The sequence below is a fragment of the Taudactylus pleione genome, unplaced genomic scaffold (assembly GCF_031769625.1).
Source record: "Taudactylus pleione unplaced genomic scaffold, aTauple2 ptg000304l, whole genome shotgun sequence".
Classification (NCBI taxonomy): Eukaryota; Metazoa; Chordata; class Amphibia; order Anura; family Myobatrachidae; genus Taudactylus; species Taudactylus pleione.
This window is the reverse complement of record NW_028284705.1, coordinates 1,418,953-1,483,226: the sequence shown is the minus strand read 5'-3', so window position 1 is coordinate 1,483,226 and position 64,274 is coordinate 1,418,953. Positions and strand designations below refer to the sequence as shown.

At 48.0% G+C, this 64,274-nt stretch overlaps 1 protein-coding gene across 1 annotated transcript; it reads left to right on the top strand.

The window, feature by feature from the left end:
• The first annotated feature begins 25,119 nt into the window (after window positions 1-25,119).
• LOC148511587 (fucolectin-like) lies at window positions 25,120-49,058 on the top strand. Its single transcript, XM_088442062.1, has 3 exons — window positions 25,120-25,195; window positions 28,239-28,521; window positions 48,890-49,058. Exons 1-3 carry the CDS (start codon window positions 25,120-25,122, stop codon window positions 49,056-49,058), a joined length of 528 nt encoding a protein of 175 aa, XP_088298188.1.
• The last annotated feature ends 15,216 nt before the right edge of the window (window positions 49,059-64,274 follow it).

Sequence of the window (64,274 nt, the reverse complement as noted above, 5' to 3'; positions counted from 1 at the left end):
GGAAGGGGGGGGGCAGTGGGAGAATAGAGTACACACAGTGGGGAGGGGGAGGCAGTGGGAGAATAGAGAACACACAGTGGGGAGGGGGGGAGGCAGTGGGAGAATAGAGTACACACAGTGGGGAGGGGGGGCAGTGGGAGAATAGAGTACACACAGTGGGGAGGGGGGGGCAGTGGGAGAATAGAGTACACACAGTGAGGAGGGGGGGCAGTGGGAGATTAGAGTACACGCAGTGGGAGAATAGAGTACACACAGTGGGAAGGGGAGGGGCAGTGGGAGAATAGAGTACACACAGTGGGGAGGGGGGGCAGTGGGAGAATAAAGTACACACAGTGGGGAGGAGGGGGGGGCAGTGGGAGAATAGAGTACACAGTGGGGAGGGGGGGGCAGTGGGAGAATAGAGTACACACAGTGGGGAGGGGGGGGCAGTGGGAGAATAGAGTACACACAGTGGGAAGGGGGGCGACAGTGGGAGAATAGAGTACACACAGTGGGGAGGGGGGGGCAGTGGGAGAATAGAGTACACACAGTGGGGAGGGGGGGGGCAGTGGGAGAATAGAGTACCACAGTGGGGAGGGGGGGCAGTGGGAGAATAGAGTACACACAGTGGGGAGGGGGGGGCAGTGGGAGAATAGAGTACACACAGTGGGGAGGGGAGGGCAGTGGGAGAATAGAGTACACGCAGTGGGAGAATAGAGTACACACAGTGGGAAGGGGGGGGGCAGTGGGAGAATAGAGTACACACAGTGGGAATGGGGGGCAGTGGGAGAATAGAGTACACACAGTGGGAAGGGGGGGCAGTGGGAGAATAGAGTACACACAGTGGGATGGGAGGGCAGTGGGAGAATAGAGTACACACAGTGGGAAGGGGGGGGCAGTGGGAGAATAGAGTACACACAGTGGGGAGGGGGAGGCAGTGGGAGAATAGAGAACACACAGTGGGGAGGGGGGAGGCAGTGGGAGAATAGAGTACACACAGTGGGGAGGGGGCAGTGGGAGAATAGAGTACACACAGTGGGGAGGGGGCAGTGGGAGAATAGAGTACACACAGTGGGGAGGGGGGGGCAGTGGGAGAATAGAGTACATGCAGTGAGGAGGGGGGGGCAGTCGGAGAATAGAGTACACGCAGTGGGAGAATAGAGTACACACAGTGGGAAGGGGAGGGGCAGTGGGAGAATAGAGTACACACAGTGGGGAGGGGGGGCAGTGGGAGAATAGAGTACACAGTGGGGAGGGGGGGCAGTGGGAGAATAGAGTACACACAGTGGGGAGGGGGGGGCAGTGGGAGAATAGAGTACACACAGTGGGGAGGGGGGGGCAGTGGGAGAATAGAGTACACACAGTGGGAAGGGGGGGCAGTGGGAGAATAGAGTACACACAGTGGGGAGGGGGGGCAGTGGGAGAATAGAGTACACACAGTGGGGAGGGGGGGGGCAGTGGGAGAATAGAGTACACAGTGGGGAGGGGGGGGCAGTGGGAGAATAGAGTACACACAGTGGGGAGGGGGGGGGCAGTGGGAGAATAGAGTACACACAGTGGGGAGGGGGGGCAGTGGGGGAATAGAGTACACGCAGTGGGAGAATAGAGTACACACAGTGGGGAGAGGGGGGCAGTGGGAGAATAGAGTACACACAGTGGGAAGGGGGGGGCAGTGGGAGAATAGAGTACACACAGTGGGAAGGGGGGGCAGTGGGAGAATAGAGTACACACAGTGGGAAGGGGGGGGGCAGTGGGAGAATAGAGTACACACAGTGGGAATGGGGGGCAGTGGGAGAATAGAGTACACACAGTGGGAAGGGGGGGCAGTGGGAGAATAGAGTACACACAGTGGGATGGGAGGGCAGTGGGAGAATAGAGTACACACAGTGGGAAGGGGGGGGCAGTGGGAGAATAGAGTACACACAGTGGGGAGGGGGAGGCAGTGGGAGAATAGAGAACACACAGTGGGGAGGGGGGAGGCAGTGGGAGAATAGAGTACACACAGTGGGGAGGGGGGGCAGTGGGAGAATAGAGTACACACAGTGGGGAGGGGGCAGTGGGAGAATAGAGTACACACAGTGGGGAGGGGGGGGCAGTGGGAGAATAGAGTACACGCAGTGAGGAGGGGGGGGGCAGTGGGAGAATAGAGTACACACAGTGGGAGAATAGAGTACACACAGTGGGAAGGGGAGGGGCAGTGGGAGAATAGAGTACACACAGTGGGGAGGGGGGGCAGTGGGAGAATAGAGTACACAGTGGGGAGGGGGGGCAGTGGGAGAATAGAGTACACACAGTGGGGAGGGGGGGGGCAGTGGTAGAATAGAGTACACACAGTGGGGAGGGGGGGGCAGTGGGAGAATAGAGTACACACAGTGGGAAGGGGGGGCAGTGGGAGAATAGAGTACACACAGTGGGGAGGGGGGGCAGTGGGAGAATAGAGTACACACAGTGGGGAGGGGGGGGCAGTGGGAGAATAGAGTACACAGTGGGGAGGGGGGGGCAGTGGGAGAATAGAGTACACACAGTGGGGAGGGGGGGGCAGTGGGAGAATAGAGTACACACAGTGGGGAGGGGGGGGCAGTGGGGGAATAGAGTACACGCAGTGGGAGAATAGAGTACACACAGTGGGGAGAGGGGGGCAGTGGGAGAATAGAGTACACACAGTGGGAAGGGGGGGCAGTGGGAGAATAGAGTACACACAGTGGGAAGGGGGGGCAGTGGGAGAATAGAGTACACACAGTGGGAAGGGGGGGCAGTGGGAGAATAGAGTACACACAGTGGGAATGGGGGGCAGTGGGAGAATAGAGTACACACAGTGGGGAGGGGGGGCAGTGGGAGAATAGAGTACACACAGTGGGAAGGGGGGGCAGTGGGAGAATAGAGTACACACAGTGGGGAGGGGGGGGGCAGTGGGAGAATAGAGTACACACAGTGGGGAGGGGGGGGGCAGTGGGAGAATAGAGTACACGCAGTGGGAGAATAGAGTACACACAGTGGGGAGGGGGGGGCAGTGGGAGAATAGAGTACACACAGTGGGGAGGGGGGCAGTGGGAGAATAGAGTACACACAGTGGGGAGGGGGGGCAGTGGGAGAATAGAGTACACACAGTGGGGAGGGGGGGGGGCAGTGGAGAATAGAGTACACGCAGTGGGAGAATAGAGTACACACAGTGGGGAGAGGGGGGGCAGTGGGAGAATAGAGTACACACAGTGGGGAGAGGGGGGCAGTGGGAGAATAGAGTACACACAGTGGGAAGGGGGGGGCAGTGGGAGAATAGAGTACACACAGTGGGGAGGGGGAGGCAGTGGGAGAATAGAGTACACACAGTGGGGAGGGGGGAGGCAGTGGGAGAATAGAGTACACACAGTGGGGAGGGGGCAGTGGGAGAATAGAGTACACACAGTGGGGAGGGGGGGCAGTGGGAGAATAGAGTACACACAGTGAGGTGGGGGGGGCAGTGGGAGAATAGAGTACACGCAGTGGGAGAATAGAGTACACACAGTGGGAAGGGGAGGGGCAGTGGGAGAATAGAGTACACACAGTGGGGAGGGGGGGCAGTGGGAGAATAAAGTACACACAGTGGGGAGGAGGGGGGGGCAGTGGGAGAATAGAGTACACAGTGGGGAGGGGGGGGGGCAGTGGGAGAATAGAGTACACACAGTGGGGAGGGGAGGGCAGTGGGAGAATAGAGTACACACAGTGGGGAGAGGGGGGGCAGTGGGAGAATAGAGTACACACAGTGGGGAGGGGGGGGCAGTGGGAGAATAGAGTACACACAGTGGGGAGGGGGGGCAGTGGGAGAATAGAGTATACACAGTGGGGAGGGGGGGGCAGTGGGAGAATAGAGTACACACTGTGGGGAGGGGGGGGCAGTGGGAGAATAGAGTACACACAGTGGGGAGGGGGGGGCAGTGGGAGAATAGAGTACACACAGTGGGGAGGGGGGCTGTGGGAGAATAGAGTACACACAGTGGGAAGGGGGGGCAGTGGGAGAATAGAGTACACACAGTGGGAAGGGGGGGGGCAGTGGGCGAATAGAGTACACACAGTGGGGAGGGGAGGGGCAGTGGGAGAATAGAGTACACATAGTGGGGGAGGGGGCAGTGGGAGAATAGAGTACACACAGTGGGGAGTTGGGGGCAGTGGGAGGATAGAGTACACACAGTGGGGAGGGGGGGGTCAGTGGGAGAATAGAGTACACGCAGTGGGAGAATAGAGTACACACAGTGGGGAGAGCGGGGCAGTGGGAGAATAGACTACACACAGTGGGAAGGGGGGGGCAGTGGGAGAAAAGAGTACACACAGTGAGAAGGGGGGGCATTGGGGAACAGAGTATACACAGTGGGGAAGGGGGGGGGCAGTGGGAGAATAGAGTACACACAGTGGGAAGGGGGGGCAGTGGGAGAATAGAGTACACACAGTGGGAAGGGGGGGCAGTGGGAGAATAGAGTACACACAGTGGGAAGGGGTGGGCAGTGGGAGAATAGAGTACACACAGTGGGGAGGGGGGGGCAGTGGGAGAATAGAGTACACACAGTGGGGAGGGGGGGGGCAGTGGGAGAATAGAGTACACACAGTGGGAAGGGGTGGGCAGTGGGAGAATAGAGTACACACAGTGGGGAGGGGGGGGCAGTGGGAGAATAGAGTACACACAGTGGGGAGGGGGGGGGCAGTGGGAGAATAGAGTACACACAGTGGGGAGGGGGCAGTGGGAGAATAGAGTACACACAGTGGGGAGGGGGGGCAGTGGGAGAATAGAGTACACACAGTGGGGAGGGGGGGGGCAGTGGGAGAATAGAGTACACGCAGTGGGAGAATAGAGTACACACAGTGGGGAGGGGGGGGCAGTGGGAGAATAGAGTACACACAGTGGGGAGGGGGCAGTGGGAGAATAGAGTACACACAGTGGGGAGGGGGGGGCAGTGGGAGAATAGAGTACACACAGTGGGGAGGGGGGGGGCAGTGGGAGAATAGAGTACACGCAGTGGGAGAATAGAGTACACACAGTGGGGAGAGGGGGGCAGTGGGAGAATAGAGTACACACAGTGGAGAAGGGGGGGGCAGTGGGAGAAAAGAGTACACACAGTGAGAAGGGGGGGCATTGGGGAACAGAGTATACACAGTGGGGAAGGGGGGGGGGGCAGTGGGAGAATAGAGTACACACAGTGGGAAGGGGGGGCAGTGGGAGAATAGAGTACGCACAGTGGGAAGGGGGGGCAGTGGGAGAATAGAGTACACACAGTGGGAAGGGGTGGGCAGTGGGAGAATAGAGTACACACAGTGGGGAGGGGGGGCAGTGGGAGAATAGAGTACACACAGTGGGGAGGGGGGGGGCAGTGGGAGAATAGAGTACACACAGTGGGAAGGGGTGGGCAGTGGGAGAATAGAGTACACACAGTGGGGAGGGGGGGGCAGTGGGAGAATAGAGTACACACAGTGGGGAGGGGGGGGCAGTGGGAGAATAGAGTACACACAGTGGGGAGGGGGCAGTGGGAGAATAGAGTACACACAGTGGGGAGGGGGGGCAGTGGGAGAATAGAGTACACACAGTGGGGAGGGGGGGGGCAGTGGGAGAATAGAGTACACGCAGTGGGGAGAGGAGGGGCAGTGGGAGAATAGAGTACACACAGTGGGGAGGGGGGGGCAGTGGGAGAATAGAGTACACACAGTGCGGAGGGAGGGGGCAGTGGGAGAATAGAGTACACACAGTGGGGAGGGGAGGGGCAGTGGGAGAATAGAGTATACACAGTGGGGAGGGGGGCAGTGGGAGAATAGAGTACACACAGTGGGGAGGGAGGGGCAGTGGGAGAATAGAGTACACACAGTGGGGAGGGGGGGCAGTGGGAGAATAGAGTACACACAGTGGGGAGGGGGGGCAGTGGGAGAATAGAGTACACACAGTGGGGAGGGGGCAGTGGGAGAATAGAGTACACACAGTGGGGAGGGGGCAGTGGGAGAATAGAGTACACACAGTGGGAAGAAGGGGGCAGTGGGAGAACAGAGTACACACTGTGGGGAGGGGGGGGCAGTGGGAGAATAGAGTACACACAGTGGGGAGGGGGGGGCAGTGGGAGAATAGAGTATACACAGTGGGGAGGGGGGGCAGTGGGAGAATAGAGTACACACAGTGGGGAGGGGGGGCAGTGGGAGAATAGAGTACACACAGTGGGGAGGGGGGGCAGTGGGAGAATAGAGTACACCTTTAGGGTGCCTATCCCTAACCTCACCCCCCATCGCTCCTCCAGTGCCTAAACCTAACCCCCTCTTCCCCGCTGCCTAAACCTAAGTCCCCTGGGGGGGATGCCTAACCCTAACCTCCCCCCGGGGGTGCCTAACCCCGCCTTCCCCTAGCCTAACACTAACCTCCCGGGGGGGTGGGGCCCTAAACCTAACCCTCCCCCCCCATGGCTGTCCCCTGCTGGGATTAAGCAGTCAGGAAGCGGGCGGTCGGCATTGCGTCCGCCGGCTTCCCGTTAGAACACCCTCCATACTCGCCAAACCCAGCACTGTGTGACATCTTTCTTTCCCTTAAAGTCACATCTGCAGAAAGGGTACCCGTTTTGCGCCAGTTACTGGGTTAAAAAAAACAAACAACGGAGCTGTTGAGACAGCTGTTTGATAATGAGCTACAGAAGGGCTTTGCCGAATGGAAAATAAGACGGCAGCGGTGTGTGGGTCTATAAACTCTCTTCTCGCTCCCGTCTCCATGGCCTCTGCTGTGGGGCTTCCCTCAGACTCCCCACCTCTCTCCAAAACTTCCAGCAGGCTCTCACACGCTGCTGGGTGCTGGGCTGCAGTGAGGCTAAGGAGACTGCTGCCGCTAAGTGCGTGGGGAGGAGTGATCGCACTGATCGTGCCTCCTCCCCCCCCTGGATTTGTACCTTGCTGAGGGGTTCTCATCGCCCCCCTCCTTAGTGCACAGCGCCGCGGCAAATAGGGTTTGTTTGTTTTTTATCCCTAGGGGGATGTGGCCCCTCCTCCTGTGACTAGACCATGCCCCTGATGGTCCCCAGGGCGGCCCCGGAGACAGTGAGTATACTCCAGAAGAAACTCTCTATGACCTGTCTGTGAGAAATGATTTCAACCAGCATAATACTGTCATCCAGTCCACAGACATTTTAAGATGCCATTAAGTGCATTAAGCACATGTACCAGGGAACAGCAGAGGGACATCTGGGTGTTATACCGGAAGTCCATCTGACCGGGGCCAACACAGAGGAGATCTCTTATCAGGAGAACGACCCTTTGCGGTATTCTAGGTACATACTGCGGTAATGAACAGTGCTGTTCCCACATCTCCCAACATTTGTACCCGGAGAGTCGGCAGCCGAAAAGGGGGTGAGGCCTGATTGTAAATGGGGCGTGGTCGTATGGCACCGCCCCATTTATATCACTAAGGGGCGCGCCCAGCATTTCCTGAGATGCTGGGCTGCCCCCGGGCTTCCCCCAGTACTGTGAATAGATGCTGTGCGCATGCGCTCTGCTATGCAGAGCAGCATGTATGCTTTCCCCAACTCCCCCCCCCCCACGGGACACTGCGGCCCATGGGTGGGACAGCGGGACAGTCCCAGAAAAACGGGACTGTCCCGCTGAAAGCGGGCCAGGTGGGAGGTATGCTGTTCCAGTGCTACGTCTTCTCCTGAATCCTGCTATACGTGTTGCGATTTACCGCTCCAGCTGCAAAGATATAGCTGGGCATATCTGTACGGGGATTTTATGACTGTTTTATGTGTCTATTTTTATATTGGATTTTTTGTAAGTGTGCATAATCCTGTAACTCTATTACAGAGGTAAGGTGCTAGGTCAGCGGTGGTCAACCTGTGGCTACTCCATTGTCCTGATGCGGCCCCCCTGACTGACACTGACTGCCTCCTCTGATGGGAACACGGCTGTTCAGAGGAGGCTTATCCTTTGTTGCAGCAGTCTGCTCCGTTCCCGAGGCGTGTATGGGTTGACGTGGTGACGTCACACCGCAAATAGGAGGTGGAGCTCAACTTGTGACTTTGCGACTGCATCCTCCTCATGGCTGCAGGTAGACACCAGAGCCCACCTATGTGACACAGACAGTCCGCAACAAGGTAAGAGACGTGAGGTGTGTTTTTTTTTTATTATTATTTGTGACGTGGGGGGCTGGAGTGGGAGGGAGTGTGGGGGAAGGTGGCTGGACTGGAGCAACCCGGGAAGAGAAGGGGAGGAGGGCTGGAGTGTCACATAAGGGTCTTCTGGAGTGACAAATGAGGGGCTGCTGGAATGAAAAGGGAGGCTGAAGTGACACATGAGACTGCTGAAGTGACACATGGGGGTGTTAAATTAGCTGGGCTCTTTGACTCTGCCTGGCTGGCCACCCCTGCACTAGGTACTACTTTCTTATATATCAAGTTATTGTTGGAAATTATGTTTACGCAGGTGTTGATATTACAGAGTTACAGTATGTAGGCACACACCAATGGATGGCGCACACTATGAACAGCCCAGTTACTTAACCAGTGGTGTTGGTCTATTCAAGGCTAGCAGGTACATCCATACTCACTATTACTTGCACACTGGTGATACAGTGGAGCTTGAGCGAAGCATGGCCTATGGTAATTAGGCCATGCCCCCATTTCGGTCGCACGTGGCGAAGTTAGGGCGCACTGGAGAGGGCCGGCATGGGGTGCTCCGACTTCTGGAGCCGGCCCTGAGCTCATCATGCTGGTGAGTGTATGCTAATGGACCCACCATCGGTGCCGGATGCTGGAACAGCGCTATAGTAAGTATTTAGCTGGGTCTCTTATAGGAGATAACTAGGAGAATTCTGTCATTCTTCACAGTACATAGTAAAGATGGCTGCACTCACGTGTGCAGTAGCAAAATGTTGTTTGGGGCTACTAACGCGAGCCACGTAAATCTGCCCATGGGAGAAGCAGCTGGTCCTGAGACCTACACTGGCAGCCCTGAGCGTTCGTACAACATGGAGAAAGCAGCCAGTGATTTCCATGCATACAAAATAGAAAATGTATTTGGACCATTTTCATCTTAGAATCGTTGATTCAGGTTCAAATATGCACCTTTGTAGCTCCTGCAGACTCAGGGGCCTATTCATCAACACTAAAATAAAGTTTTTAAGGACATTTTCCTTAAATAACGTTATTTTGGTATTCATGAACAGACTTAGCACAGGAGATATCACAGATATCTCCTTGCTAAGTTCCCCTGCGTTAATTTCCACACTCCCCATACATTAGTACATTAGTATTAGTACATTAGTACATTAGTATTAGTACATTAGTACATTAGTATGGGGATGTGGAAATTGTGGTATTCATCAAATTCTGAAAATTATGAATTTTCGGAATTTGATGCAGTTACTATTCGCCACTGTGAGGTGGCGAATAGCAGAATCGACTTACCTGTATCCCCGTGTGCAGGTCCCCCGACGAGTCCCTCCGGCGCTCTGCTCCGTCCTCAGGCTCCGGAGGCTGGTCTGTCATGTGTGCTCCCCAGCAGAGCACAAGAAAGTTTAGAAAAAATAAAAAAGTTTTTTTTTTCTAATTTGTTATGTGGTCTCCTGGGAAACCACATGACAGACCAGCAGGACGGAGCCGGAGGCTGCTGTGCGGACAGGTAAGTCGGTTGGGGGAGGTGAGCAGAGGGGTGTGGTCGGGGGGGGGTACACAAACTTAATGCATCTGTAGGCAGTGCTGCGCATGCGCTGGTTTTACAGATGTAACAGCGCATGCGCAGCACTGTTTCCAGACGCGATAAGGTAGTGTAGGCAGGAAAAGTATCTATTTCCCGAAAAGCTGTCATCGCAAAAATGACAGGTACCGGAATAGATACTTATGGAGAGGAGGAATGATGAATTCCACCTATAATTAGGTAGAACTCCATGCGAGTTCTAAACCTAATTATCTCTAGAAATTTTTAGGTTTAATGAATAGGCCCCATGGACTTACATCGGTTTCATTTGTTGCATATTGCGGGGGGGGGGGGGCACAAAAGGGGCCGGGGGCTGACACCGGCCCATGCCCCATTACTATTGAGGTGGTGTGGCCTAATTGTGCCCCTCAACCCGGCACAAATCCAGGGTGGCTGCGATCAGTGCGATTGCTCCCCCCCACCCCAGGAGAGGAGACTCCTGCTGCTGCTCAGAGACAGCAGTGATCAGTCTCCCACTGCAGCCACGAACACGCCAACAATGTTGAAAGGCCACGGGGTGGGCGGCGTTGGACCCGGGCCCCTGCCAGGTCCCTCCAACATGCCTGGGTAATTAGTACCCGCTTACCCCCTCTCTGTGCCCCTGTGTGGTCCCTCAGTGGGTTGTGTGAAGGACATGAAAGTCTTGTCAGCCTAACAGCCAAATGCTACTCTTTGTCTCAGCACATGAAGCCCCTGGAGGATTTAAATATGCCGTGAACGTTACCATGCTCCTTGGTGAGAGTCTCCAGGTAACAGGACATGAAACAAACATGCCCATAGCAAATTGGTGTAAGACCTCTTAGCATCTTTGCCCAGTCCCCTTTGTGGTTTGCAGACAACTATTCTTTTATGTATGTTGATATAAGGACAAAGACAGCCTCATCCTCACCTCCTCATAGGACCAGCAATGACAATCTCATCCACAGGCCCACGCCCTATTGGACCAGTCAGCAGCATGATAACTGGTGTAGCATCTGTAATGGAATCCGCAAAAGGAGGTACAGCCAGGGTAAGGGGCAGAATCGAGCTCTTACCAGCTACAGAAAGACATGAAACAGGTTCCCTTGTGGTAAGCACGGAAGACAGAGAATAGGAAGCAAAAGCAGAAGACAAGCCAGGGGTCTACAAGAACCATCCTATCAATGGGGTCAGCTGTGCTTGTACAGATGGCAGGACAGAAGATTTTGAGGAAAGGTGGCAACTTCCAGCCACATGTGCTGAGATTGAGCGGACAATATTGTTGGTGTGGCCCATACTAATGCCACCAGGGCCCAACAGCATTCTGGCTAAGAAATGGGGCCAGAGTATCGGGTGCAGTGAGCTCACAAAGCCCAGGCCAGACTTCCCACTGCATCAGATGGCAGGCTCTACACAGTGACTAGACTCCCAAATAGGCACCTTATTGGAAACAATGCCAGCATCCAAAGCATGTGTCATGGCACTGGGGATTTGGTGATTGGGATCATGACACCTGGTGCCAGCTGCACTAGTGGGAGAGTGTATGAAGGTTGGGGGCCTGATGAGGTCTATCCTCATGCAGGTCACGGTTTCAAAAATTTGATTTGCAGAATACTGAGTAGAGGCAGATATCTGGATATCCTGAGTAGGCAGCAGGCTGAGTAACACTGGAGTGCGTGCTGGAAGCACCACAAAGTCCAATATGCAGGAGGTCTGGACTATACAGCAAGGAAGCGGCTGATCAACACCGTCCAACAAAATGTAAATGTAGCAGGAGGTGTCTGTAGGAAATAGACACCAGAATGCATTTGCGAGCCGAGTGAATGCTTCCTCAGATCGCCATCGCAATCACCGGCCGCGATGGTTGCCCCTTTGGCTAGGCTGTGTAAGCTGAAACTTACTCAGCCAGGGCGGTTCTTAGCAGTCTGCAAGGCCAGGAAATTTGCGTCCATCAGCTCAGACCCTGGACTCATCACCCCCAGAAAACAGGGACGACGTGTCCCCAATTTCCTGGGAACACTGGCCAGGAATGAACAATTGGAATCACAAAGGATATGGCGCAGGCGAGAATGTGTTTGTACCGTGTATACCCCATGTAGACACTAATTTTCCTTTTCAATTCAAGCGCCTTCAGTTTCCTGTAAGCTTCTGCTTTGCTATGATAATAAGTCACAGGGACAAACGCTCAGGGCTGCAGGCGTAGATCTCAGGACCAGCGGCTCCTCCCATGGGCAGATTTACGTGGCTCGCGTTAGTAGCCCCAAACAACATTTTTCCACTGCACACGTGAGTGCAGCCATCTTTACTATGTACTGTGAAGAATGACCATATTCTCCTAGTTATCTCCTATGAGAGTCCCGGCTAAATACTTACTATAGCGCTGTTCCAGCATCCGGCACCAATACCCACCATTAGCATACACTCACCAGCTGATGAGCTCAGGGCCGGCTCCAGAAGTCGGAGCACCCCGTGCCGGCTCTCTCCAGTGTGCCCTATCTTCGGCACGTGCAACCGAAATGGGGGCGTGGCCTAATTACCATAGTCCATGCCCCCTCACTAGCTGGGCTTCCCCCAGCCCTCTCCTGTCACTGAATGGATGTCGCGCAGCATCCAGAGTCTCTGGGGTCCGGCACTACCGCACAGCTGCGGCGGTGGGGGTCCCCAACCTCCCGATTTGAGCACCCGTGGGCCACTTCAGCCCACCGGTGGAACAGCTGGACAGTACTGTCCTGCTGAAATCGGGATGTTGAGGAGGGGTGAGGCCTCAATGGTCGAACACCCCTAGAGCCGGGGTTAGGCCTCAATGGTCGAACACCCCACCGCACAGGTCGAACACCCCTAGAGCCGTCCCTGGATGACTACACAGAACCTATGATTGAGTTCTACTGAACAAGTTACGGGACTCCAATTAAATTGCATCTATTACAGGTGTAAACTATAATCCTCGAGTATCACACATAACTATTTTTACACTGGTATTACCAGGTTTTTTAGGATCTACCTCCTTTAGGTTTAATAAAGATATTTTAGTGTAACACTATTGCTTTATCAAAGATATCTTTTTCTGTACAATATTGCTATGTATGTGAGAGGTTTAACTTTAAAGACCGGTCTAATTGTTGTTTTAGGATATTAAATGTATGTTTGTGATATACCTTGAATATGTGCTTCATTTCAGCCAGGTCTCTTTTTCTTTCAAATTATCGCAGAGATTAATATTAAAGACCTTCTAGAAGATAATAGCTAGAATCTGGTTGCTATGGGCAACATCTCCACTTCTAAATAACCGCACTTCAGTAAATATACCCCACGTACTGGGCAGCTGTATACGTCTTACTGTAAAGACAACCTCAGAACGAGAGATTAAACAGAATTACACCCAGGTTTTCCATCCCGTGTGTAAATTCTCTGTTACTGCAGCTCCTTGGAAAGCCGTGTGTGTTATATGGGAGGGCAGAGAAATATTTACTAAGGGAGAAGCACCCAGATCAGTATAAATAATTCCCGTCACCATACGGTATATATGTGAGAGCCATCTGTACATCACATCCAATCAGTCCACGACGAGAAGCAGGTAAGTGACATCCTCTGTAATACATGAAGGGGTCAGCGATCTTTTATGGAATAATAATTTTGGCTAGTAGTACAGCAACAAGCGCAGTGACCTCCCCTCCCCAGCGCTACTCCTTGTATCACAACGCACTTAGAAATATATTTTTTTTTTACAGCAGACCCCCCCCCCCTCAGACCTTATACCGATCTCAGCACTAATTAGGAGGAGTGGGTGCCCAACACCAGGCTAGTCAGCAGAGCCACAGGATAGGCCTTCCCTGTCTGCCTGGGCTGCAGGGGTGAATAAGATCAGGGCTGCATCACCCCAGTAATGGGCGCAGTAATGGGCAGGGATAGGGGTGCAACTACAACACTGGCAGCCCCTGCAGCTGTTAGGTGGCGCGGCAGAGGATGGGGGCCTTGCTTGTCTGTTTCTGCCACAATGGCAGTAGCAGCATGACGGTGTAAGCTCCATGGTGGCAGGGGCATGGGGTAAGAGGGGCAGTGGGGTACAAGTGTTGATAAGAGCGGTGGGTGGATTAAACTTGGATACAGGGGCTGTATTTTAGGGCAGGTGTTTGGTCTTTTTAGGCTGATAGTGCCCCCTGATAGGACTCTACCTGAGTATTGGGAGACATGCCCCTGAGCCCGCCTGTCTATACACTGTAAAACAGACCACCCCTGAGGGAGAGAGAGAGAGACCACCCCTGGGAGAGAGAGAGACCACCCCTGAGAGAGAGAGAGAGACCACCCCTGAGAGAGAGAGCACCCCTGAGAGAGAGAGACCACCCCTGAGAGAGAGAGAGAGAGAGAGAGACCACCCCTGAGAGAGAGAGAGAGAAACTACCCCTGTCGGAGAGAGACCACCCCTGGGGGAGAGAGACCATTCCTGGGAGAGAGAGAGAGAGACCACCCCTGAGAGAGAGAGACCACCCTGGGAGAGAGAACCACCCCTGGGAGAGAGAGACCACCCCTGAGAGAGAGAGAGAGAGAAACTACCCCTTGGAGAGAGACCACCCCTGGGAGAGAGAGAGACCATTCCTGGGAGAGAGAGACCACCCCAGAGAGCGAGACCACCCCAGAGAGAGAGAGAATGATAGAGACCACCCTGAGAGAGAGAGTTTGAACTATAGAAACCACCCCTAAGATTGAGAGACCACCCCTGAGAGTGAGACCACCGCAAAGAGAGTGAGACCACCCCTGAGAGAGTGAGACCATCCCTGAGAGAGTGAGAGAGAGAGACCACCCCAGAAAGAGTGAGAGAGGGGGGGGTTTAAGCATCAAGCAGTGAAAATAGTGGAGCAGTGGAGGTTGTCCATAGCAACCAATCAGCTTTTAAGTAGCATTTACCATGTACATTCTATAAATTCATATGTAGTAGCTGCTTTGTTGCTATGGGCAATTCTCCACTGGTCAACGAGAGAGAGAGAGAGAGAGCGCTATGGGCAACATCACCCCTGTGAGAGAGAAATTGAGCGCAAGAGTCAGTGTATGGTGACTGGAACCTATATTGGTGTTGGTAGTGTCAGTGTATGGGGACTGGAACCTATTAGTGTTGGTAGTGTCAGTGTACGGGGACCGGAGCCTATTAGTGTTGGTAGTGTCAGTGTATGGGGACCGGAACCTATTGGTGTTGGTAGTGTCAGTGTATGAGGACCAGAGCCTATTAGTGTTGGTAGTGTCAGTGTATGGGGACCGGAGCCTATTAGTGTTGGTAGTGTCAGTGTATGGGGACCGGAGCCTATTAGTGTTGGTAGTGTCAGTGTATGGGGACCGGAGCCTATTAGTGTTGGTAGTGTCAGTGTATGGGGACTGGAACCTATTAGTGTTGGTAGTGTCAGTGTATGGGGACCGGAGCCTATTGGTGTTGGTAGTGTCAGTGTATGGGGCCCGGAACCTATTGGTGTTGGTAGTGTCAGTGTATGGGGCCCGGAACCTATTGATGTTGGTAGTGTCAGTGTATGGGGACCGGAACCTATTGATGTTGGTAGTGTCAGTGTATGGGGACCAGAACCTATTAGTGTTGGTAGTGTCAGTGTACGGGGACCGGAGCCTATTAGTGTTGGTAGTGTCAGTGTACGGGAACCGGAGGCTATTAGTGTTGGTAGTGTCAGTGTATGGGGACCGGAGCCTATTAGTGTTGGTAGTGTCAGTGTATGGGGACCGGAGCCTATTAGTGTTGGTAGTGTCAGTGTACGGGAACCGGAGGCTATTAGTGTTGGTAGTGTCAGTGTATGGGGACCGGAGCCTATTAGTGTTGGTAGTGTCAGTGTATGGGGACCGGAGCCTATTAGTGTTGGTAGTGTCAGTGTATGGGGACCGGAGGCTATTAGTGTTGGTAGTGTCAGTGTATGGGGACCAGAACCTATTAGTGTTGGTAGTGTCAGTGTATGGGGACCGGAGCCTATTAGTGTTGGTAGTGTCAGTGTACGGGAACCGGAGGCTATTAGTGTTGGTAGTGTCAGTGTATGGGGACCGGAGCCTATTAGTGTTGGTAGTGTCAGTGTATGGGGACCGGAGGCTATTAGTGTTGGTAGTGTCAGTGTATGGGGACCGGAGCCTATTAGTGTTGGTAGTGTCAGTGTATGGGGACCGGAGCCTATTAGTGTTGGTAGTGTCAGTGTATGGGGACCGGAGCCTATTAGTGTTGGTAGTGTCAGTGTATGGGGACCGGAGCCTATTAGTGTTGGTAGTGTCAGTGTATGGGGCCCGGAACCTATTGGTGTTGGTAGTGTCAGTGTATGGGGCCCGGAACCTATTGATGTTGGTAGTGTCAGTGTATGGGGACCGGAACCTATTGATGTTGGTAGTGTCTGTGTATGGGGACCAGAACCTATTAGTGTTGGTAGTGTCAGTGTACGGGGACCGGAGCCTATTAGTGTTGGTAGTGTCAGTGTACGGGAACCGGAGGCTATTAGTGTTGGTAGTGTCAGTGTATGGGGACCGGAGCCTATTAGTGTTGGTAGTGTCAGTGTATGGGGACCGGAGCCTATTAGTGTTGGTAGTGTCAGTGTATGGGGACTGGAGCCTATTAGTGTTGGTAGTGTCAGTGTACGGGGACCGGAGCCTATTAGTGTTGGTAGTGTCAGTGTATGGGGACCGGAGCCTATTAGTGTTGGTAGTGTCAGTGTATAAGGACCAGAGCCTATTAGTGTTGGTAGTGTCAGTGTATGGGGACCGGAGGCTATTAGTGTTGGTAGTGTCAGTGTATGGGGACCGGAGCCTATTAGTGTTGGTAGTGTCAGTGTATGGGGACCGGAGCCTATTGGTGTTGGTAGTGTCAGTGTATGAGGACCAGAGCCTATTAGTGTTGGTAGTGTCAGTGTATGGGGACCGGAGCCTATTAGTGTTGGTAGTGTCAGTGTATGGGGACCGGAGCCTATTAGTGTTGGTAGTGTCTGTGTATGGGGACCAGAACCTATTAGTGTTGGTAGTGTCAGTGTACGGGGACCGGAGCCTATTAGTGTTGGTAGTGTCAGTGTACGGGAACCGGAGGCTATTAGTGTTGGTAGTGTCAGTGTATGGGGACCGGAGCCTATTAGTGTTGGTAGTGTCAGTGTATGGGGACCGGAGCCTATTAGTGTTGGTAGTGTCAGTGTATGGGGACTGGAGCCTATTAGTGTTGGTAGTGTCAGTGTACGGGAACCGGAGCCTATTAGTGTTGGTAGTGTCAGTGTATGGGGACCGGAGCCTATTAGTGTTGGTAGTGTCAGTGTATAAGGACCAGAGCCTATTAGTGTTGGTAGTGTCAGTGTATGGGGACCGGAGGCTATTAGTGTTGGTAGTGTCAGTGTATGGGGACCGGAGCCTATTAGTGTTGGTAGTGTCAGTGTATGGGGACCGGAGCCTATTGGTGTTGGTAGTGTCAGTGTATGAGGACCAGAGCCTATTAGTGTTGGTAGTGTCAGTGTATGGGGACCGGAGCCTATTAGTGTTGGTAGTGTCAGTGTATGGGGACCGGAGCCTATTAGTGTTGGTAGTGTCAGTGTATGGGGACCGGAGCCTATTAGTGTTGGTAGTGTCAGTGTATGGGGACCAGAGCCTATTAGTGTTGGTAGTGTCAGTGTATGGGGACCGGAGCCTATTGGTGTTGGTAGTGTCAGTGTATGGGGACCGGAGCCTATTAGTGTTGGTAGTGTCAGTGTATGGGGACCCGAGCCTATTAGTGTTGGTAGTGTCAGTGTATGGGGACCGGAGCCTATTGGTGTTGGTAGTGTCAGTGTATGGGGACCGGAGCCTATTAGTGTTGGTAGTGTCAGTGTATGGGGACCGGAGCCTATTAGTGTTGGTAGTGTCAGTGTATGGGGACCGGAGCCTATTAGTGTTGGTAGTGTCAGTGTATGGGGACCGGAGCCTATTAGTGTTGGTAGTGTCAGTGTATGGGGACCGGAGCCTATTAGTGTTGGTAGTGTCAGTGTATGGGGACCGGAGCCTATTAGTGTTGGTAGTGTCAGTGTATGGGGACCCGAGCCTATTAGTGTTGGTAGTGTCAGTGTATGGGGACCGGAGCCTATTGGTGTTGGTAGTGTCAGTGTATGGGGACCGGAGCCTATTAGTGTTGGTAGTGTCAGTGTATGGGGACCGGAGCCTATTAGTGTTGGTAGTGTCAGTGTATGGGGACCGGAGCCTATTAGGTTATGAGACCAGCAGCCTCCAGCTATTAGCAGAGTATCGGCAGCGCAGATGTGCAGTGGAATGACACTGGGTGGCATTAAGGTTATGTAAATAGTGAGCACTATATAACAGACCTACACTGTATCAGGGTGTATAAGGTGATACAAGTAGACAGCAAGTAGCATAAGACACAGGGATATAACAGGTATACAAATAGTAGTACTGATGCAGCCTGGAGCATTAAGGTATTGCTGGGCATTGTAGTGCGCCTGGCATCATAGTGGTAAAAACACCAGTGAATTGTAGCACTATGCCCCTCTAATGTATATATTGCCCAATGCAGTTACAGCTGCGAAAATCTGCTAATGGTCACAAAGCTTACAGGCGCATAAGGACGCCCAATGTCGCCTTCTCATTTGCGTACGATGTCGCTTACCTGCGTAAATATCTGTAACAGGTCTGCCGCAGCCTTGGGAGCTCTCCTGAGACGCAGAGCTGTGTATGCAAACGCAGTGGCTAATGCACACTCCTGAAACAGCGTTCAGACGGACAGACACGCCTGCGTTTTTTAGACCGCTCCCCGTCACCACCCCCAAACGCTGACAGCCTGTCACTTACCTTGCGATGGATTCCTCTCTGCGCCCGTAGTTGCAATGCGCATACGCAGCGAGGCTTATACGTATGCGTGATGGCAAAAAGTCACTGGATCTGCGTCTGTAATCCAGGTTTGTCTACCCTCCCGAATATAGGGTGCCGCTCCAAGCTCCCCAGAGAGGCAGGCAATCCTCCTGGCAGGCCGCCGACCCTCCCTACGTCTTCCACAGAGTAATCTAGAAACCCCCGCAGCGAGGGGGGCGGTGGCACGATTCGCACTGAATTGCATCATCGTGGCCTCGCCCCCTGCTTCACAATGCCATTATTTTCGGCATTATGAAGAGGGAGTGGGGCCACAATGATGCAATCGCCTGGCCCTGCCCCCAATGTGGCATCATTACCTGGCCACCCCCCGCTGTGCGCAGACATTCAGCTCCTTCCCGGAAAGAGGGCGCTGAATGTCACAAGTAATCTGTAATCGCCATTGCGTCCATCTCTGGCCCATAGTGTACGTGTGGGGCTCTGTGGGTTGGTTTATGTATGTGAGTCACGAAGGTGTGTCCATTCAGGGAGGAACGCAAGTGTCTGTAAGGTGCACGTGCTCAGTAACGCATACTGGAGGTCCGGCTTCTCGCTGCACTCTGGCAGGTCCTGGAGATCACTGGCTCAGTTATCTATTTGCACTGCGGGCTGAGGGCCTGATTCAGAAAGGATCGCAACTGCAATTACGCACGCACTTGTTCGATTTTTGCTTTCTGCGCATGCTATCGTAGTGACTACGCGGCCCATCGCAGAGTGATTGACAGGAATCGGCCATTTGGGGGTGGTGACGGAGGGGTGGTCGGCGAAGCACAGGCGTGCCAGAGCGTTTGAACGCTGTTAGCCACTGCGATGCCATACACAGCTTGGCTTCCATTGCGTGCGTTGACATTAGCAATTCCTGAGTAAGGAAGTCAGGTGTGCGTGACGCTGCGAGATGGTACTCCATGTTACCGATGGTTTTGCAGACTTGCAAAGTATTACGGGTGTGTGTAAGGTAGAGTGGGCGCCTTTATGTTGTGCTGCGTCGGCATAGCGATCGCAGAGGATTAGCATACCATTGCAGTGAGGTTGCGTGCGTAATCGCTATTACCATCGCAGTTGCCATCCGTACTGTACCAGGCCCTGAGGCAGGGCAGGAACGCCGCTTATCCAACACACTTCACCCAGGAGTACTGTAAGGCAGAATTAGGATGACCCCTCGCACCCTCTCCCTGGGTAAATATAGGTAACACCCAGATATAATCCCACCTCATAATAAGGGATTAAACCTATTTACACCAGGAATCCTTCATACACTCTGTAAATCCTCTATTGCCTCAGTCATAGGATTAGAATTGTTTGCATTAAACAGAAGGGCAGAGAGGTGTTTACTGAGAGGGAGAAACCCTCAGATCCATATAAATTCCAGTCTTCCCATATGTGAGAGAGACGCAGAGTGTGTCCCATCCCATGGCTGCTGGTACATGTATAACACACGCAGGGGGCAGGGGTCAGGGGTGATTTATGGAATCGGCATATAAGACGTGGGGGCCCTGCTCTGCTGCATCTATCACAGGGGAACCAAATGGGGCTCCGGAATGGGGACACTGGTCTGCAGCAATCTGCCCACTAGCTAACGCCGTTCCTGCGCACATGCTCAGCAATGTCATCACGTCACGTCTGACTATGATAAATACCACCGAAAATACATTGCGAATCGCTGCGCTATGTGGCAGGAAGGATTGGTCATTTCTGGGGGTAATGCAGAATAAATGAATAAATAGACCCCTCTCCCTGAAGAGCATCGATAATAATAATACACACCAGAAAGAGAGAGGCTCTCCTCAGGCATAGAATGCAGAATAAATGGATTATTAGTAATAAATGCTGCCAGCTGCCGGTAATTACTGATATTACTGTGTGATGTAATAAACATGGCGCTCGCTGCCTGCCGTTACTGACATCATACTATATATCTATTATTATATATTGTCTCACAGGCTCTGACATATACACAGCAGGAGTCACTGTAATCCCGCAGCCCCTATATACCCGCATGGATAATGTCTATCTGGTATTCTGGGCATGATTCAGAGATGAACGGAATTGTACAGTCACACACAGGCGGCACACAAGTGGCAAAAAAGCCGCACACAGGCGGCACACAAGTGGCAAAAAAGCCGCACACAGGCAGCACACAAGTGGCAAAAAAGCCGCACACAGGCGGCACACAAGTGGCAAAAAAGCCGCACACAGGCGGAACACAAGTGGCAAAAAAGCCGCACACAGGCGGAACACAGGCCACACACAAGCAGCTGTGCAATTCTGTCCATATAAAATGCAAACGCAGAGAGAGGTGCCAGACACCTTCTTGCTGCATCTGTGTGATCCCAACGCTTTGACCGAAGTCGCAGCCTGGGATGGCGATTGGTCGCGATTGTTGTCCCCTCGGCCAGGCTGCAGTAGCTGAAGCTTACCGTAGCCTGAACGAGTACTGGCATCTTGCACCCACGCAGACCCTGGTCTCGCCCCTCCCGGAAAGCAGGGCCTCCTAAACACCGCAGCCTACCAATCAGTCTGCGACTGTGAGGCTCTGCCAGTGAACGCCAGCGTATGCGCAGTCCTCCCACCATCGGATTAGCGTATATATCTCTGATCAGGCCGCTATGTACTGGGCTGTGTTCTGCCTCCATTAGAGAGAACTGGAATGACACGAGCCCTCTGCACAGACAAGAAAGCAAATATGCAGAATATGGGAGGGGGTGGTCAGGCTGGCATGGCACGGCATGGGGGGGCATGGCTAGGGGCATTAGGGACGGGGGCGTGACCGTGACCCTGCCACCGCTGCACAATACCGGGATTCACACCTTACCAGCGCTATTATAAAAGCTAAGTTTTAAGCCGGCTAATACAGCCTATTCTCTAATAACCTAGATGTGTGCCCCACAGAGAGTCCTCCTTTCTCTTGTTCATAAACAGTTTATACAGTGTTATTTTTCACAATTAAAGCAAAAAGACAAAGTATTCCCTGCAATGGGGCACTCACGGACTAATTATAATCTTAATTGTATCTTACAATGACCCATAGAAAATATATAGCATAACCTTTATTAAATTGTAAAGAATAAAAACAGATAAATATTTATTTATATTTTTTACATTCAATAAAATGTACGTGATGTAAAACTCAGTGTTGTCCACAATTTCGATTAATTCCTTCCTCAATCTCCGTTATACTGTATATACCACACTGTAGTACATTGATTAATATTGCCAGAGCACTGTTCTTACATACAGAAGCCAATATATTATGTCTCTGAATGATAGTGGATCACGGATGCGACTCATGTAACCTCAACCAGATATTTCATATTGTGTATATATATATATATATATATATATATATATACATCCGCCATCTCCTTATGAATCCAATGGCTCTAATATGATAATATAATGTCATTGTATCAATATCAATTTTATCTATTGTCACCATTAAGAGACCGTGGTATCACAATGTAACCATACTGTTTATTTGGGAACTTAGCAAGTACCATTCACTAACATGTAACAGGTAATTCTCATATCCACATACTCACTCCCACATCAGGAGATCATTCATTTCTCCGTCCGAGATACGATATTTGTGGTGTATCTAATTCCCATGTGTGTATATATAGTATGTTTCCAATAAGGGATATAATAATTATATAACACAATTTGTGCAGGCCTGCACTTATCCCGTGTGTGTATATATATGTGTGTGTATATATGCATACGTGTGTATATATATATGTGTGTGTATATATATATATATATATATATATATAAATATATACACCTTTATGTAAGTAATCTTCTCCCGCTAGGGGTTAACATCACCAGTGCTATTATTCAGCAGGAACTCAGGACCTGATTCAGCACCCTGGGCTGTGCCCTCTGTATACTAGCACCCAGGGATGTGCCCTCCGTATACCAGCACCCAGGGATGTGCCCTCTGTATACCAGCACCCTGGGCTGTGCCCTCTGTATACTAGCACCCAGGGATGTGCCCTCCGTATACCAGCACCCAGGGATGTGCCCTCTGTATACCAGCACCCTGGGCTGTGCTCTCTGTATACCAGCACCCTAGGCTGTGCCCTCTGTATATCAGCATCCTGGGCTGTGCCCTTTGTATACCAGCACCCTGGGCTGTGCCCTCTGTAGTCCAGCACCCTGGGCTGTGCACTCCGTATACCAGCACCCTGGGCTGTGCCCTCTGTATTCCAGCACCCTGGGCTGTGCCCTCTGTATACCAGCACCCTGGGCTGTGCCCTCTGTTTTCCAGCACCCTAGGCTGTGTCCTCTGTATTCCAGCACCCTAGGCTGTGCCCTCTGTATATCAGCACCCTAGGCTGTGCCCTCTGTATATCAACACCCTGGGCTGTGCCCTCTGTATACCAGCACCCTGGGCTGTGCCCTCTGTATACCAGCACCCTGGGCTGTGCCCTCTGTATATCAGCACCCTGGGCTGTGCCCTCTGTATACCAGCACCCTGGGCTGTGCCCTCTGTCTGTATACTAGCACCCTAGGCTGTGCCCTCTGTATATCAGCACCCTGGGCTGTGCCCTCTGTATACCAGCACCCTAGGCTGTGCCCTCTGTATATCAGCACCCTGGGCTGTGCCCTCTGTATACCAGCACCCTGGGCTGTGCCCTCTGTATATCAGCACCCTGGGCTGTGCCCTCTGTATACCAGCACCCTGGGCTGTGCCCTCTGTAGTCCAGCACCCTGGGCTGTGCCCTCTGTAGTCCAGCACCCTGGGCTGTGCTCTCCGTATTCCAGCACCCTGGGCTGTGCCCTCTGTATACTAGCAACCAGGGATGTGCCCTCTGTATTTCAGCACCCAGGGATGTGCCCTCCATATACTAGCACCCAGGGATGTGCACTCTGTATACCAGCACCCTGGGCTGTGCTCTCTGTATACCAGCACCCTAGGCTGTGCCCTCTGTCTGTATACTAGCACCCAGGGATGTGCCCTCCGTATACTACCACCCTGGTTGTGCCTGAACATCTGCAGTGCGGCTTCTGCAGGTCTGTAAACATCACGTTTATGTAAATCTCTGAATTAGGCCCCTAGAAACGTTGTTGCACTTGATCAGCAGAGTCGCCCAAAACCTTTGTGAAAAAGAAGAATAGCTATGTACTAAGGCCCTCATTCAGAGCCGTAAGCTCTGAGCAGAGCGCACGCTCTGAATGAGGGCCGCCCTCCATAATTATGGAGCGTCCTCCTGGACGCTCGTATAGCTGTGGGTCACCACCCACAGCCTATACGAGCGTGCAGTTTGATGGCCGCGATGGTCGTGACCATCGCGACTATCACCACTGCGAGCCGGAGCCTGCGGTTGAGGTTTTCAACCGCAAGGCCCGGAGTGATTTTGGCTCTATCAGAGCCAAAATCACTCCCACTGACATCACTAGTGATGTCAGTGGGCCGGCTTCTGACGGTAGGCGTTCCCTTGGGAACGCCCCCGTCAGGGAGGCACGCCCCCGGCACGCCCACCAAAGGGGGCGTGCTGTCAATCAACATCGACAGCACGCCCCCTTTGATCAGACACAACGAGCGAAGGAAAGTCCTTCGCTCGTCGCGTCTGGCGCATGTGCACGACGGAGCTCCCTCCGTCGTGCGCATGCTCAGTGCAGACCATCGACCCACTTGCGAGCGGACAGCCGCTCGCGAGTGGGTCTGAATCAGGCCCTAAGTGCGCAAAACCTGCAGCCCCTAATATGGCACAAATAGAGTCTCACTCAACTCTTATAAATCAGAACAACAGAAAGAAAGAACGTTATTTGTGCCTCAGGGTAGCGCTGGATACACAAATACAATATCACAGACAACATGTACAGAAGAATAAAGGAAAATACTTTCACAGGGTAAATTCTGACCATCATCACTTTTTTGGAATTTCAGAGATTCCTGACGTTCTCCATATGGTACATTAAAAAAATATAATACAAAAGGATTCCTTAATGATGTTATAAACACTGTAAATGTCAGTTCTGTATAATAGGCTGAAAAAAATGTGTCGGTCTCGCAAATAGGATATATGTAGTTTGTGCGAACTCATATAATGGTGTGAGATTATTCTCATCTAGGTTTCTATAATGCTTCCGCCCTTTAAATTCCCACACAGAACATTCACTGGATAGGGATATTTGAAGAAAAGAGGAATATATAGCGTACCCTACTTACATTCGGTGTACGTTGTAGTCTGCTCATAAAGGTTTCTTTTATGTATTTCAAAATACTCTCAGTTTGTCACCATATAGACCCAATCCTCATACAAAAGGAGAAGAGTGGTGTATATAACGCACAAACCTTATTCTTCTGTACATGTTGTCTGTGATATTGTATATGTATATCCAGCGCCACAATGAGGCACAAAAAATTTCTTTATGTCGCCCAAAACCTATGTTTTTACTATTTTCATAATAAAAGTTTAGACTTTAGTTTTCTTTTCCATAAAAAAATTGATTGTGCCGTAAACTTGTTTTCTTGTGCATTTATAATGTTCTGGCCCCCTGCACCTACAATCATTGGAACAACTCGTCGTCTACCTTCCTGCAGCAAAGCGTCCTCACATATTGGGGAGGGGCACAATATATAATATAATGCACTGGCTGGGGCACACAGAGCTGCTGGAGGTGCCATTATACAGATGGGCTACTTTATCTTCCTGCAGGATGCAGATCTTCCTCCTGGTGACGCTGGCGGCCGCATTGTTGACACAGAGCCAGTGCTGCAATCCCAAACCTGAAGGTAATTTATTATATTACAATTCTCAATTGATTGATTACAGGATAAAATAAAGAGGTCCAGGTGTGTCTCAGAGGGGTGAGGAGGTAACGGATGGCAGATAGCGAGGACCAGGTGTGTCTCAGAGGGGCGAGGAGGTAACGTATGGCAGACAGCGAGGACCAGGTGTGTCTCAGAGGGGTGAGGAGGTAACGGATGGCAGACAGCGAGGACCAGGTGTGTCTCAGAGGGGTGAGGAGGTAACGGATGGCAGATAGCGAGGTCCAGGTGTGTCTCAGAGGGGTGAGGAGGTAACGGATGGCAGACAGCGAGGACCAGGTGTGTCTCAGAGGGGTGAAGAGGTAACAGATGGCAGACAGCTAGGACCAGGTGTGTCTCAGAGGGGTGAGGAGGTAACGGATGGCAGACAGTGAGGACCAGGTGTTTCTCAGAGGGGTGAGGAGGTAACGGATGGCAGACAGCGAGTACCAGGTGTGTCTAAGAGGGGTGAGGAGGTAACGGATGGCAGACAGCGAGGACCAGGTGTGTCTCAGAGGGGTGAGGCGGTAACATATGGCAGACAGCGAGGTCCAGGTGTGTCTCAGAGGGGTGAGGAGGTAACGGATGGCAGACAGCGAGGTCCAGGTGTGTCTCAGAGGGGTGAGGAAGTAACGGATGTCAGACAGCGAGGACCAGGTGTGTCTCAGAGGGGTGAAGAGGTAATGGATGGCAGACAGCGTGGTCCAGGTGTGTCTCAGAGGGGTGAAGAGGTAATGGATGGCAGACAGCGTGGTCCAGGTGTGTCTCAGAGGGGTGAGGAGGTAATGGATGGCAGACAGCGAGGTCCAGGTGTCTCAGAGGGGTGAGGAGGTAATGGATGGCAGACAGCGAGGTCCAGGTGTGTCTCAGAGGGGTGAGGAGGTAACGGATGGCAGACAGTGAGGACCAGGTGTCTCTCAGAGGGGTGAGGAGGTAATGGATGGCAGACAGCGAGGTCCAGGTGTGTCTAAGAGGGGTGAGGAGGTAGTGGATGGCAGACAGCGAGGTCCAGGTGTGTCTAAGAGGGGTGAGGCGGTAACGGATGGCAGACAGTGAGGTCCAGGTGTGTCTAAGAGGGGTGAGGTGGTAACGGATGGCAGACAGTGAGGTCCAGGTGTGTCTCAGAGGGGTGAGGAGGTAACGGATGGCAGATAGCGAGGTCCAGGTGTGTCTCAGAGGGGTGAGGAGGTAACAGATGGCAGACAGCGAGGTCCAGGTGTGTCTCAGAGGGGTGAGGAGGTAATGAATTGCAGACAGTGAAGAATCAGGCGTGTCTCAGAGGGGTGAGGAGGTAACGGATGGCAGACAGCGAGCTCCAGGTGTGTCTCAGAGGGGTGAGGAGGTAATGGATGGCAGACAGCGAGGTGAAGGTGTCTCAGAGGGGTGAGGAGGTAATGGATGGCAGACAGCGAGGTCCAGGTGTGTCTCAGAGGGGTGAGGAGGTAACGGATGGCAGACAGTGAGGACCAGGTGTCTCTCAGAGGGGTGAGGAGGTAATGGATGGCAGACAGCGAGGTCCAGGTGTGTCTAAGAGCGGTGAGGAGGTAACGGATGGCAGACAGCGAGGACCAGGTGTGTCTAAGAGGGGTGAGGCAGTAACAGATGGCAGACAGCGAGGTCCAGGTGTGTCTCAGAGGGGTGAGGAGGTAACGGATGGCAGACAGCGAGATCCAGGTGTGTCACAGAGGGGTGAGGCGGTAACGGATGGCAGACAGTGAGGTCCAGGTGTGTCTAAGAGGGGTGAGGTGGTAACGGATGGCAGACAGTGAGGTCCAGGTGTGTCTCAGAGGGGTGAGGAGGTAACGGATGGCAGATAGCGAGCTCCAGGTGTGTCTCAGAGGGGTGAGGAGGTAACAGATGACAGACAGCGAGTACCAGGTGTGTCTCAGAGGGGTGAGGAGGTAATGAATTGCAGACAGCGAAGAACCAGGCGTGTCTCAGAGGGGTGAGGAGGTAACGGATGGCAGACAGCGAGCTCCAGGTGTGTCTCAGAGAGGTGAGGAGGTAACGGATGGCAGACAGCGAGGACCAGGTGTGTCTCAGAGGGGTGAGAAGGTAACGGATGGCAGACAACGAGGTCCAGGTGTGTCTCAGAGGGGTGAGGAGGTAACAGATGGCAGACAGCGAGGACCAAGAGTGTGTCAGAGGGGTGAGGAGGTAACGGATGGCAGACAGCAATGACCAGGTGTGTCTCAGAGGGGTGAGGAGATAACGGATGGCAGACAGCGAGGACCAGGTGTGTCTCAGAGGGGTGAGGCAGTAACAGATGGCAGACAGCGAGGTCCAGGTGTGTCTCAGAGGGGTGAGGAGGTAACGGATGGCAGACAGCGAGATCCAGGTGTGTCACAGAGGGGTGAGGAGGTAACGGATGGCAGACAGCGAGGTCCAGGTGTCTCAGAGGGATGAGAAGGTAACGGATGGCAGAGAGCGAGGACCAGGTGTGTCTCAGAGGAGTGATGAGGTAACGGATGGCAGGCAGCGAGGTCCAGGTGTGTCTCAGAGGGGTGAGGAGGTAACGGATGGCAGACAGCGAGGTCCAGGTGTGTCTCAGAGGGGTGAGGAGGTAACGGATGGCAGACAGCGAGGACCAGGTGTGTCTCAGAGGGGTGAGGAGGTAACGGATGGCAGACAGCGAGGACCAGGTGTGTCTCAGAGGGGTGAGGAGGTAACGGATGGCAGACAGCGAGGACCAGGTGTGTCTCAGATGGGTGATGAGGTAACGGATGTCAGGCAGCGAGGTCCAGGTGTGTCTCAGAGGGGTGAGGAGGTAACGGATGGCAGACAGCGAGGTCCAGGTGTGTCTCAGAGGAGTGATGAGGTAACGGATGGCAGGCAGCGAGGTCCAGGTGTGTCTCAGAGGGGTGAGGAGGTAACGGATGGCAGACAGCGAGGTCCAGGTGTGTCTCAGAGGGGTGAAGAGGTAACGGATGGCAGACAGCTAGCTCCAGGGGACGGCAGGTGCTAGATGTGTATCTATGGCTGACTATATCTCTGATATACAGTACAATATGTTTCCATCTTGTTTCAGGTATTAATTTAGCCAGGGATGGACAGGCCACTCAGAGCTCTCTCTATGATTATCACATAAAAGGTGTCCCTGCGAACGCCATTGATGGCAATAGAAATGGGGATTTTCTCAAACGTTCGTGCACTCACAACAAACTTGAGAATAATCCCTGGTGGAGACTGGAACTCAAGAAAAGCTATAAGATTGGAACCATTATTGTGGCAAATCGGCAAGAATGCTGCGCTGACCGGATCCTGGGGGCCGAGGTCCGTGTTGGGAACTCTCCTGACAACAACAATCCTGTGTGAGTATCATTAGTAACAACCAGATTATTGTCTATTAGTGACGTACAGTACAGGTATTATCTGTCAGTGACGTACAGTACAGGTATTATCTATCAGTGATGTACAGTACAGGTGTTAGTGAAGTACAGGTCTGGTAGTATCTAGCAGTGACATACAGTACAGGTATTATCTATCAGTGAAGTACAGTACAGGTATTATCTATCAGTGACGTACAGGACCAGTATTATTTATCAGTGACATAAAGTACAGGTATTATCTATCAGTGACGTACAGCACAGGTATCATCTATCAGTGACGTACAGGTCTGGTATTTATTAGTGACGTACAGTACAGTTATTATCTATCAGTGATGTACAGGACCAGTATTATTAGTGGCTTAGAGTACAGGTATTATCTATCAGTGAAGTCAGTACAGGTATTATCTATTGGTGACGTACAGGATCAGTATTATTTATCAGTGACGTACAGTACAAGTATTATCTATTGGTGACGTACAGTACAGGTATTATCTGTCAGTGATGTACATGTCTGGTATTAGTGACGTACAGTACAGGTATTGTCTATTAGTGATGTACAGTACGGGTATCTATCAGTGAAGTACAGGGCCGGTATTATCTATCAGTGATGTACAGTACAGGTATTATCTATCAGATAATACCAGACCTGTACTTCACTGAGAGATAATACCTGTACTGTAAGTCACTGATAATACCTGTACTGTACATTACTGGTAATACCTATACTGTACATCACTGCTACATAATACCAGTCCTGTACTTTACTAATACCTGTACTGTATGTCACTAATAGATAATACCTGTACTGTACATCATTGATAAATACCAGACCTGTACATCACTGATAGATAACACCAGACCTGTACTTCACTGATAAATAACTGTACTGTACATCACTGCTAGTGAAGTACAGGTCTGGTGTTATCTATCAGTGATGTACAGTACAGGTATTATCTAACACCATACCTGTACTTCACTAGCAGTGATGTACAGTTATTTATCAGTGAAGTACAGGTCTGGTGTTATCTATCAGTGATGTACAGGTCTGGTATTTATCAATGATGTACAGTACAGGTATTATCTATCAGTGATGTACAGTACAGGTATTATCTATCAGTGAAGTACAGGTCTGGTATTAGTGATGTACAGTACAGGTATTATCTATTAGTGATGTACAGTACAGGTATCAGTGAAGTACAGGTCTGGTGTTATCTATCAGTCATGTACAGTACAGGTATTATCTATTAGTGACGTACAGTACAGGTATTAGTGAAGTACAGGTCTGGTATTTATCAGTGATGTACAGTACAGGTATTATCTATTAGTGATGTACAGTACAGGTATTAGTGAAGTACAGGTCTGATATTTATCAGTGATGTACAGTACAGGTATTATCTATTAGTGATGTACAGTACAGGTATTAGTGAAGTACAGGTCTGGTATAGGTGACATACAGTACAAGTATTATCTATCAGTGATGTACAGGGCTGGTAATATCTATCAGTGACGTACAGTACGGGTATTATCTATTGGTGACGTACAGTACAGGTATTATCCATCAGTGATGTACAGTACAGGTATTTATCAGAAGTACAGGTCTGATAGTATCTATCAGTTATGTATAGTACAGGTATTATCTATCAGTGATGAACAGTACAGGTATTATCTATCATTGACGTACAGTACAGGTATTATCTATCAGTGACGTACAGGACCAGTATTATTTATCAGTGACAAAGTACAGGTATTATCTATCAGTGACATACAGGACCAGTATTATTTATCAGTGACGTACAGGTCTGGTATTAGTGACATACAGTACAGGTATTATCTATTAGTGACGTGCAGTACAGGCATTATCTATCAGTGAAGTACAGGGCTGGTATTAACTATCAGTGATGTACAGTACAGATATTATCTATCAGATAATACCAGACCTGTACTTCACTGATAATACCTGTACTGTATGTCACTGATAATACCTGTACTGTACATCACTGGTAAAACCTATACTGTACATCACTGATACATAATACCGTTCCTGTACTTCACTAATACCTGTACTGTACGTCACTAATAGATAATACCTGTACTGTACATCACTGATAAATACCAGACCTGTACCTCACTGATAGATAATACCTGTACTGTACATCACTGATAGATAACACCAGACCTGTACTTCACTGATAAATAACTGTACTGTACATCACTGATAGTGAAGTACAGGTCTGGTGTTATCTATCAGTGATGTACAGTACAGGTATTATCTATCAGTGAAGTACAGGTCTGGTATTAGTGATGTACAGTACAGGTATTAGTGAAGTACAGGTCTAGTATTATCAATCAGTGACGTACAGTACAGGTATTATCTATCAGTGACGTACAGTACAGGTATTTATCAGTGATGTACAGTACAGGTATTATCTATCAGTGACGTACAGTACAGGTATTTATCAGTGATGTACAGTACAGGTATTGTCTATCAGTGACGTACAGTACAGGTATTGTCTATTAGTGACGTACAGTACGGGTATCTATCAGTGAAGTACAGGGCCGGTATTATCTATCAGTGATGTACAGTACAGGTATTATCTATCAGATAATACCAGACCTGTACTTCACTGAGAGATAATACCTGTACTGTACGTCACTGATAATACCTGTACTGTACATTACTGGTAATACCTATACAGTACATCACTGCTACATAATACCAGTCCTGTACTTTACTAATACCTGTACTGTATGTCACTAATAGATAATACCTGTACTGTACATCATTGATAAATACCAGACCTGTACATCACTGATAGATAACACCAGACCTGTACTTCACTGATAAATAACTGTACTGTACATCACTGCTAGTGAAGTACAGGTCTGGTGTTATCTATCAGTGATGTACAGTACAGGTATTATCTAACACCATACCTGTACTTCACTAGCAGTGATGTACAGTTATTTATCAATGAAGTACAGGTCTGGTGTTATCTATCAGTGATGTACAGTACAGGTATTATCTATCAGTGAAGTACAGGTCTGGTATTAGTGATGTACAGTACAGGTATTATCTATTAGTGATGTACAGTACAGGTATCAGTGAAGTACAGGTCTGGTGTTATCTATCAGTCATGTACAGTACAGGTATTATCTATTAGTGACGTACAGTACAGGTATTAGTGAAGTACAGGTCTGGTATTTATCAGTGATGTACAGTACAGGTATTATCTATTAGTGATGTACAGTACAGGTATTAGTGAAGTACAGGTCTGATATTTATCAGTGATGTACAGTACAGGTATTATCTATTAGTGATGTACAGTACAGGTATTAGTGAAGTACAGGTCTGGTATAGGTGACATACAGTACAAGTATTATCTATCAGTGATGTACAGGGCTGGTAATATCTATCAGTGACGTACAGTACGGGTATTATCTATTGGTGACGTACAGTACAGGTATTATCCATCAGTGATGTACAGTACAGGTATTTATCAGAAGTACAGGTCTGATAGTATCTATCAGTTATGTATAGTACAGGTATTATCTATCAGTGATGAACAGTACAGGTATTATCTATCATTGACGTACAGTACAGGTATTATCTATCAGTGACGTACAGGACCAGTATTATTTATCAGTGACAAAGTACAGGTATTATCTATCAGTGACGTACAGGTCTGGTATTTATTAGTGACGTACAGGTCTGGTATTTATTAGTGACGTACAGTACAGGTATTATCTATCAGTGACATACAGGACCAGTATTATTTATCAGTGACGTACAGGTCTGGTATTAGTGACATACAGTACAGGTATTATCTATTAGTGACGTGCAGTACAGGCATTATCTATCAGTGAAGTACAGGGCTGGTATTAACTATCAGTGATGTACAGTACAGATATTATCTATCAGATAATACCAGACCTGTACTTCACTGATAATACCTGTACTGTATGTCACTGATAATACCTGTACTGTACATCACTGGTAAAACCTATACTGTACATCACTGATACATAATACCGTTCCTGTACTTCACTAATACCTGTACTGTACGTCACTAATAGATAATACCTGTACTGTACATCACTGATAAATACCAGACCTGTACCTCACTGATAGATAATACCTGTACTGTACATCACTGATAGATAACACCAGACCTGTACTTCACTGATAAATAACTGTACTGTACATCACTGATAGTGAAGTACAGGTCTGGTGTTATCTATCAGTGATGTACAGTACAGGTATTATCTATCAGTGAAGTACAGGTCTGGTATTAGTGATGTACAGTACAGGTATTAGTGAAGTACAGGTCTAGTATTATCAATCAGTGACGTACAGTACAGGTATTATCTATCAGTGACGTACAGTACAGGTATTTATCAGTGATGTACAGTACAGGTATTATCTATCAGTGACGTACAGTACAGGTATTTATCAGTGATGTACAGTACAGGTATTGTCTATCAGTGACGTACAGTACAGGTATTGTCTATTAGTGACGTACAGTACGGGTATCACTATCTATCAGTGAAGTACAGGGCCGGTATTATCTATCAGTGATGTACAGTACAGGTATTATCTATCAGATAATACCAGACCTGTACTTCACTGAGAGATAATACCTGTACTGTACGTCACTGATAATACCTGTACTGTACATTACTGGTAATACCTATACTGTACATCACTGCTACATAATACCAGTCCTGTACTTTACTAATACCTGTACTGTATGTCACTAATAGATAATACCTGTACTGTACATCATTGATAAATACCAGACCTGTACATCACTGATAGATAACACCAGACCTGTACTTCACTGATAAATAACTGTACTGTACATCACTGCTAGTGAAGTACAGGTCTGGTGTTATCTATCAGTGATGTACAGTACAGGTATTATCTAACACCATACCTGTACTTCACTAGCAGTGATGTACAGTTATTTATCAGTGAAGTACAGGTCTGGTGTTATCTATCAGTGATGTACAGTACAGGTATTATCTATCAGTGAAGTACAGGTCTGGTATTAGTGATGTACAGTACAGGTATTATCTATTAGTGATGTACAGTACAGGTATCAGTGAAGTACAGGTCTGGTGTTATCTATCAGTCATGTACAGTACAGGTATTATCTATTAGTGACGTACAGTACAGGTATTAGTGAAGTACAGGTCTGGTATTTATCAGTGATGTACAGTAGAGGTATTATCTATTAGTGATGTACAGTACAGGTATTAGTGAAGTACAGGTCTGATATTTATCAGTGATGTACAGTACAGGTATTATCTATTAGTGATGTACAGTACAGGTATTAGTGAAGTACAGGTCTGGTATAGGTGACATACAGTACAAGTATTATCTATCAGTGATGTACAGGGCTGGTAATATCTATCAGTGACGTACAGTACGGGTATTATCTATTGGTGACGTACAGTACAGGTATTATCCATCAGTGATGTACAGTACAGGTATTTATCAGAAGTACAGGTCTGATAGTATCTATCAGTTATGTATAGTACAGGTATTATCTATCAGTGATGAACAGTACAGGTATTATCTATCATTGACGTACAGTACAGGTATTATCTATCAGTGACGTACAGGACCAGTATTATTTATCAGTGACAAAGTACAGGTATTATCTATCAGTGACGTACAGGTCTGGTATTTATTAGTGACGTACAGGTCTGGTATTTATTAGTGACGTACAGTACAGGTATTATCTATCAGTGACATACAGGACCAGTATTATTTATCAGTGAAGTACAGGTCTGGTATTAGTGATGTACAGTACAGGTATTAGTGAAGTACAGGTCTAGTATTATCAATCAGTGACGTACAGTACAGGTATTATCTATCAGTGACGTACAGTACAGGTATTTATCAGTGATGTACAGTACAGGTATTATCTATCAGTGACGTACAGTACAGGTATTTATCAGTGATGTACAGTACAGGTATTGTCTATCAGTGACGTACAGTACAGGTATTGTCTATTAGTGACGTACAGTACGGGTATCACTATCTATCAGTGAAGTACAGGGCCGGTATTATCTATCAGTGATGTACAGTACAGGTATTATCTATCAGATAATACCAGACCTGTACTTCACTGAGAGATAATACCTGTACTGTACGTCACTGATAATACCTGTACTGTACATTACTGGTAATACCTATACTGTACATCACTGCTACATAATACCAGTCCTGTACTTTACTAATACCTGTACTGTATGTCACTAATAGATAATACCTGTACTGTACATCATTGATAAATACCAGACCTGTACATCACTGATAGATAACACCAGACCTGTACTTCACTGATAAATAACTGTACTGTACATCACTGCTAGTGAAGTACAGGTCTGGTGTTATCTATCAGTGATGTACAGTACAGGTATTATCTAACACCATACCTGTACTTCACTAGCAGTGATGTACAGTTATTTATCAGTGAAGTACAGGTCTGGTGTTATCTATCAGTGATGTACAGTACAGGTATTATCTATCAGTGAAGTACAGGTCTGGTATTAGTGATGTACAGTACAGGTATTATCTATTAGTGATGTACAGTACAGGTATCAGTGAAGTACAGGTCTGGTGTTATCTATCAGTCATGTACAGTACAGGTATTATCTATTAGTGACGTACAGTACAGGTATTAGTGAAGTACAGGTCTGGTATTTATCAGTGATGTACAGTAGAGGTATTATCTATTAGTGATGTACAGTACAGGTATTAGTGAAGTACAGGTCTGATATTTATCAGTGATGTACAGTACAGGTATTATCTATTAGTGATGTACAGTACAGGTATTAGTGAAGTACAGGTCTGGTATAGGTGACATACAGTACAAGTATTATCTATCAGTGATGTACAGGGCTGGTAATATCTATCAGTGACGTACAGTACGGGTATTATCTATTGGTGACGTACAGTACAGGTATTATCCATCAGTGATGTACAGTACAGGTATTTATCAGAAGTACAGGTCTGATAGTATCTATCAGTTATGTATAGTACAGGTATTATCTATCAGTGATGAACAGTACAGGTATTATCTATCATTGACGTACAGTACAGGTATTATCTATCAGTGACGTACAGGACCAGTATTATTTATCAGTGACAAAGTACAGGTATTATCTATCAGTGACGTACAGGTCTGGTATTTATTAGTGACGTACAGGTCTGGTATTTATTAGTGACGTACAGTACAGGTATTATCTATCAGTGACATACAGGACCAGTATTATTTATCAGTGACGTACAGGTCTGGTATTAGTGACATACAGTACAGGTATTATCTATTAGTGACGTGCAGTACAGGCATTATCTATCAGTGAAGTACAGGGCTGGTATTAACTATCAGTGATGTACAGTACAGATATTATCTATCAGATAATACCAGACCTGTACTTCACTGATAATACCTGTACTGTATGTCACTGATAATACCTGTACTGTACATCACTGGTAAAACCTATACTGTACATCACTGATACATAATACCGTTCCTGTACTTCACTAATACCTGTACTGTACGTCACTAATAGATAATACCTGTACTGTACATCACTGATAAATACCAGACCTGTACCTCACTGATAGATAATACCTGTACTGTACATCACTGATAGATAACACCAGACCTGTACTTCACTGATAAATAACTGTACTGTACATCACTGATAGTGAAGTACAGGTCTGGTGTTATCTATCAGTGATGTACAGTACAGGTATTATCTATCAGTGAAGTACAGGTCTGGTATTAGTGATGTACAGTACAGGTATTAGTGAAGTACAGGTCTAGTATTATCAATCAGTGACGTACAGTACAGGTATTATCTATCAGTGACGTACAGTACAGGTATTTATCAGTGATGTACAGTACAGGTATTATCTATCAGTGACGTACAGTACAGGTATTTATCAGTGATGTACAGTACAGGTATTATCTATCAGTGACGTACAGTACAGGTATTATCTATCAGTGATGTACAGTACAGGTATTTATCAGTGATGTACAGTACAGGTATTATCTATCAGTGACGTACAGTACAGGTATTATCTATCAGTGATGTACAGTACAGGTATTTATCAGTGATGTACAGTACAGGTATTATCTATCAGTGATGTACAGTACAGGTATTATCTATCAGTGGGCCTGATTCAGCTTGGATCGCAGTTGCTAATACGCATGCAATTGGCTGATTGTTGATCACTGCTCATGCGTATGCATTGCAGTGCGCATACGCGAACCAGCTACTGCGATCGGGACTGCGATCACAGTGACCATGCAGACCCATCGCAGGTTGATTGACAGTAAGTGCTGTTTGTGGGTGGTGATGGGGGGGTGGTCGGTGAAACGCAGGCGTGCCAGGGCGTTTGAACGCTGTCACATGGGCATGCATAAATTATCCACTGCGATGCCGTACGCAGCCTGATAGCATGCGCTGAAGTGAGCAATTTCTGAGTAAAGTCAGAACTTGTGCAAGTGTGCGTGAGGCTGCGATGGTACTTGATTGTACCGATGTTTCCGCAGTCTTGGTAAACATTACGGATTTGTGTAAGGTAAAGTGTAGTTTTTCTATATCTCCAGCCCCAGTAGCTCCACCCACAGTTCCTGAACCTATTTTTTAGCCCTGAGTACAGGTTTTATCTATCAGTGATGTACAGGGTGGTATTATCTATCAGTGATGTACAGTACAGGTATTATCTATCAGTGATGTACAGTACAGGTATTATCTATCAGTGATGTACAGGGCCGGCATTATCTATCAGTGATGTACAGTACAGGTATTATCTATCAGTGATGTACAGGGTGGTATTATCTATTAGTGACGTACAGTACAGGTATTATCTATCAGTGATGTACAGTACAGGTATTATCTATCAGTGATGTACAGGGTGGTATTATCTATCAGTGATGTACAGGGCCGGCATTATCTATCAGTGATGTACAGGGTGGTATTATCTATCAGTGATGTACAGGGTGGTATTATCTATCAGTGATGTACAGTACAGGTATTATCTATCAGTGATGTACAGGGCCGGTATTATCTATCAGTGATGTACAGTTATTATCTATCTGTGATGTACAGGGTGGTATTATCTATCAGTGATGTACAGTACAGGTATTATCTATCAGTGATGTACAGGGTGGTATTATCTATCAGTGATGTACAGTACAGGACAGGTATTATCTATCAGTGATGTACAGGGCCGGTATTATCTATCAGTGATGTACAGTACAGGTATTATCTATCAGTGATGTACAGGACAGGTATTATCTATCAGTGATGTACAGTTATTATCAGTGATGTACAGGGTGGTATTATCTATCAGTGATGTACAGTACAGGTATTATCTATCAGTGATGTACAGTTATTATCCATCAGTGATGTACAGGGTGGTATTATCTATCAGTGATGTACAGTACAGGTATTATCTATCAGTGATGTACAGTACAGGTATTATCTATCAGTGATGTACAGTTATTATCTATCAGTGATGTACAGGGTGGTATTATCTATCAGTGATGTACAGTACAGGTATTATCTATCAGTGATGTACAGGGTGGTATTATCTATCAGTGATGTACAGTACAGGTATTATCTATCAGTGATGTACAGGGTGGTATTATCTATCAGTGATGTACAGGGTAGTATTATCTATCAGTGATGTACAGTACAGGTATTATCTATCAGTGATGTACAGGGTGGTATTATCTATCAGTGATGTACAGGGTAGTATTATCTATCAGTGATGTACAGTACAGGTATTATCTATCAGTGATGTACAGGGTGGTATTATCTATCAGTGATGTACAGGGTGGTATTATCTATCAGTGATGTACAGTACAGGTATTATCTATCAGTGATGTACAGGGCTGGTATTATCTATCAGTGATGTACAGGGTGGTATTATCTATCAGTGATGTACAGGGCCGGTATTATCTATCAGTGATGTACAGTTATTATCTATCAGTGATGTACAGGGTGGTATTATCTATCAGTGATGTACAGTACAGGTATTATCTATCAGTGATGTACAGGGTGGTATTATCTATCAGTGATGTACAGTACAGGTATTATCTATCAGTGATGTACAGGGCCGGTATTATCTATCAGTGATGTACAGGGTGGTATTATCTATCAGTGATGTACAGTTATTATCTATCAGTGATGTACAGGGTGGTATTATCTATCAGTGATGTACAGTACAGGTATTATCTATCAGTGATGTACAGGGTGGTATTATCTATAACTGATGTGAAAGACCAGCCAGAAATATCCATCATGTTGGAATATGCATGTACAGGTGGTGCAAACCAACAGACGGTCCAGAGACAACAAACAGCCCAGATTGCTTAAGCAGTGGGGTAGTATATTGATAGCATGGGTAGTACTAAGTTCGGCGGCCACCTGTTGAAGGAGTGAAGCCTCCCTGGACTTTAGTCCACATTTCATGGTAGACATGTCAGTAAGACTCCTCTTACTGACGACATGGACCACATCAGCAGTCTGAGTATTAAGAAACCTCAGGAGTGCTGTTACCCTCAAGATTTTTGATTTCTTCCACACTTGTGACTTTTAAATCTAATATTGCCCATGGACTCCATTCTCAGCATTTAGACCTTGACCTTTGTTTCTGAATGTCTTGAGGTTCGCTGAATGCTAAAATACTTGCCACTTTCTCATCATGTCTTTTAGGTTTGTTACCTGATATTTGATATTGCAGAACACATCTTTTCTATCACTGAATGTCTACTCTGGTACAGTACTTTCTGGTTCAGAAATATCTACAGTTGCTGGCATATCCAGTGACTTGTTCTGCATTTCAGTTTCCAGCTTTTCTCTAACTTGTGGTGTTTCCTTGAATATAATATTTCTTGACTGGACAAACTGCATTGTACTTGGATCCCATAATCTGTAGCCTTTACTTTCATGGCCATAGCCAAGCATTATACTCTCTACTGATTTTTAATCCAGCATGTGTCTTTTTTTTCTTTTGGTATATTCACATAGGACGTAATTCCAAAAGTTCTGAGATGTTTTACACCTGGTTTTCTTTTTGACCATGCTTCAATAGGTTTTATGTCCTTTAGGGCAACTGTAGGAGAACGGTTATTGAGATAAACTGCTGTGGACATGGCTTCTGCAAAATAACAATGTTTCTAGGCCTGTGCCCTTTAGCATATATTTTGCTTTGTCAACTAGTGTATGGTTTGCTCGTTCCCTCACACAATTTTGCTCAGGAGTATAGGCAATGGCCAATTGATAGCACTGGGGAACAGTCAATCTGTTGCCAGGGATTTAAGAGTCGATTTCAATTAATTTTGTGCTCCTGATCATGAATATGCCATGCTTATTTTGCAATTGGCTCTAGATTTTGAGATACAGTATGCATATGTCTTTAATATTTCTGAAAAATTAAATTAAACAATGTTAAAAATAGTTAAAAAGATATATATTTTTTTTATTCGGATTAAATTCATAAAATGTTGTAAAAAGACACAGAATAATTACATACATAAGTGTTAGGAAGCTATGAGAACCGTTTTTTGTAAGATTTTCTTTTGTATTCTTGTTGCGGGAAGTCCCTCTGCAGACTCCAATAGTAATCGGCCATCATGTGACGATCCCACCTTCCCTGATATCTATCTTTCATTACCTGAATATCCTGGTGGAACCGTTCACACTGTTCTTCCCTCAAATCTCCTAAGGCTCGATTCAATTAAATGCGAAGTAAATAGTTCCGGGAATGAGCTCCCGAAGCTATTCAATTCATCGCGCTGCTAAGCCCGACTAAGGATTTCTTCTCGCATCCCTCCTGGGATGCGATCAGAAATCCGACAAAGGTCCAGGCGCGATGCTGTTTTCTGCCCTTAGCCCGACGGAAACAGCATCACGCCGGGGAGTTTAGTCGGAGAATGCCCTCATGACTAAACACCCTGTTTAAAGTGCGAGAAAGACCATTCCCCGACCTAACATCGTGCAGAATTTAATAGCTTCGGGAGCTCATTCCCAGCGCTATTCACTTTGCGTTTAATTGAATTGAGCCCCTAGATTGGACTGGATGTGATCTGAATGGCTGTACAAAAAAATTAAAAATGTACTTTAATACTCATGTTGGCACCTACTTTTTTGAAACATTTTAGCACATTGTGGACTAATTCATAATAGTTTTCTGCCTTGGGATTTCCTAAAAATTCTTGAAAGACACACATAACTCAGCCATGCTTCAGATTCGGTTTCAGTCATAGATGTGGTCAAATTTGGATCCTTCACCAGTTTCCGTATTTGTGGGCCAGAAAAAATTCCTGCCTTTAATTTTTCAATACTAAGACATAGAGAAATGTTCGACAAATATACGAGAAACAATTCCCTGACTTGTCCAATACTTTTACAAATTGTTTCATTAAACCCAGTTTGATATGGAGAGGCGACAGTATGATTTTATTTTTCCTGCCAACTAAGGGCTCATGAATGACGTTGGCTTCTCCTACAGTTATAACTTCTCTTGGAGGCCATACGGATTGCTGCCAGTGCTTTTGTTTTGCACGACTATCCCATAAGCATATGTGACAAGGATACTTAGTATATCCACTTTGCTGCCCAATAAGACATTTTTCCATTTTTAAATTGACACAAACAGATACTGATGCTGAGAATAAGCAATTTTTTCTAAGACTAACTTGATTTTTTCATACTGTTCTTTACGTTTTGTTGAATGACCGATAGGAATCAACGCAAATTTATTTCCATTGTGCAGTAATACACATTTTAAGCTCCGTTTAGATCTATCCAAAAAGAGCCGCCATACTTCAAACGGAGAAAATAATAGAATTTTATAATTTTTCATGAATTTGAAAACTGGAGCCAATTCAGCTATAGTGAAGACCTAATGCGAAAATAGGACCTGCGAGTACTCTCACTCCTATATAAAATCCTTGGCAAGAAAAAAATTATATTTTTTTTGTTCCCCAGTGTAGTCATTTCCATGTTTCTTCATGAAGAGTTCCACTTCTCTGTTTAGATATTCTTCACCATTATCAGATCTCAGAGTCTTAAGTTTGTGACCAGTTTCATTCTCTTCAGGTCTGTAATCTTCTTTGCTATATCAGATTTCTCTCTGATGAAGTACACGTGTCATTCTTGTGAAGTCCTCTATGATCGTCACATATCTGTCACAGTAACTGTATCCACTTACTGACTTTACTTCCATTGGACCACATATATCTGTAACTCAAGTGGTGCTGTGAAGTAGCTCTGCTTGCTGACTTTGGAAATGGCTGACTGCTTTGTTTTCCTACTATACAGCTCTCACACACACGTTTCTCTGTGTCACTCACTGACATTCCTGTGACCGTACCGTTGTAATTTCTGAACATCCTCATATCCAAGATGGCAAAATCTTCTATGCCAGAGTTCTAATGACTGTTACTCAGTTGTCATCATTGAGTAACAGTGCTGTGTATCAAGGATGTACAACTGCTGATGCTTTGTGCATGTACAGTAGGTATGACTGTCTCTTTTCTGTTTCTCACAATAAACTTTCTTTTAGCAGAATTAACTCTGTGGCCTCTCTGTTCTAGGACACTAATGCCTATCAGATTTGTTCCATTTTTTGGTACATAAAGCACAACTTGTTTTTTTTTAACTTTTGCTCTAGTCCCAATTTTCAAGCTGGTCTTAAATTGTTCTATCTTTTGTCTTTGTAAGGACTTGATTGCCAATCCCTTTGATTGTGATAGGATCCCAATGCAACTAACTTGGTGAACCATTCCTCATTGCAGCTGAAATGCATTGTTGTAACTGAATCGACAGGGCCTGGAGAAAGCTGGGGGCCGGGTGGCAGCATTGCAGATATGCACTGGCAGCCAGGAAGAAACAGCATTGCTGGTGGCATTTAAAATATGACACCATCTGCGAGTCAATCACAGCTCGCAGAACGGCAGGCCAAAAGTCTAAATGTCACAACTCACGGATGGATAGTGGATGCTAACCCATACTTAGGGATTAATGAGACCCAGTACTGAAGTGCGGAGTCTAACGTGCCAGCGGTATACACCAAGGACCCCCGCAAGGAGGTTTCGACTTAGCAGATCGGACAAACAGGTTGCAGCCATCAGACTTGGTTCCCTTGTACTGGTGCTGGTGTTCTTTGGATTGAGCAGATACAATACAGATGTAAACGTAGTCGATAAGCCGAGTCTGAACCAAATGGGCAAGATGGTACCAAGGAGCAGATGAAAACATGTCATGGAGTATAGTCAAGGTCAAAACCGGAATACAAGTGCAGTGCCAGGGTGAAGACAGAATTAAGTGGCGAACAAACAGAAGTCAGGAACGAGCAGGCGTAATCACTGGGAACACTGGAGTAAGGTTGGGAGACTTTACTATGGCACAGGAGTGCACCCTGAGTCTCTCTTATATAGGGGAAGGTTGAATTGGGTGCTCCTGTGATGTCACTAGGAGGTGTGCTTGGCCCTTTAAATCTTCCTGCAGGTCGGCGCTTGCACCCCTAGGGGGAGTTGTGGCCGCCTGCACTCACAGCCGAATCGACCCGGTGGGGAGACACCGGAAGCAAGACACTTGCAGCTGGGCGCCGGGGACTCCTGTGTTGCCGGACCCGGTAAGTAATGCCCAGTGTCCCACACACTGTTGCACTATATTTGTGAATAGGTATTCCAACGTATCCTTACTCACTTCTAAAGAAGTGTGAATGAAGCCTATCAAAGATTTCTTTTATACACCCAGTCCAGTGTTAGATCTCAGCACCAACTGCTGCAAGACTGGGCATACCCAACTCACTTGAAATGATTCTAATGTACAGTAGATGTATAAAGGTTTCTTTACATGGTCATTATAACACGTAACATACTCAATTATAAATATGGCTGATCTCCCTCATAAAGGTTTCTTTATATTCCCATAGTAGCACATCAATCATTCTGTGGGATCCAATATAAGGCAATTTATTGAAATGTTCACACAATGAAAAACTCAACAAGTCCACAAATAGTCCAATTCATAGCCCCATGCTGCAGGTACAGATCATTTAGCTCATATGTATATGTCCGGGTCAATACAGAGCAATAAATAGTATAAAGGCAAATTGGATCAAGGGTCCTCTGTGGGCTAATCCTCCAGCAACCAACGCGTTTTGATCAGATGCCTTGAAAAAGGTCTTAGTGATTGAAATGCGTTGGTTGCTGTGAAGTGATCAATATGTGCTCTGTGCTGCATAAACCAGAGTGTAGTGTAACAGTGCCCATACTGTCTAACATTGTAAAAAGGCTGAGGTTAGCTAAGTGAGCCTGTGGAGGTGCCAGGGTTAATTAGCAGCATAGATGAGGTTGGGTATGCAGAGGTTGCCCCCAGAGGTGCAGCCTAGAAGTCTGAGGAGATACTGTGACATACACCTGTACCTCTGAGTGTGCTGAATTGTGTGTTCTAAGATCCAGACAATGGAGCCCATTTACCATTAAATATTTGCGGCTTATTTGCCAAAATCACCCGTTTTTCGGGTGGTAACTGCAAATATTTAGTATCACCCCCATGTATGAAGGAGGGTCCGCTTGCAGCCGACAGCCACATAGGTTCCTTGGGGGGGGGGGTGCAATGCTACCAAATTTGCCAACTTCCAAAATGCGATGCATTCCAGAGATTGGCAACGGCAGCTGAAGATGGCGTTAGCCTATTGTGGCCTATGGGCTATGCTTTGCGTAATTAGCCGGCAGAGGGTTCCCCCAGCAATGGCAGCGCAGTAGCCCCGGCAGCACTCTGGGTACACAGCAGAGCCCCTGCATGCGCTGGATGATACATTCCAGCACTATGATCACATCTTGCAATGCAATCATCGGCGCTATTATCATGCCCAGATCACATTGCAAAGGTGATCAGTAATAAATGGGCCCCAATATGTCCCTGTGTGTAGCCAATGAATGTAATGGTTCCGGCGAGGGCATTGTGTATTGCACAGCTGGAGCATTGTGTATTGTACAGCTGGGGCATTGTGTATTGTATAGCTGGGGCATTGTGTATTGTATAGCTGGGGCATTGTGTATTGTATCGCTGGGGCATTGTGTATTGTGTAGCTGGGGCATTGTGTATTGCATAGCTGGGGCATTGTGTACTGTATAGCTAGGACATTGTGTATTGTATAGCTGGGCATTGTGTATTGTATAGCTGGAGCATTGTGGATTGTATAGCAAGGACATTGTGGATTGTGTAGCTGGGGCATTGTGTATTGTATAGCTGGGGCATTGTGTATTGTATAGCTGGGGCATTGTGTATTGTATAGCTGGGCATTGTGTATTGTATAGCTGGGGCATTGTGTATTGTATAGCTAGGACATTGTGTATTGTATAGCTGGGACATTGTGTATTGTATAGCTAGGACATTGTGTATTGTAAATCTGGGGCATTGTGTATTGTATAGCTGGGGCATTGTGTATTGTATAGCTAGGACATTGTGTATTGTATAGCTGGGGCATTGTGGATTGTATAGCTAGGACATTGTGTATTGTATAGCTGGGGCATTGTGTATTGTATAGCTGGGGCATTGTGTATTGTATAGCTGGGGCAGTGTGTATTGTGTAGCTGGGGCACGGTGTATTGTGTAGCTGGGGCACGGTGTATTGTGTAGCTGGGGCACGGTGTATTGTGTAGCTGGGGCACGGTGTATTGTATAGCTGGGGCACGGTGTATTGTATAGCTAGGGCATGGTGTATTGTATAGCTAGGGCATGGTGTATTGTATAGCTGGGGCACTGTGGATTGTATAGCTGGGGCAGTGTGTATTGTGTAGCTGGGGCACGGTGTATTGTGTAGCTGGGGCACGGTGTATTGTATAGCTGGGGCATTGTGTATTGTATAGCTGGGGCATTGTGTATTGTATAGCTGGGGCAGTGTGTATTGTGTAGCTGGGGCACGGTGTATTGTGTAGCTGGGGCACGGTGTATTGTGTAGCTGGGGCACGGTGTATTGTATAGCTGGGGCACTGTGTATTGTATAGCTAGGGCATGGTGTATTGTATAGCTAGGGCACGGTGTATTGTATAGCTGGGGCACTGTGGATTGTATAGCTGGGGCACTGTGGATTGTATAGCTGGGGCAGTGTGTATTGTGTAGCTGGGGCACGGTGTATTGTGTAGCTGGGGCACGGTGTATTGTATAGCTGGGGCATTGTGTATTGTATAGCTGGGGCATTGTGTATTGTATAGCTGGGGCACGGTGTATTGTGTAGCTGGGGCACGGTGTATTGTGTAGCTGGGGCACGGTGTATTGTGTAGCTGGGGCACGGTGTATTGTATAGCTGGGGCACTGTGTATTGTATAGCTAGGGCATGGTGTATTGTATAGCTAGGGCACGGTGTATTGTATAGCTGGGGCACTGTGGATTGTATAGCTGGGGCACTGTGGATTGTATAGCTGGGGCATGGTGTATTGTATAGCTAGGACATTGTGTATTGTATAGCTAGGACATTGTGTATTGTATAGCTGGGGCATTGTGGATTGTATAGCTGGGGCATTGTGGATTGTATAGCTGGGGCATTGTGTATTGTATAGCTAGGACATTGTGTATTGTATAGCTGGGGCATTGTGTACTGTATAGCTAGGGCATTGTGTATTGTATAGCTGGGGCACTGTGTATTGTATAGCTAGGGCATTGTGTATTGTATAGCTGGGGCACTGTGTATTGTATAGCTAGGGCACTATGTATTGTATAGCTGGGGCATTGTGAATTGTATAGCTAGGGCATTGTGTATTGTACTCTGGGTCACCTGAGAGGCTCTGAAGCTGAACACCCCCTGTACCCTTAGGCTACTCTGTGGGGATAAGAAGGGCCTTCCTATTAGCATGAGGAGGTCAGTCACTATCCTTGGCTGAAGGGCTGACACTCTGCCAGGGGTTTGCTGTGGAACCCATTGTGTTGGATTATTGGGACAGGTTATTCATCTGGGACCCTGTATTGCATGAGGACCTTTACATCAGTCTGTGGACATTTGGGTCACCTCAGGGGTCTGTGCCTAGTCCCCCAGCATTATCGGGCTCATCCCTCGACGTATTGAACATGTAAGTGAACCCCTCTTCAATCCATTTCATCTTCAGGATAAACCTCATTTCAAGTTGTTCATACTCTACAGTATGTTAGGGATCTGCAGACCCGGTATCCTCCCTGTATCCTCCCTGTATCCTCTCTTCAGAAGATCGAGGTCTGCGGGTCATACAGTGCCAAGGGATTGATTGGGGAATTCCGGGTAATAGTGTCTGATTATATAGGGGAGAGGCAGGATGGACATACAACACAAGCTCTTGTACATTGGTAATATTACATGTATATCACCGGCGTATTGTCTGTACAGCTTAAGTGCACATTGGTGATATATAAATGTCGCAATACATGATTACAAATGGTTCCTCATACACACAGCCTCAATTCGCCATACAGCGCAAGATACCCAGCATGGCTGAGCTGCACTGAGCGGTGTAGTGTATCGACTTTATCTATAAATTTTATTCGCACCACAGACGCAGCGCGGCACCCCTCACAGGGTCTGATTCACAGATTCCCGGTTATCTGGAATCTGCGCTTGTGCAAGACCCTTTCTACGAGTCTCATGCTGGCGGGTTCGGTCGGTCGTGTCCTCCACGTTTTCCGGGAGTGGCCAGCCCAGGATATGTGTTGATTAACGCAGTGTCCTGGGCTCGTAAGCCAGCCAGTCTAAGTAAGCTGATATTACTCAGATGGTCGAAGGCCCGGCACCATTCACCATCATGACCATCAAACACCGTTGGTCGCGATGGTGATCCCAGCCTGCGACCTCCGTGTCATACACGTCAAATGTCGCACATCACATAGATCAGTGTAAACTTGCTAAGTCATTTTGTTGCTTCCAGTTGTTTTATATGTGAGAATAAGACTCACATTTGAGTGAGAAAAATTGGCGCGGCACAAGGCCTGGCTAGCCGAGAGGCGCTGTTTGGCATGACTGAAGTCACGGTGCATGAGAACACATCTGTACGTGTAGTGTGTGAGTGGCGGGTGTGTGTGTGTGAGTGGCGGGTGTGAGTGGCGGGTGTGTGTGTGTGTGAGTGGCGGGTGTGTGTGAGTGGCGGGTGTGTGTGGAAGGGTCACTGACCTCTTTTGTCAGATACAGGGACCGATGTATGTGATGTAACTATAAACTCCTGCATTTAGGGGGTGATTCAGCAAGGATCTCAATTGCAAAGCTGCACACATAGGGGGTGCACGCAGGCAGCTTTGCAATCACGTCCTTGCTAATATGCAAATGCAGCAGGTGGTGTATGACCCCCTGTATGACACCAAATTGTATGACAACCCCTGTATGACACCCCCTGCTGCATTTGCAATCTCAGCACTGCAACAGAGGCCCTGTTTCAGATCCGGACGCTCTGACAGAGTGCTCGCTCTGAATCAGGGCCGGTCTTTTTTTTTTTTGAACGGCCTCCTGGCCGCTCGCATAGCTGTGGGTGACCATCGGGCTTGCGACGAGACTCTTGTGGTAGGGTCTAGTTGCCGCAAGCCCCAGAGAGATTTCAGCTCTAACAGAGCCGAAATCTCTCCACTGACATCACTTGTGTTGTCAGTGGGGCCGGCCCCAAACGGTAGGCGTTCACATGGGAACGCCTCCGTTTGGGCAGCCACCCCCTGGCCCGCCCACCAAAGCGGGCGTGCTGTCACTCAATATTGACAGCACGCCCCCTTTGGTGCGAGACCCGGAGCGACAGTTTGCCCATCGCAATCCGGGTCTCGCGCATGCGCACGACAGAGCCGGCTCCATCGTGCGCATGTGCTCTGGGCCACCATCGACCAGTTGCGAGCGCTCAGCGCTTACGACCGGGTCTGAATCAGGCCCAGAGTTCGCAGGCTGGGATCACCATCGCAACCATCGGTGGTCGATGGTCATAATGGTGGACCGGGCCACTGGCCAGCTGAATAAGCCTCAGCTTACTCAGGACGGCCGGCTTGTGAGGCCAGGAAGCCGCATCGGTCAATGCAGTCCCTGGCCTTGCCACTCCCGGGTACACCCCCGTTTCCGGGAACGCCGCCCGACACCGCACTACCCCTTAAATGCCTCTGCCTGTCAATCATGCAGAGGCACTGAAGGGGCTGCGTGCAACTACGCAGGACCCATTCTGCACACTCGAAGAATAGGTCCGATAATCGGGAAACTGCGTTCAGTGTTGCAATTGCGTGCACTGCTAAATCAGCAATAATGTCTTATACTGCAGCATAACATCTGCCAATCGCACAACAACTCCCATCATCTCCTCTTCTCCTGTTTCCGCAGCTGTGGGGTCATCTCCGGGACCGGACATATCACCACGCTTTGCTGTAACGGGATGGAAGGTCGCTATGTCAGTGTAGTCCTCCCTGGCGCACAGAAGTACCTGCACATCTGTGAGGTGGAGGTCTATGGAAACGAGCTGGAGTCGCTGCCCAATCACGTCTGCTGGTAGACAACGTCCGTTATACCCTTATATCTTATAGTGTTCCCAGCTGATAAACAGGGACTGGTCATGTGAAATCCGGCCCACATGCTGTCTGTAACATCCACACTGTAAACCATTTGTCAGACAGTTCAGCATTAATAAACGTTTTCCTGTATCATCACTGATGCCTGTCTGACTGACTTATTCATCTGTGGGGTCAGGAAATCTCTAAGCCGTAATAATAATCTTTCTATAGCTCACAAATACACATATGCAGTGCCGACAGCCTCCTCCCAGCACAGGTTCCCTGCAATGGCGTCACTAGGAGGTAAGGGGTGCGGAAACTGGGTGACACCATCCGAGGGCATGCGCGCCTCATCCACACTGTGCTGGGAGAGACTGGGGGCTTCCCAGCAGCTTCCAGAACTCTGGGCAAGCTCCCAGAATGATGAGGACAGTGGCGGGACCACCTAAGCAGCACACATCAGGGGGCGTGGCATCGCTATGCACATGGCCACGTCCCCTGTACGAGGGGTAGAAAAGTGCCGCACTGGTCATCACACCCAGTGACGCCTCTGAGCTTACACACTAACCCTGACTGAGCTTACACCCTAACCCTGACTGAGCTCACACACTGACCCTGACTGAGCTCACACACTGACCCTGACTGAGCTCACACACTGACCCTGACTGAGCTCACACACTGACCCTGACTGAGCTCACACACTGACCCTGACTGAGCTCACACACTGACCCTGACTGAGCTCACACACTGACCCTAACTGAGCTTACACACTGACCCTGACTGAGCTCACACACTGACCCTAACTGAGCTTACACACTAACCCTAACTGAGCGTACACACTGACCCTGACTGAGCTCACACACTAACCCTGACTGAGCTCACACACTAGCGCTGACTGAGCTCACACACTAGCGCTGACTGAGCTCACACACTAACTCTGACTGAGCTTACACACTAACCCTGACTGAGCTCACACTCTAACTCTGACTGAGCTTACACACTAACGCTGACTGAGCTCACACATTAGCTATGACTGAGCTTACACACTAACCCAAACTGTGCTTACACACTAGCGCTGACTGTGCTTACACACTAACCCAAACTGTGCTTACACACTAGCGCTGACTGTGCTTACACACTAACGCTAACTGAGCTTACACATTAACCCTGACTGTGCTTACACACTAACGCTGACTGAGCTTACACACTAACCCAGACTGAGCTTACACACTAACCCAGACTGAGTTAACACACTAACCCTGACTGAGCTTACACACTAACCCTGACTGAGCTTACACACTAACCCTGACTGAGCTTACACACTAACCCTGACTGAGCTCACACACTAACCCAGACTGAGTTAACACACTACCGCTGACTGAGCTAACACACTAACCCTGACTGAGCTTACACACTAACCCTGACTGAGCTTACACACTAGCACTGACTGAGCTCACACACTAACGCTGACTGAGCTCACACACTAACCCTGACTGAGCTCACACATTAACGCTGACTGAGCTCACACTAACGCTGACTGTGCTTACACACTAACCCTGACTGAGCTAACACACTAGCACTGAGTGAGCTTACACACTAACCCTGACTGAGCTTACACCCTAGCGCTGAGTGAGATTACACGCTAGCGCTGACTGAGCTTACACGCTAACGCTGACTGAGCTTACACACTAGCGCTGACTGAGCTTACACACTAACCCTGACTGAGCTTACACACTAACGCTGACTGAGCTTACACACTAGCGCTGACTGAGCTTACACACTAACCCTGACTGAGCTTACACACTAACGCTGACTGAGCTTACACACTAACCCTGACTGTGCTAACACACTAGCGCTGACTGAGCTTACACACCAACCCTGACTGAGGTTACACACCAGCGCTGACTGAGGTTACACACCAGCGCTGACTGAGCTTTACACACTAACCCTGACTGAGCTTACACACTAACCCTGACTGAGCTTACACACTAACCCTGACTGAGCTTACACACTAACCCTGACTGAGCTTACACACTAACGCTGACTGAGCTTACACACTAACGCTGACTGAGCTTACACACTAACGCTGACTGAACTCACACACTAGCGCTGACTGAGCTTACACACTAGCGCTGACTGAGCTTACACACTAACCCTGACTGAGCTCACACACTAACCCTGACTGAGCTTACACACTAACCCTGACTGAGCTTACACACTAACGCTGACTGAGCTTACACACTAACGCTGACTGAGCTTACACACTAACGCTGACTGAACTCACACACTAGCGCTGACTGAGCTTACACACTAGCGCTGACTGAGCTTACACACTAACCCTGACTGAGCTTACACACTAACCCTGACTGAGCTTACACACTAACCCTGACTGAGCTTACACACTAACGCTGACTGAGCTTACACACTAACCCTGACTGAGCTTACACACTAACTCTGTAGATAACGGGCAGGTCTAGCTCAGAGTCGTATTAAGAGCAGTGACGTGCACTGAGTTCAATGGCTGTGGAGGTACACATGTGTGATACCCCTCCAACACAGGTAATGTTAGGTGTGGTGTGTGGTTTAATAGAGCGCTTACCAGCACATGGTCTCCGGTTCTTTTGGAAGTCCCTCAAATAATTCACGTCAGATACAGGCAAATGACTGAACCATAAGGTATGTTTATTCAACAATTGTTTAGATAATGAGATAGCAATCAGGTATAACAATAGCAATATGTCACACATATAACAACAGTAACTGTAGTTCACACACTTTAGGTTGGAATGTTATTAATCGGGAACACTTTGTTCTTGTACTGTGGACAAATGGGTTAGTATTACACCTACACACTACTAACCACAGTGAATATAATAATACCATCAACCGATTATGCATAACAATATTTTAAACTTAGTTAACCAATAGTCCCCAAATGTCTGACCAAAACGCCTTACGTTGGTGCATGTTTGAATAAATGGAGGGCTTAGGGCTATGTCTCTCTGATATCTGAAGATAACTGTAGATGCTACATTGCCGCTGATGCTAGCACTGTCACTGTCACTTGAATGCTAGAAAGCCCGGGCTTGGGAATTCCTTTCGGTAGACTGTAGCTGTCTCTGAAGACAACTGGCTTTGCTTAATATGGATATACTCTTGTGGTTTTATTCACAGTTCTTAGTAGTGGACATTTAACCCTGTGTAATACAGCAAAGGATAAATTTAGTTGATATAGGTAAGATAACGCAGTTCCTTATTAGATGTTAATTAAAAGAAAGAGCTCTGTTTTCTTAACTTCTCATAGGCTGTCATGAAGAAGCACTTTGTACTAGTTTCTGGAGCAGGCACTTCTGACTATCCCGAGGTGTTTTAGACACTAAATGAGTTAACAGGTAATTATCCCTATTGCCTGTCTATATCTGCCTGCAGTTTCTGCCAACTCTGGGCCTGATTCAGAGCCGAACGCTCTGACCAGAGCGCTCGCTCTGAATCAGGGCCCTCCTCCCTAGAAATGGAGCGGTCTCTTGGATGCTCGCATAGCTGTGGGTTACCACCCACAGCTATGCGAGCGTCCATGATGGTCGCGATGGTCAAGACCATCGCGACCATCGGGCTTGCAACGAGACCCTGCGGTAGGGTCTCGGTGACCGCAAGCCCTGGAGTGATTTTTGCTCTATCAGAGCCAAAATCACTCCCACTGACATCACTAGTGATGTCAGTGGGGCCGGACTCAGACGGTAGGCGTTCCCATGGGAACGCCTCCGTCTGGCAGCCACGCCCCGGCACTCCCACCAAAGGGGGCGTGCTGTCACTCACCATCGACAGCATGCCCCCTTTGGTGCGAGACCCCGAGCGACGAATTCCTCGTCGCTCGCCGGTTCTTGTGCATGCGCACGACGGAGCTCCCTCCGTCGTGCGCATGCGCATTCGGCCACCATTGACCCGCTTGCGAGCGTCTTTCGCTCGCGAGCGGGTCTGCATCAGGCCCATTGTGTGGTGAAACAAACTATACATCTGACAGACCTGCTAACTGTAGTCCTGCTATTCAGAGCTTTCAGTACCTGGGACAGCGCTCTCTCCTCCAATCCAGCCCCCGGCTGCCAGTGACTCCGAAGGGGAAGGCTTATGAGCGGTGACGCTGCTTCCCCCCCCCAGCAAGGCCCCGGCCACTACCTGTGTGCTTAGGACTCTGCAGCTCTCCTCACCGCCTGCTCCGGTCCGGGCAGCGGCTTCCCTCAGCGCACCCCGGTAAGTCCAGCCTCTCGCTGGTCCTGACACCTCAGACTCTCCCGGCTGCCCCCGCGGGTGCTCCCTTTATAGCAGCGGTCGTGTTCGGGCTCCTTCCTGCTCACCACTCTCGCCGCTCTCCCCAGCGCTCACCTGACCCTCTATGGGGAGAGTTTTCCCCTATAGCTTCCATAGTCCAGTGACCGCAGACCACTCCAAGTTCCCCTCTATGAGGGTTCTTATATATATATATTATACTGGTAGTCTTTTTAACTATTGAACTGTGTAAATAATATATGAATTGTTTCTAACTCAACATGCAGGCAAATATGTTCTCTTTGTACATAGATGAATTTAATACATGCATATATTTATAAATGGGACAGTAACCACTTTAGGGTTATCACACTCCTCCCCGCTACAATGATACATGTCCCCATGCATCTGCTTCTCCTGACAAGTTTAAGCAAACTATATTCACAAACATAAACTTTTAGCTACATTTGTAGTAAAAACACCAATTAGTCACAAAAGTTATCAACAATAACAACAACAACAACAACAACAACAACAACAACAACAACAACAATAACAATAACAACAACAACAACAACAACAACAACAATAACAATAACAATAACAATAACAACAACAATAACAATAACAATAACAATAACAACAACAACAACAATAACAACAACAACAACAACAACAACAATAACAATAACAATAACAACAACAACAACAATAACAACAACAATAACAATAACAATAACAACAACAATAACAACAACAACAACAACAACAACAATAACAACAACAATAACAATAACAACAACAACAACAATAACAACAACAACAACAACAACAACAACAACAACAATAACAATAACAATAACAATAACAACAACAATAACAATAACAACAACAATAACAATAACAACAATAACAATAACAATAACAATAACAACAACAATAACAATAACAACAACAATAACAATAACAATAACAACAACAACAACAATAACAACAACAATAACAATAACAACAACAACAACAATAACAACAACAACAACAACAACAACAATAACAATAACAATAACAACAACAACAACAACAACAATAACAATAACAATAACAACAACAATAACAATAACAACAACAATAACAATAACAATAACAACAACAACAACAATAACTTATACAAGTGACAATTTAGTTTGATACTTTTAGGCTGTCGCAGCAGCTACTAGGCCTACTCCATTGCTTGTATCTAATGAGTAGATTTCCCTTTGCGTCTCCTCCCTGACTGCTTGTTTCAGAATTGCGGCTATTTCTTCAGAGCTTACTGCGATGTACTCGCGGTCTGACCGATGCCACTCTGGGGAGAGATCCGTCACTGCTTTATCTGTACTAGGGATATTGGTGGGGATATCAGGTTCGAACTTCAATGTAGCTGGATCTAGGCAATCGGTTTCAGGAGGTTCCGATCCTTTTGCCGCGGCCATGTGATTACCCTTTCAGTGTCTGTTTCTCAGCGGCCTTTGCATTTTCGTGATTAAAGTGATTTACTCGGGAACTGATGTCCTCCGCTCTAGATTCGCTCTCAGGTTCTGGTTCGGGGGAAGGTTGTGGCCTGATTTCGTTCTGCGGATTCTGCAGCACTCTCTCTCTCCCTTTGTTTGTCCGCAACAGATTCGTCTGTTTTGGCCGATAGTTTATTCTCCACCTGGTCATCGAGGTCCCTCTGGTAATTGCGCGGTAAACTTCTGCAATGTAAATGGTGCCAATAACGCTTACGATCTGCGGCACATCTGCTGCCTTGTACTGGAAAACCATCAGGACCGGTGACATTTGCTGCTTGCAGACCTTTCGCTCCTTGGACCACATCAAATTCTAGTAGTAGTAGGGGAAGGCTTATGAGCGGTGACGCTGCTTCTCCCCAGCAAGGCCCCGGCCGCTTCCTGTGTGCTCCGGACTCGGCAGTCTCCTCACTCTGCCTGCGCTCACCTCACCGCCTGCTCCGGCCCCGGCAGCAGCTTCCCTCAGTGCGCTCCGGTAAGCCTCTCACTGGTCCTGACAACCCTGACTCTCCCAACAACCCCCGCGGGAGCTCCTTTTATATCAGCGGTCGTGTGCGGGCTCCTTCCCGCTCACCACTCACGCCGCTCTCCCCAGCGCTCACCTGACCCTCTATGGGGACAGTTTTCCCCTATTGCTGGGCATCATGCAGTATCCTGAGTCACATGCCCCTATAGTTTCCATAGTCCAGTGAGGGCAAACCACTCCAGGTTCTCCTCTATGAGGGGGTTATAAAAATAAATTATATATATATATATATATATATATAAATAAATGTCCTGCGAGACCCGGCACTCACCAGTCCATGAAAGTAACTGGGCTCTGGTGCCCTCCTAGAGGGTATTGCTCCCCCACAAATAATCCACAGTCCACAGAGGCGGCACTCAGAGACTTCAACATATGGTGAACAAAAGACCCACTGCTGGGTAACTTTTTAATGTGACATACAGGTCAACGTTTCGGGGACTGTATCCCCTTTCTCAAAACAACATATATGATACAGTGCAAACAAAACATTTATATAAGTGAATTACTCACCCACATACCCCAAGACAGGCGTGCCAGGCTCCGTCCGCCGTCACACCCGCTCATCCCCGAACTGCAAAACACAGACAATGCCATCTAGTAGCTGTAATAAATAATTTTCTTAGAATATGTTGAAAAAAGGCTATCATGAAAACCTGCACCTGTGGATATTAGTAATGGACTTAAGTAACCAAAATGTTAAATACGGATGGCTATATACTGAAAAGCAGTTTTATAGAATCCAAATGATTTTAATAGCATGTGGATATGAATCACTGTTGATCAATGGAATTTAAGAACTCTTATGTCTTATTATAGGAAATTAATAAGACCCAAATGTTCATTCAGGCCTCTCGGGGACAACGTGTCCAACCGAAAGATCCATTGGGACTCCAATTGTCGGAGATGCTTAGCTCTGTCACCTCCTCTTCGCCCTAAATGACCTATCACCCCTTTAGGGGTCAGCACTCGGTTTCCCTCCCCCTTCTCCCCTAAACCCTCTCTTCTTGTAGACTAACCCTAACCCTCCCCACCTCGCACCCTAACTCTCCCCGTTAGTTCCTAAACCTAAGTCTCCCCTATTCGTTCCTATCCCCAACCCACTCCCCTTAGTGCCTAACCTCTCCCCAGTGGTGCCTGACCCGAACCCTCCCCCTAGAGGTGCCTAATCCTAACCTCCCCCCCAAAAACCTAACACTAACCCGACTAACTGTCCTAAACCTATCACCAATCCTCCCTCCCCCCAGCGGCTAACACTACGGGTGCCCCGGCTTATCTTCATTCGGACACGTGTCCTCCTGGATTCCAGCATCGGGATTAGGATAGGCGTCGGTATTTCGACGCCTGTCTTAACTCCCTTGTTGGGATTCCAGCATCAGCATAGAGGCTCATAAAACCAGTACAGATGGTGTGGTTAGCGTTACTGCCTCACAGCACTGAGGTCGTGGGTTCAATTCCAACCATGGCCCTAACTGTGCGGAGTTTTTATATTCTCCCTGTGCTTGCGTGGGTTTCCTCCGGGTACTCCAGTTTCCTCCCACACTCCATACTATATATACACAAATACCACACACAAAAAAGAACGTGGAATGAGGGCACTCACCAAAAAATAGAAGATCAGCTTATTTTTAATCAGAGCATCAAATTAGTAGTTCATAGGTGCTACAAAATACCGACGTTTCGGTCCAGACAAGGGCCATTCCCAAGGTGCAGCAATCCAAAAATCACCAATACATCCTGGGTCTACTGAAGTCACAGACTAACTAAGCACATCGGATAGTACATAGTGCAGTCTCCCAGGGCCCTGTTATATAGAGAACACACTCATACCTGGTAGGCAATCAGTAATCAAGCAAATAAGTAACCAGCCACTTACCAGTATGTTAATTATCAAAACAACAGCCAAGACCATGAAGTACGGTGGGCGTAAGGAACCAATCAGGTTATCCACCGTCCATCCCGCACAGTGTCAACCCTCCGGCGCAACACACTGACGCACCGTCGCTGGCGCGCTCAGCGTGACACGCTCCAAACGTCCAGCAGTGACGCGCGCTACACCATGTGGTTCGCACACGGCTGCGCGCACACGCCGGACGCGTAACCAAGGCAACAGGGATATTAGGTTTCAAGGTGATAGGCTGGTAGGTGCTAGGGCTGATGAATCATAAATAAACACAAAATATAGCGCATATAAGGTGCGTGTTGTACAAACAGGGACCCTGAGATATACTGCAAGGAAGAATAATGTACATTAGTGTATAAACAATATGTAGTGACCAAAGTCACTAGGCAGCCAATCATAAAAATAACGCTACGCAAGAATAGCAGCAGAAATATAAACATATCACAATAGAAAATATAATAAAAGAAAAAAGAAAAAAAAAAGAAGAAAGAGAAAACTAAATGATAAATGTGTACGATAATGCAGAATAAAGAAACCAATATGCAAAATATGGGAAACATCAGAGAAAACAATTTGTTTGCGCTATATTTTGTGTTTATTTATGATTCATCAGCCCTAGCACCTACCAGCCTATCACCTTGAAACCTAATATCCCTGTTGCCTTGGTTACGCGTCCGGCGTGTGCGCGCAGCCGTGTGCGAACCACATGGTGTAGCACGCGTCACTGCTGGACGTTTGGAGCGTGTCACGCTGAGCGCGCCAGCGCCGGTGCGTCAGTGTGTTGCGCCGGAGGGTTGACACTGTGCGGGATGGACGGTGGATAACCTGATTGGTTCCTTACGCCCTCCGTACTTCATGGTCTTGGCTGTTGTTTTGATAATTAACATGCTGGTAAGTGGCTGGTTACTTATGTGCTTGATTACTGATTGCCTACCAGGTATGAGTGTGTTCTCTATATAACAGGGCCCTGGGAGACTGCACTATGTACTATCCGATGTGCTTAGTTAGTCTGTGACTTCAGTAGACCCAGGATGTATTGGGGATTTTTGGATTGCTGCACCTTGGGAATGGCCCTTGTCTGGACCGAAACGTCGGTATTTTGTAGCACCTATGAACTACTAATTTGATGCTCTGATTAAAAATAAGCTGATCTTCTATTTTTTGGTGAGTGCTCTCATTCCACGTTCTTTTTTGTGTGCGGTATTTGTGTGTATATATATATATATATATATATATATATTAGGGGTGAGCGGGTTCGGATTTCTGAAATCCGAACCCCCCCGAGCCCCCCCGATCCGAGTCCGATCCGAGTCAGGCTCGACTTTTCCCGCCTGACTCGGATCTGACATCGAGGCAAAACGTCATCATCCCGCCTTCCGAGTCTCGCGGGTTTTGGATCCTATATAAGGTACCCGCGTCGGCGCCATTTTCTCACTCGGCTGTGGACAGTGAAGAGGGAGGGTGGGAGTTAGTGCTGTGTAGTGTAGTGTAGTGTAGTGCTGCTGTTGTCCACTACTTCAAAGTCCATAGGGGCTGGCTGTGTTGTGCTGTGCTGCTGTTGTTAATAGGGGCTGTGTCCACTACTTCAAAGTCCATAGGGGCTGGCTGGACTGTGTTGTGCAGTCAGTTCCAAAGTCCTGTGCAGTGTCCCAGTCCTAAAGGGGTGCTGTAGTGTTGTCCAGGGGGTGCTCTGTCCATCAGGGGTGCTCCTCCCAAGTGCTAAAAAAATAATATATTTTCTGTGTTTGTGAATTGTGTGCGCAGTAGCCGCACGTGCATCAACAAAGTAGTGCCAAGCGTGCGCCTGTGTCATAAGTAAAGGGCCGGCTGGCTTGACCGTTAAGGGTGCTGTAACCCCCGAAAGTACACTCCAGTCCAAACCAAAAAAAAAATTATTTTCTGTGTTTGTGAATTGTGTGCGCAGTAGCCGCACGTGCATCAACAAAGTAGTGCCAAGCGTGCGCCTGTGTCATAAGTAAAGGGCCGGCTGGCTTGACCGTTAAGGGTGCTGTAACCCCCGAAAGTACACTCCAGTCCAAACCTAAAAAAAAATTATTTTCTGTGTTTGTGAATTGTGTGCGCAGTAGCCGCACGTGCATCAACAAAGTAGTGCCAAGCGTGCGCCTGTGTCATAAGTAAAGGGCCGGCTGGCTTGACCGTTAAAGGGTGCTGTAACCCCCGAAAGTACACTCCAGTCCAAACCAAAAAAAAATTATTTTCTGTGTTTGTGAATTGTGTGCGCAGTAGCCGCACGTGCATCAACAAAGTAGTGCCAAGCGTGCGCCTGTGTCATAAGTAAAGGGCCGGCTGGCTTGACCGTTAAGGGTGCTGTAACCCCCGAAAGTACACTCCAGTCCAAACCTAAAAAAAAATTATTTTCTGTGTTTGTGAATTGTGTGCGCAGTAGCCGCACGTGCATCAACAAAGTAGTGCCAAGAGTGCCCCTGTGTCATAAGTAAAGGGCCGGCTGGCTTGACCGTTAAAGGGTGCTGTAACCCCCGAAAGTACACTCCAGTCCAAACCAAAAAAAAATTATTTTCTGTGTTTGTGAATTGTGTGCGCAGTAGCCGCACGTGCATCAACAAAGTAGTGCCAAGCGTGCGCCTGTGTCATAAGTAAAGGGCCGGCTGGCTTGACCGTTAAAGGGTGCTGTAACCCCTGAAAGTACACTCCAGTCCAAACCAAAAAAAAATTATTTTCTGTGTTTGTGAATTGTGTGCGCAGTAGCCGCACGTGCATCAACAAAGTAGTGTCAAGCGTTCGCCTGTGTCATAAGTAAAGGGCCGGCTGGCTTGACCGTTAAGGGTGCTGTAACCCCCGAAAGTACACTCCAGTCCAAACCAAAAAAAAAATTATTTTCTGTGTTTGTGAATTGTGTGCGCAGTAGCCGCACGTGCATCAACAAAGTAGTGCCAAGCGTGCGCCTGTGTCATAAGTAAAGGGCCGGCTGGCTTGACCGTTAAGGGTGCTGTAACCCCCGAAAGTACACTCCAGTCCAAACCAAAAAAAAAATTATTTTCTGTGTTTGTGAATTGTGTGCGCAGTAGCCGCACGTGCATCAACAAAGTAGTGCCAAGCGTGCGCCTGTGTCATAAGTAAAGGGCCGGCTGGCTTGACCGTTAAGGGTGCTGTAACCCCCGAAAGTACACTCCAGTCCAAACCTAAAAAAAAATTATTTTCTGTGTTTGTGAATTGTGTGCGCAGTAGCCGCACGTGCATCAACAAAGTAGTGCCAAGCGTGCGCCTGTGTCATAAGTAAAGGGCCGGCTGGCTTGACCGTTAAAGGGTGCTGTAACCCCCGAAAGTACACTCCAGTCCAAACCAAAAAAAAATTATTTTCTGTGTTTGTGAATTGTGTGCGCAGTAGCCGCACGTGCATCAACAAAGTAGTGCCAAGCGTGCGCCTGTGTCATAAGTAAAGGGCCGGCTGGCTTGACCGTTAAGGGTGCTGTAACCCCCGAAAGTACACTCCAGTCCAAACCTAAAAAAAAATTATTTTCTGTGTTTGTGAATTGTGTGCGCAGTAGCCGCACGTGCATCAACAAAGTAGTGCCAAGAGTGCGCCTGTGTCATAAGTAAAGGGCCGGCTGGCTTGACCGTTAAAGGGTGCTGTAACCCCCGAAAGTACACTCCAGTCCAAACCAAAAAAAAATTATTTTCTGTGTTTGTGAATTGTGTGCGCAGTAGCCGCACGTGCATCAACAAAGTAGTGCCAAGCGTGCGCCTGTGTCATAAGTAAAGGGCCGGCTGGCTTGACCGTTAAAGGGTGCTGTAACCCCTGAAAGTACACTCCAGTCCAAACCAAAAAAAAATTATTTTCTGTGTTTGTGAATTGTGTGCGCAGTAGCCGCACGTGCATCAACAAAGTAGTGCCAAGCGTGCGCCTGTGTCATAAGTAAAGGGCCGGCTGGCTTGACCGTTAAAGGGTGCTGTAACCCCTGAAAGTACACTCCAGTCCAAACCAAAAAAAAATTATTTTCTGTGTTTGTGAATTGTGTGCGCAGTAGCCGCACGTGCATCAACAAAGTAGTGCCAAGCGTGCGCCTGTGTCATAAGTAAAGGGCCGGCTGGCTTGACCGTTAAGGGTGCTGTAACTCCCGAAAGTACACTCCAGTCCAAACCAAAAAAAAAATTATTTTCTGTGTTTGTGAATTGTGTGCGCAGTAGCCGCACGTGCATCAACAAAGTAGTGCCAAGCGTGCGCCTGTGTCATAAGTAAAGGGCCGGCTAGCTTGACCGTTAAGGGTGCTGTAACCCCCGAAAGTACACTCCAGTCCAAACCAAAAAAAAAATTATTTTCTGTGTTTGTGAATTGTGTGCGCAGTAGCCGCACGTGCATCAACAAAGTAGTGCCAAGCGTGCGCCTGTGTCATAAGTAAAGGGCCGGCTGGCTTGACCGTTAAGGGTGCTGTAACCCCCGAAAGTACACTCCAGTCCAAACCTAAAAAAAAATTATTTTCTGTGTTTGTGAATTGTGTGCGCAGTAGCCGCACGTGCATCAACAAAGTAGTGCCAAGCGTGCGCCTGTGTCATAAGTAAAGGGCCGGCTGGCTTGACCGTTAAAGGGTGCTGTAACCCCCGAAAGTACACTCCAGTCCAAACCAAAAAAAAATTATTTTCTGTGTTTGTGAATTGTGTGCGCAGTAGCCGCACGTGCATCAACAAAGTAGTGCCAAGCGTGCGCCTGTGTCATAAGTAAAGGGCCGGCTGGCTTGACCGTTAAAGGGTGCTGTAACCCCCAAAGTACACTCCAGTCCAAACCAAAAAAAAATTATTTTCTGTGTTTGTGAATTGTGTGCGCAGTAGCCGCACGTGCATCAACAAAGTAGTGCCAAGAGTGCGCCTGTGTCATAAGTAAAGGGCCGGCTGGCTTGACCGTTAAAGGGTGCTGTAACCCACAAAGTACACTCCAGTCCGAACCAAAAAAAAATTTATTTTCTGTGTTTAGCCGCACGTATATATCAAATCGATATAACATAAATGGAGGACCAAACTTTCTCCGATAAAAATAAAATAGAGAAAGATCAAGAACCACTTCCTCCTAGTGCTGAAGCTGCTGCCACTAGTCATGACATAGACGATAACATGCCATCAACGTCGTCTGCCAAGGCCGATGCCCAATGTCATAGTAGAGGGCACATACAATCCCAAATGGCAAAGTTCAGGAAAATGACCTTGAAAAAGACATTTAAATCAGCTGAAGAGAAACGTAAACTTGCCAATATGCCATTTACGACACGGAGTGGCAAGGAACGGCTAAGGTCGATCCCTAGTATGTTCATGACTAGTGGTTCAGCTTCACATGACGATGGAAGCACTCCTCCCACTAAAAAAATCAAAAGAGTTAAGCTGGCAAAAGCACAGCGAAGAACTGTGCTTTCTAAGAAGATATCACAAATCCCCAAAGAGAGTCCAAGTGTGGTGGTGGTTGCGATCCCTGACCTTCCCAGCACTGGACGGGCAGAGGTGGCTCTTTCCACCATTTGCACGCCCCCTGTAAGTGCTGAAAGGAGCACCCACAGTCCACTTGCTGATATGCAAATTGAAGATGTCACTGTTGAAGTACAACAGGATGAGGATACTGGTGTAGCTGGCGCTGAGGAGGAAGTTGGCGAGGAGGATTCTGATGGTGATGTGGTTTGTTTAAATCAGGCTCCGGGGGAGACAGTTGTTGTCCGTGGGATGAAAAAGCCCATCACGGTCATGCCTGGGCAGAAGACCAAACATTCCACCTCTTTGGTCTGGCAATATTTCTATCCAAATCCGGACAACAACTGTCTTGCCATATGTACCATATGTAAAGGTGAAATAAGTAGGGGTAGGGACGTCAACCACCTAGGAACATCCTCCCTTATACGGCACCTGCAGCGCGTTCATAAAAAGTTACTGTCAAGTTCAGAAACTTTGGCTCAGACCGTAAGCAGTCCAGGGACACCTAAATCCCGTTGTCCTGTTGTATCCAAGCGCCTGCAAACCACACCGTCAACTCCCTCCTCGTCAATTTCCTCCTTAGTCAGGATCGGAAGTAGTCCTGCAGGCCATATCACTGGCATGACTGACTCTCCTATCCGGGATTCCTCCGGAGGATCCTGCATTGCTACGCCTACTGCTGCCGCTGCTGCTGTTGCTGCTGCTGCTGGGAGTCGTTCATCATCCCAGAGAGGAAGTAGGAACACCACTACTTTTACTAAACAATTGACCCTCCAACAGTCCTTAGCGAGGAGGATGAAGTACGACAGCAGTCATCCTGAAGCAAAACGTATAACTGAGGCCTTGACTGCTATGTTGGTGTTAGACGTGCGTCCGGTATCCGCCATTAGTGCAGTGGGATTTAGACAATTGATGGAGGTAGTGTGTCCCCGGTTCCAAATCCCGTCTAGATTCCACTTCACTAGGCAGGCGATACCGAGACTGTACAGAAACGTCAGAAAAAGTGTCCTCAGTGTCCTGAAAAATGCCGTTGTACACAATGTCCACTTAACCACGGACATGTGGACAAGTGGAACAGGGCAGACTAAGGACTATATGACTGTGACAGCCCACTGGGTAGATGTATCACCTTACGCAGCAACAGCAGCAGCGTCACCAGTAGCAGCATCTCAGAAACGCCAGCTCGTTACAAGGCAGGCTACGCTGTGTATCACCGGTTTCAGTAAGAGGCACACCGCCGACAACCTCTTAGAGAAACTGAGGGAAATCATCGCCCAGTGGCTTACCCCACTTAGACTCTCCTGGGGATTTGTGATATCTGACAACGCCACCAATATTGTGCGGGCATTACATCTGGGCAAATTCCAGCACGTCCCATGTTTTGCTCACACAATAAACTTGGTGGTGCAGAATTTTCTGAAAAGCGACAGGGGCGTGCAGGAGACGCTTTGGGTGGCCCGAAAAATTTCTGGCCACTTTCGCCATTCAGCGACTGCGTGCCGAAGACTGGAGCGCCAGCAAACACTCTTGAACCTGCCCCACCATCACCTGA

Bases quoted from the DNA above. Each gene is read 5' to 3' on its own strand.
- LOC148511587 (XM_088442062.1), top strand. From the start codon at position 25,120: ATGCAGATCTTCCTCCTGGTGACGCTGGCGGCCGCATTGTTGACACAG. The intron at 25,196-28,238 runs GTAATTTATTAT...ATCTTGTTTCAG, and splicing joins CTGCAATCCCAAACCTGAAG to GTATTAATTTAGCCAGGGAT. The intron at 28,522-48,889 runs GTGAGTATCATT...CTGTTTCCGCAG, and splicing joins CCTGACAACAACAATCCTGT to CTGTGGGGTCATCTCCGGGA.